This window comes from Glycine max, chromosome 13 (assembly GCF_000004515.6).
Source record: "Glycine max cultivar Williams 82 chromosome 13, Glycine_max_v4.0, whole genome shotgun sequence".
Lineage (NCBI taxonomy): Eukaryota > Viridiplantae > Streptophyta > Magnoliopsida > Fabales > Fabaceae > Glycine > Glycine max.
In genome coordinates this window covers 29,713,561-29,774,519 of record NC_038249.2, presented here as the reverse complement: position 1 = coordinate 29,774,519, position 60,959 = coordinate 29,713,561, and the positions used below count along the sequence as shown (strand labels likewise).

Sequence of the window (60,959 nt, the reverse complement as noted above, 5' to 3'; positions counted from 1 at the left end):
AAATAGTGCTACAAAAGTTGAGATATGGTTAGTCATGTGGTATGAAAATGATTAAATGAAAGAAATATCAAGGATTTCAATTGATGTAAGATTAACGCATTAAGTTCGAGACTGCAAAGATAAAGAGTGATTTACTACATGCAGCCAATGGTGCTTTTGGTTTGATTCATTAGCTAAATGACATCATGCAAATTAATGAAATGCATTTCTGTTTATTTTTAAGTTTTAAACTTTTATAATACAACAAATTAAATTGCTTATTGCTCGTGGAGCTCTTCTAGTTAGATTTAATTTAGGGCCTAAAATCACATTTAACAATTTCAAAGCTTTGCAATAAAAGAAAAATGAAATAAATACTTTTTTAGACGACAATTCTTCATAAAAAAAGTTGGGAACAAAATTCATCTGTTAAATATCTTATCTGATAAATAATTCAGACGTCTAAAACCATGAATAAAATTTGGGTTTAGAAAATAATTATAGAGTATTTACATGGATTCAGATAGCTGAAGAGAGCCCCAAAGAAGTTAGAAGTATCATGAATTCACGATCATTAGTTTTAGAAGAAAACAAATTTGAAATTTTAGAAATGTACTTGCATGATGTAACCTCTGGAATTAGTAAGCCAGTGAATTCCCGATAAAAGCAATGCCCATAATCCTGTTACAAATTTAGCTGTACATAAACTAATGTTTAAAACAATTTAGAATAAGCATGCATCTCCCAGGATAGCAAGTAGCTAATCTGCATCAACCACCTGCACTCAATTGTTGCAAGTAAAAAAGGAATAGACAAAAGGAGTTAGTTTGTGAAAGAAAGAGGATGCATACATATGCAAAAGTAATTTTAAAAATCTGGCAGATTGAAACTGCCAGAAAATGATAGTTTATGGTAATTTTAAAAATCTTAGGGACTCGATTAAAAAACTTACATGATCAAGGACCTAATTATTATTTTTTTAGTTTAGAAACCTACTTAAAAATTTTAAAATAATATAAGGACCAACCGAATAACTTAACCGTGTAATTAACAGAAAAACTGATATGTGAAAAAGTACATGAGAACATTAAGCAAAAAAAGATGACAAGAGACAGAGAACGAAGCCCAACCCACATCATAGGAAGCTCTGCAAAGCAAGACTAAGTTTTCAGCGCATAGTATGATTTTTGAATGCCTTTTCATATTTAATATATAAACAATATCATATCTCAAAAGCTACAAAGATACTGCGGAGAATTAGCACCTGATGAATAGCTACAAAGTTATTATTTTAAAATTATTATTTTTTTATCTCTGTACTTATTCAATTGTCTCTCATTAATGTTTATAAAAAAAATAATTAAGTAAAAATATACAGAAAAAAATAATTAATACATCTAAAAATTAAAAAAATAACCTTATAAAAAAAAAATAAATTGTTATAAATAATCTTATAATTAGGATAAGAGGAAGTATTAGATATAAAAGGAAAAAAAAAAAAGCTGATGCGTTAAGAAGCATGTAGAAGTTTGACGATAATTCTTAAACATCAACATCATTACCTTATAACAACACGTGTTCAATGCGAGCAATCTTTGGCCAGTCTTCGCCTTGTTCCCGGCAACGTTCTGCTAGCAACGGACAGATCCAAATTCTCAAAGTTGAAATGGATTTGGGCAGACCCTCCTCTGGTAAGCATTGGAGCCTGGGGCAGTCAATAAGACGCAAATCCTTGAGAGAGGAGTGGTGGCAGAGACCTTTGTAGTCCAGTCTTTTTAGATCTCCACAGTCATAGATCTTTAGATAAACAAGAGAGTGTGGCAGTACACCTTCCTCAGGAAGACACTCAACATCCACTCCTCCAATCCGTAAGGTTTCTAGAGAGTGATTGCCTCCCAAGGCACTTTTCAATGAGGACATAAGTTTGTAACTACCATAGAGATGCATATTTTTTAAATTTGATGGCAAACCTCCTTCGGGAAACATTTCAACTTTTGGACAACGAATTATGCCCAGATAATCAAGAGATGGAAGGAGGACATGCATTCCTTCAGGCAATGATTCTCATTGGGGGCACTCTTTGATACTCAGACGCTGGAGATGATTATGAGTCTGCCCCTGTGAAATCCTCTGTAGATTAGGACACTTCCTGATATCAAGCTCCCTGAGTATTGGGAAGATATCTAGCGGAATGGTCGTTAGAGAGTCGCACCCAGAAATCGTTAGATCATTTAAATGACATAGTTGTTCTGGCAAGTGCCCTTTCAGCTTGGGACAACGATATATAGAAAGACGTTGAAGACGTGGAAAAGCACCTGTCACACCTTTACATTCCCATTCTTCCCATCCCTTCATATCGGAGAACTTCAAAGATTCCAAGGATGTAAATGAACAAGAGCTACTCCCGAAAAAATCAGCATTAATACTCACAATCCCATCAAGGTTGTCAATTGAAAGCTCCTTCAAAAATGGCAAAAGTCCAAGGGGAGGCAAACCTTTCAGCTTGGGACAATAATATATAGAAAGACGTTGAAGACGTGGAAAAGCACCTGTCACACCTTTACATTCCCATTCTTCCCATTCCTTCATACGGGAGAACTTCAAAGATTCCAAGGATGTAAATAAACAAGAGCTACTCCCGAAAAAATCAGCATTAATACTCACAATCCCATCAAGGCTGTCAATTGAAAGCTCCTTCAGAAATGGCAAAAGTCCAAGGGGAGGCAAACCTTTCAGCTTGGGACAACGCACTATAGAAAGATGTTGAAGACGTGGAAAAGCACCTGTCACACCTTTACATTCCCATTCTTCCCATTCCTTCATATCGAAGAACTTCAAAGATTCCAAGGATGTAAATGAACAAGAGCTACTCCCGAAAAAATCAGCATTAATACTCACAATCCCATCAAGCCTTTCAATTAAAAGCTCCTTCAGAAATGGCAAAAGTCCAAGGGGAGGCAAACCTTTCAGCTTGGGACAACGCACTATAAAAAGACGTTGAAGACGTGGAAAAGCACCTGTCACACCTTTACATTCCCATTCTTCCCATTCCTTCATATCGGAGAACTCCAAAGATTCCAAGGATGTAAATGAACAAGAGCTACTCCCGAAAAAATCAGCATTAATACTCACAATCCCATCAAGCCATCTAATTGAAAGCTCCTTCAGAAATGGCAAAAGTCCAAGGGGAGGCAAACGTTGGCAAGATTGACAGTTCTCCAAGGTTAAGGACACCACATTACATGATGAATTATCCGATAACCAACTAGGAAATTGTTTACCCCCATAGTTCCTCATCGTCAACTTCTCCAAGTGTTTGGAAGGCTGTAGATTCTCGATTACAATTTCATCCCTTTCTCGATTTTGGTTCCAGTCTGAATCCCATTTTAACTCTAGCTCGACAAGGTGTGTTTTATTTTTTAAATCCACAGCCAATGCATCTGAGGGATTCTCAACATTCTGCAGGTTCTGAATTGATAGACTTCCATGAAGATTGAGTTCTCCTAGCTGCTGGATACTGAACTCCCTACTTTTGCCAACATTAAACGAACTCATTAATACTTGAAGATACTTCAGTTTTCCCAAATGTGCTGGTACCTTTCTCACTCCAGTATCTATTAATTCAAGGCGATGCAAATCAGTGAGTTTATGCAAATTTGAGGGCAGCTCCTTCAAATGTCTACAACCATTTAGCTTCAGTATTTGCACGTTGTAGAGAGAACATGTTGATTCAGGTAATTTTTCTATGTCAGTATTTGAGAGGTCTAAGGAATGGAGATATTTAAGATTACCTACAGAGTCAGGCAACTCTGTTAGGTTAGAATAACCAGACAGAGATAAGACACGTAAGAACTTAAACTTGGAGAATAATTCACGTGTTGACATCTTGCAATGCCAACGATTGTAGTTACGAAAACTCATTTCCTCACTTAATGACATAAATGTGCGTAACCTTTCAGCATTGTATAAAGTTCGAAACCCATCAAAGCATTTAACGTGATCGCTTGCAACTGAAAAATGACGGGTTGTCTTCGGTATATTTTTTGCTTGATCATCTTCCAACCTGAAACAGATGTCCCTACAAACATATTTTGCCAAATCATTGAGAAGGTCATGCATGACAAAAGGTGTTCTCTCTATGGTGCTTGATTGTTGAAAGAAGGACCTTGACAAAAGATCGTTGAAGTATTGTTCACCGACTTCTTCTGGACTCCTACTCTGTTGAGGACATTGTAAAAAGTTTTCCGCCATCCACAGCTGAATTAAACCCTCCTTGTCAAACCTGTAATCTTTGGGGAATAAGGCGCAATAAGCAAAACATCTCTTGATACGGGAAGGGAGGTGGTGATAGCTTAGTGCTAAAGCAGGGACAATAGAGCTATCCTCTTCTGAAAATTCCCATATCTCGCTTTTCAATATGCCTTCCCATTCTGAAATAGATGATTTTTGGTGTAATAGACTTCCAATTGTTGTCAAGGCCAGAGGCAGTCCTTTACATTTTTCTACTATCTTCGTACCAATCTCCTTGAAGTCTGGATTTGGTTGATGACTATCATCTCGGAATGCATGTTTAGTGAACAATCGCCAGCAATGATCATCTTGCAACAGCTCTAAGCAATGTGTTTTATTTGATCCCACTACTGAAGCAACTTTCTTGTCACGTGTAGTGATAACAATTTTACTCCCTGAAGCCCCATCATTAAGAGGAGTTTGCAAATCTTTCCATTCCTTTTGATTTCTGTTCCAAACATCATCCAAAACAAGAAAAAATCTCTTTCCTGTCAATTTTTCTCTCAACCTTCCCTGAACCATTTCTCGGTTTCTACTATCATCAGTTGATTTAGTGACTGCCTCAAGAATTGTTCTTGTTACATTGAAAACATCAAATTCATCTGAAACACAGACCCAAGCTTTGATATCAAATTTATTTTCTATCCTTGGGTCATTGAATACATGTTGGGCAAGTGTGGTCTTACCCAACCCACCCATGCCCACAATAGAAAGTATTGATAGTTTGTTACAATTGTCAATGTCAGATGTGAGCCAATTAAAGATCATTTCTTTGTCATCATCTCTGCCATAAATAACACTTTCAACAAGCAAAGATGTTGATTCTGAATGCAGTGATACTGCACCACCAAATCCTGATCCAACACCACTTGCATTTTTCAAATCTAGATAGCCACTTTGGCTAGCAAGATTTTCAAGGTCCCCAAGGACCTGTTTCATCCTTGATTTAATTTCCTTGGAACTAACAGGAGAAGATTTGAAGAAATTTGGTACCTTGCAAGTGCAGCCAGAGCAGGTTTGAGATTCAGCTTCGACTTGGCATGTGGAGATCTCATGTTGTATTTCATCCAAGAGATCCTCTGCGTCAAACAGAGCATCTTTGACCTTAAGAAGCCAGTCCCTGACACGTGTATCTCTGAACTGCTTTAGTTCTGCATCCACAGCCAGAGCCTGTATGGAGTTCAGCTTGATTTCCAAGTTGTTGAGCAGCTTTTCATCAAGCTTTCTTCCACGAAAGAAGTCCCGAACTTGAGGAGAAGCAAGCTTCTCAAACGCAACCTGAAGGAAAGCAGAAAGAAGAGCACCACCGACCAATTCTAGTGCCATGGCAGGAAAGGGAGTTGAGTGGATGAATGAAAATGAGTAATTTGAAGTGCAGTGCAGGGTTCATGTACTGATCAAATCAGTGATAGGCAATTTTATGAAGGATGGCTTTAATTAAGATTGAGTCAACCAATAACTGTTGAGTCTTCCCAACAACACAAACTTTAACAGCTGTATTCCATGAATTAATGCGTAGCTATGATTCTGCAGAGGGTACCTCGTGGGATATTAACCAACACTAGTTAGTTTTAATTTTATGAGTAAAAATAGTAAAAAAAATAAAAATTATTATTTATTAAAAATTAGATATTTAAATAATTATAAAGGGTGAAATTATCTTAAGGCACTGTAAATTGTCGAACCAGAATTGAAAGAATAAACTAATTGTTTCATAAAATATTGCAAATAATTAAAAAAAACTCAATTTTACGTAATAAGTTTGAACTTTTCTCCACTTGTTCTTAAAGAAACAAACCTGTGATGTGGTTCTGGAATTCAATGCCTCTCATATCATAAAATATTGCAAATAATTAAAAAAAAAAACTCAATTTTACATAATAAGTTTGGACTTTTCTCCACTTGTTCTTAAAGAAACAAGTGTGTGATGTGGGTCTGGAATTCAATGCCTCTCATATCATTAAATATTGCAAATAATTAAAAAAAAAAAAACTCAATTTTACGTAATAAGTTTGGACTTTTCTCCACTTGTTCTTAAACAAACTTCACGATCATACATCGTAGTCCATGAGATGAGGACCCCTCCCCCTGTTGTTGTAATAAAATGATAATATGTGTACACATCCAAATGTGGCGGCAGAGAACCTTTTTTATTAAATACAATTTATTTAATACTATATAAATAAACCATCAAATATATAACTCTCATTTTTCATTTCATGCATCATATTTTTTTTCTTATTACTAAAATTTAAATGAGGTAGATCTTGAGAGTTTACTAACATCAAAACATATTTTATGGCTCATTGAATGTTTATAAAAAAAATTATAAATTACTTACATTTTTCTGAAATATGAGTTTGATTTTTAATAACTGAATCAAGTGTTGTTAGCTATGGATCACATTTTTAAATTAGTAAGAAATTAATTTTAAATAAAAATATTAACTAAAAAGGAAGATTATGTTTGGAATCCCAAAGGATAAACAGCTGGAGAGAAATAATAAAAAGAGATGACAGATATTAGATAAAAGATGAATAAAATTGATGATATAATATAACAAGTAAAGATATATATATATATATATATATATATATATATATATATATATATATATATATATATATATATATATATATATATATATATATATATATAAAAGAGATAATAATGAGATATTTGAAAATTTTAGAACTCATAAGAATGCTTAAGCATATATAAAAGATAGTATTAATTGATAAAAATAATTTAAGTTAAGTTATGTTTGGTAAGATATTTTGATTAATTTTTAATTTTTTTCATTAATTTAAAAATTTATTTGATTGTTTGATAAATAAGTTTTTTAATAGTTTTTAAATTTTTTCTAACATTTTTAGACATGTTGCTTAACTAGTATTTTTTAAAACGCTTACTTTCAACTTTTTATATTTTTTCACTTTTATCTTTGACTTATTTTCCTTGTTATGTTTTTTAAATGAATCTTGATTTAATTATTTTTTTGTTTTTATATTTTTTAATTATTTTAATAACTAATATTACTAAACACTTTTAATTTAATAAATTAGTTTTTTTAACTCTCATTCGGCTAATATTTTAACTAATTTTATAAATATATTCTTAAAAAATAGATAATTTCCAAAGAGCCTGGGAGAATTTCATTAATAGTAGGACCAAATTTTGGTGTGAGTACTTCAATTGTACCTACACCCCCTCCATCCTCTATAATGCATAATAATAGTTAGACATTATTAAAAGTTCTGCTCACTACAATAATTCAACAAAGAAAATTGTTCAAGCTAGCTATCAAGTATCAACATCAACATCGTTCAATCAAAAAATCCCATAACAACTTTAAAATCTACCAGCTTGATCCTTGAAGTTAGCTGATTGCAATTTCCAACCAATAAAGAGAATTGCATGGCTCATAAACTTTACAAACCCTTATTAATTAAGGGGTGTTTGATTTGATTGTTTTCTATTTTCATTTTTACTGAAAATAGAAAATGATGATGGAAATACGTTTGGTTGAATTTTTTAAAACATTTTCAGTGAAAATATTTTCTCAAACAAATTAAAAACTGGAAACAATAAAATCTCATTTTCTGTGTTTTCAGTTGAAATTAGGAACTTCATTTTGGGTAAAATGAAAACACGGTGATAAAAAATGTAACTTTAAGCAAATCTAAAAATATATTTTCTTTTGAAAATACATTTTCAGTATTTTTATTTCTTGAAAACAGAAAATAAGAAATCAAACCAAACACGTTTTCAGAATTCTAATCTTTTAAAAATGAAAATAATTTTCAAAAAATAAAAATAAAAAATGAAAATGCAAATCAAACTCATCCTAAACGTTTCATTTTCAAAGGTTGCAATTAAACTCAATTCAATAAGAAAATTCCACCAAACAACCATTCTAGAAAACTCACATGCATCTTTAAGTACTCAAGGCACTATTCTCAACTTAAAATTAAAATAAGTTAGAATTTAAATTTAAATTTAACTCAATCTCAAACACGTACTTATGAGATTAGAGTTTATCTCACTTATATTATTTTAGATATATTTTTAAGCACGTGAAATCTTCCACTACATATTTCATGTTGATAACTGTTTACTTATTTCAGAATCTTTATATTAAAAATACAAATTAATCAATTATTTATGTAAATAATACAAGTAAATTATCATTTACGTAAATGATACACTTCACTCTAGAGTGAAAAGTTGGTTTCCCATGAACCAATTTCTCACCTAAGCACAACTTTTTTTGAATTTCCGCATAAGCAAATTATTTAATGCTTTTTTATATATTTTTTAAAAACATTTAGAAATTGGTTCCTCCAGAACTAATTCTAAACATATTTATTTTTAATTTTTTTTAAAACTCAATTAATAAATCATTTTTTTCTTAACATATTTTTTTAAAATGTTTTAGAAAATGTTTTTTATTTTAAATTTTATTATTATTAATTTATAAATATTAATTTTTTATATCAAAAACTTAATTTTCATTTGTTGTTAATTTTTTACATATTTTTTGTTTTGTCATTTTTTGAAGAGTTGAAATCATTTGAATTATTGAAATCATTTTTAAAAGTAAGTGATAAAATATTTTAATTAAAAAAATAAAAAAACTAAAATCTCTAATTTGAAAAATATGAAGATGAAAATTTTATATCTTCATTTTGTAGTAGTTTTATATAAAAAAACACAATAATAACTAATAATAATGACTAAAAACCCATAAAAATTACTCACATAAATACAGTAGAATAATTTTTTTTATTCTTGAACACTCCAATAATAATTAACTGTACAACAAAAAAGAAACTCCAATAACTGCATATTTACAAAACAATAAGTAAAAAAATGATACATTAAAACAATTGAGTCTAGCATATGATCTAAAATAGCCAAAAAAGGAAAAAGAAAAAAAGAAAAATCGTCAGTAGATATAAAAAGAAAACGAATGATTTAAGAAAAACATATATAAATTTTGTAGGTAAGTGGGGAGGATTGATAAAGATGTTTCAGAGAATTGCAGAAAAGTCTCAATTTCTACAATAGTTGAATTTACATCAGTTCAATAAACTGATATAGGAAGGCCTCTACAACCAATATGTAGAAGTGTATTTTGTAGTAGTGGTATTTGCATATAATTCTTAAGTTATAATTGGTGATTTAATTATATTAATGAGAGAAACAAATTCCTTCAATATTCCTTTAGACCTAAAGTGGAATGACATAAACTTTCTCAAAGTGATTCACATTAATTAATACTAGTTGTGAGATAAACTGTTAAGGCTATAATATCTAGAGTAAGAACTTTGTTAACAATGACTTGTAATAGTGGGAATAACAAACCACTTTAGAACTCTATGCACTATCTCTTTCTCATTTCTCACTTTAGACACATACACACCACTGATCCAAGTTTTAGGCACATCTTTGTTCGCTGTTTTTTCTAAACTTGGATGCTAAATTCCTTTTGAGCTTTTCTTCGTTTTGTTTGGTGCACACCACTCCCAGGGAAGAAACTCATATTTATAATGCTCAAGGGATGTGGACTTGGGCTTTCTAGTGGATTTGGTTAAATAAAAGCATCATTTATCTCTTTAATTTGAGAAATTGCTTGTATTTGGAAAATGATATTTCTTATATTTCTAGTTCAAATATTAGATGTAATCCCAATATGAAAAGCTTCTCAAATTTGAGCAACAATACTTGGTTTTGACATTAGATACTCACCAATTTCATAATTCCAAGGCTATATTAGGTAGGGGAAGTTTTTTTAAAAAAAATTGAACAACAATATTCAAATTTGAGCTTCGAGAGTCATGAAACTTGAGTCCACCATGTCAAACTCGAGTTTGAGCCTACTTGAACTCGAGTTTCAAGTACCAAATTCAAGTCTAACTAGGTTGTTGGGACTTGAGTTCTAATATTACAAACTTGAGTTTCTCAACTAACTAGGTTCAAAATTGAGTTTTCAAGGTTCTTAACCCTTTTTGTGTAAATGCATTGTTTGGTGGATTTTCCATTGACCTAGTTGGATTAATTATTTAAGGTTGTTAACTCGTTGGTAAGTGTATCACAAAATTTGTCACAAGTAGTAAGGTATTCGGAAGTCCGAGTGTCGAATCCACATGGACTTTGTTTCTACTTGAATTAATGCAAACCCAATTTAAAAGCTAGATAAAGAATTTAAAATAAAGATAAGAAAATATAGTAGATGAGATAAAGATTTAAAGATGAAAATAAAAGATTTAAATTAAAAGATGATAAAGATAAAAGATAAAGAAAATAAGAAAATAAAAGTAAAAGATAAGAAAAATAAAAGATTAAGATAAAGATAAGATAAGAAAAATAAAAGATAAAAATAGAAGATAAAAGAAAAAAAAATTCAAAACGTGACAATGTTGGGACTTGCTCTGCCTTATTTTCCTAGGATGTATGAGTCTATGATTTTTATTTATCAATTTAGGTGATTCTATTCTATCCACGTTTCAATTACCTGCCCCTAATTTCTCAGGATAACAAACCTATTTTATATATATATCTTTCAAATTCCTTTGTAAAGACTCAACAAATAAAATGCATGGAGTTTGAATTTCAATAATGCATTGACATAAAATAATCATTCTATGTCTAGCAAGGACTTTCCTATGAAATCTTTTCTTTTTGTTCTATTAGAAGTTATTATCTTCCGAGCGTCTAACCCCTAAAACCAATGCTTGCATACCTCCTTTAAATCTTAATTAGAAATTATCCTCTCCCGAGCGTCTAACCTCTAATAGAATATAAATACAAAGATGAATAATGTAAGATAAAATCAGAAAAGATGATAGAATAGAAAACACCTTTGCATTGATAAATAGTGAGTACATTATACATCGCTTGACTTTTAGGTCTGTCAGACCCTAACTAGGGATTTAACAACTCATGGTCACTGAGGACTTTACAATGGATGGGTATAAGAATTAATGGAAAAAGATGGGTGAAAGAAAGAAAAGGAGTAATGAAACGCGAGAGAGGGTTGTGTGGTGTTGTCCCTCCTTGATTTGACTCTCTTTTTATGTTGTTGGAGTGGACTTGGGCCTAATACTAAAAATCTTCCCGAGTGATATTTTTTTATATTTTTTGGATTTATTTTGCTTTTAATCATATCTTCTTAAGATTTCCTAATATTTTGGATATTTTCTTATCATTTAATACAGAAATAACTGCTAAATAAATATTTTCAAAGATATTTTTAATATCTTTTTATTATAAAAATAACTCATATTTAACGGTTATCAAAGGTCTAGATGGATCATTGATGCTAGTCTTAATGATACTTGAGGAGTTTATAAGACATACCAAAGACACAATACTTTTTGTTCTTCAATCTTGAGTTTTGAGCTTTGACTTCTTAGCGTTTTTCTTCTATTAATTCTTGGCTTTGACTTGAATTATTTTAAGAGTGCCTTAGTTATTAGCTTTGTCTTCATCAAAACTCACCATTAGAATTTCCTTGGATAGTCTTCTTGAGTGTTGGGATGTTCTGCAGTTAGGGAGTCATTTTTTTGTTTCTTTTTTATGCTTACACCCGCCATAGTATTTCCGGGGCGTTTAAGAGTTACTCTAAAGCCCAGGTGAAATTTGTTGCAGCTGATGCTTTTGGGCCTTTCTCGTATGATTGACCTCCTGCTATTACATTTGTATCCTATCACATGGACGTTTCATTTTCACAGGGATAACGAGAGCTAACAAAGAATCTAATTAATCATGAATCGGGTCCTTAAAATTTTAGGGCGTGTTTTCTCTTTTATGATCTAGTGTGCCTTGGACCTCAAGTACAACATTTCTTTGCCATATTTTTTCAAGGGTGGATTTTTAACTTGTTATTGGTGAATTGTTATCTATAATAATAATAATAATACCAAAACAATGTAAACCATAACAAATAATATAATAGAATAATGGTTGTATCACTATCCGTTCTCTAACTTTTTGCGTGGATTGCTCCTGATACGAGTACAGAGGACACAGAGCTTGGGAAGGAAGACACTGAGGATGATCTGAGTAAGAGGGGAGAAGAGGATAGAGGGGTGCAAAGAGAAGGAAAGCCCAAAAGGAAGGTTATCAAGCCCAATTATCTAAAGGATTATGTTTAGGAGAGAAACAGAACAATATACTTCATCATACTTAGCCTTATGCCTAACAAATAGGAAAATTACGAATATATACTCATTCAAAGGATAATGACAAGCAATTCTGTTATATGCATATTCTAGAATTATTCCAGAAAGACAGCTCAACATAATTCTGTTACTAGACCATCTATATAATATCATGTAAATAAAGCATAAGGCAATGAGAAGATATTTTTCCTTAATTACCTTCTTCTTTTTCATCTCTTCTGTGGAGGGGTCTGGACCTCGAAATCCAGAAGCTATCACTGGTGCTTTCATTGACCTTCCGCTTCCATGGCTGATTCCGGTACTGATCGTGTCGAGGCTGCCTTAGACCGCCTCACTTCCCGCATTGAGGACCTCTTGCAGCATGTGACTCCATCAGCTTCTCCCCCTTTTCCTCCTCGCAGTCCGATTCCTGCACACACACATCGAATGAAATTAGACGTTCCGCGATTCGATGGCACTGATCCTATGGGCTGGATTTTTAAAATTACTCAATTCTTTGAGTATCACGGCACTCCCGATACTGATCGTATTACCATTGCTGCGTTTTATATGGAGGGACGGGCCCTTGCTTGGTTCCAATGGATGTCAAGCAACGGCCAATTCACCTCTTGGCCCGTATTTCTACAGGCCTTACAGACCAGGTTTACTCTGTCCAACTACGAGGATCCCTCAGGATCCCTCTTCAAGCTCATTCAGAAGACCACAGTTGCAGAATACTTATCTGAGTTCGAGGAGCTCGCGAACAGGGTCGTCGGCCTCCCTGCTCCGTTCCTTTTAAGCTGCTTCGTTTTTGGCCTTGCGCCGGAGATTCGTCGCGAGGTGATGATCAACCAACCGCTTACGGTGGCACAAGCGGCGGGTCTTGCGCGTCTCCACGAGGAGAAGTTGCGCGACCTTCGCTTTGATTTCCGCCAACCCAACCGACCTCGCCCTCTTCAGCTACCACCTGTAGCCCCACCGCAGACTTCACCGCTCCCAACCTACACACCTCCGCGCGCCTCCACCCTTCCCCCTTTGCTCCCTCTGCCGCCACGTCCTAACCCGCAACCGCCACCGATGTTTCGTCGCCTGACCTCGGAGGAACTGGCGTCGCGCCGCGAGCGCTGCCTGTGTTTCTCATATGATGAGAAATTTCACAAGGGCCATAGATGCGCCCCTAGGGTTCATCTACTGATAGCAGATGATGAAGACCCCCTTGACCCCGCGGGTTCTAATATAAATCCACCAGACTCTCCCGACCCGCTACCCGGCCCATTGGATAGACCCGACTCACCGGCCCACCTCAGCATCAACTCTTTAGCGGGTCATCTTGCACCCGAGACCTTGAGACTCCTCGGAACCATCTCCGGCGTTCCCGTCCTGGTGCTCATTGACGGTGGGAGCACCCACAACTTCATCCAGGAGCCACTCGTTCACCAATTGGGCCTTCCTTGTCAATCAACCAGCCCATTAAAGGTCATGGTAGGAAATGGGCAACATCTGCAATGCCACACGATTTGCAGTTCCACCACCCTCGTCCTTCAACATCATTCATTCACCATGGATTTATATGTCCTGCCCATTGCCGGCGCTAACATTATATTGGGTGTCCAATGGTTACAGTCCTTGGGCCCAGTTTTAACTGATTATACAAAGCTCACCATGCAATTCTTTCATGATGATAGGTTCGTGGAGCTCCGCGACGACCCCGAAGCCCACAGGGACCTCTTATCTTCCCCACAATTCCGGCGTGTCTGCCGCCATCAACCACAGAGTCTCTACTTCCACATCACAGTGCTTCCGGTGGATTCCGCACAACCGTTGACCAAGCCCGATGACCCTCAGGTTCAACATCTTCTTCATCAATTCGCCATTCTCTTTCAAGACCCCACCACTCTTCCGCCGGCAAGAGACACGGACCATCAAATTCACCTTCTTCCACATGCGACACCAGTGAATGTCAGGCCATACAAGTATCCATATTACCAGAAACGCAAAATCGAAGCTCAGGTGGAAACCATGCTTCAACGGGGCATAATTCAACCCAGCAAGAGCCCCTTCTCGTCGCCGGTATTATTGGTAAAGAAGTCTGATAACACATGGCGCTTCTGCGTGGACTATCGCGCATTGAATGCCCTGACCATCAAAGATCGTTTTCCGATTCCGACGATCGATGAGCTTCTGGATGAGCTCGGCGGTGCGTCTTGCTTTTCCAAATTGGATTTGTTGCAGGGGTATCACCAGATACGCATGCAACCGGAAGACATACCGAAAACGGCCTTCAGGACGCATCACGGCCACTTTGAATTCAAAGTGATGCCCTTCGGTTTGTGTAATGCGCCTTTTTCATTCCAGGCAACCATGAACACTCTTTTCCGGCCGTATCTCCGGCGATTCATCATCGTGTTCTTTGATGACATTCTCATCTATAGCGGTTCCCTCAGCGATCACTTACGTCATCTTCAGGCCACATTTCAGATACTCTATGAGAATCATTTTGTGCTTAAGATCTCCAAATGCCTCTTTGCGCAGTCAGAAGTCGAATATTTGGGTCATCTGGTCTCACACAGAGGTGTTCAACCTGTCACTTCGAAGCTTGATGCCATTGCTCAGTGGCCAATACCACGTTCAGTCCGTGCTCTACGGAGTTTTCTTGGCCTCGCCGGATTCTACCGCAGGTTCATTCGGGGTTATGCCACCATTGCCGCCCTGCTTGTAAAGGCCACCACGGTTGAACCTCTCCAGTGGAACTCCTCCACTCAGGCAGCTTTTGACGCTTTGAAACAGGCTCTGACCTCCGCTCCGGTCCTTTCTCTCCCTGATTTTCAATTGCCTTTTACAATTGAAACTGATGCTTCTGTAATCGGAATGGGGGCTGTATTGTCCCAACGGGGCCATCCCATCGCTTACTTTAGCAAGCCTTTTAGTCCAAAGTTGCTTCGAGCCTCGACTTATGTTAGAGAACTGTTTGCCATCACGGCCGCCGTGAAGAAGTGGCGGTAATACCTCCTTGGCCATAGCTTCATTATTTTAACAGACCATCGGAGCTTAAAAGAATTGATGAGTCAGGTTGTTCAAACACCTGAACAGCATACTTACCTTGCAAGGTTAATGGGCTACGACTACCAGATCCAATATCGCTCCGGCAGTCACAATCAGGCCGCAGACACACTATCCCGTTTGCCGGAAAACCCCTCTCAGGCCCTCCTCATCCTCTCTGTTCCATGTCTCACCTTTCTGGAGGAGCTCCATACCCAGCTTGCTGCGAATTCTTCTTTCCAACATCTCTTCCAAGAGGTACGGGATACTCCCGACAAACACCCTGATTTCTCCATTGCCAACAAGCTTCTACTATATAAGGGCCGCATCTGGTTGCCGTCGGACATACCAATCATCAAGACCTTGCTCACAGAGTACCACGCCACCCCTACGGGGGGCCACGCCGGCGTCGCGAAAACGGTAGCTCGTCTCACCACCAATTTCTATTGGACTAGTCTACGAGATGACGTCATGCGCTTCATTGCAACCTGTGTTGACTGCCAGGTCACCAAATATGAGACTAAGAAAACAGCTGGACTTCTCTGCCCTCTCCCTGTTCCCACTCAACCTTGGTCGGACTTATCCTTGGATTTCATATGTGGGTTACCACCGTATCGGGGCAACACGACGATTCTCGTTGTTGTGGATCGCTTCTCAAAAGGCATCCACTTGGGCATGCTCCCTCAAAGCCACACCGCTCTTGCTGTCGCTCGACTCTTTTTGGACTTAGTGGTTAAGATCCACGGCCTTCCCCGGAGCCTCGTTTCGGACCGTGATCCTCTCTTCATTAGTCAGCTATGGCAAGAATTATTTAAATCCAGTGGTACCCAGCTTCGGATGAGTTCTGCATATCATCCACAAAGCGATGGGCAGACAGAGGTCTTAAATAGAGTAGTAGAGCAGTATCTGCGTGCGTTTGTCCACAGGAAACCGACAAGCTGGGGAAAATTATTACCATGGGTTGAGTGGTCGCACAATACCTCTTGGATGGCCAGCACGGGCACCATCCCTTATGAGATTACTTTCGGCCGGAAGCCCTTCAATTTTCCCGATTATCTTGCGGGGTCTTCTAAAATTGAGGCAGTGGAGGAAATCTTAACTGATAGAGACACTACCTTCCAGTTGGTTCGCAAAAAGTTGCTGAAAGCTCAAAGCAAGATGAAACTTTATGCTGATCAACACCGTCGGGATGTACAGTTCGCCGTTGGTGATTGGGTCTTGGTCCGCCTTCGTCCTTACCGTCAATCTTCTGCAAAAGATAAGCACCACACGAATGAGAAACTAGCCCGTCGCTATTATGGTCCTTTTCAAGTTGTTGCTAAGCTCGGACCCGTGGCATATCGTCTAGCGCTACCAGAGGGGGTCCGGCTCCACCCCGTGTTTCATTGCTCGAAGCTTAAGCCCTTTCGCGGGGATCCAGATTCCTCATCCCCTCTGCCTTTACCAGCCACTTTCCATGAAAATCAACCACTCGTCTCTCCCCTCTCTATCCTGGATTTTCATCGGGAAACCTCTGATCCCCAGAGTCCGTGGCAAGTCTTGGTCCAGTGGCAGGCTCTTCCACCGGAGGAAACGTCATGGGAAGATTGGCATCAGCTTTGCCAGGATTATCACCTTGAGGACAAGGTGATCCTGCAAGGGCCGAGGGATGATACGAGTACAGAGGACACAGAGCTTGGGAAGGAAGACGCTGAGGATGATCTGAGTAAGAGGGGAGAAGAGGATAGAGGGGTGCAAAGAGAAGGAAAGCCCAAAAGGAAGGTTATCAAGCCCAATTATCTAAAGGATTATGTTTAGGAGAGAAACAGAACAATATACTTCATCATACTTAGCCTTATGCCTAACAAATAGGAAAATTACGAATATATACTCATTCAAAGGATAATGACAAGCAATTCTGTTATATGCATATTCTAGAATTATTCCAGAAAGACAGCTCAGCATAATTCTGTTACTAGACCATCTATATAATATCATGTAAATAAAGCATAAGGCAATGAGAAGATATTTTTCCTTAATTACCTTCTTCTTTCTCATCTCTTCTATGGAGGGGTCTGGACCCCGAAATCCAGAAGCTATCAGCTCCGCTCTGCTATCCTATATTGACAATTATACTTCTAGCATTCGGAATCAATGTTATGAATGGTTAGGAATACTAACGAAGCTGTCCATAGAGCCTAAAATTCACTTTCCATAAGTTAATTACAATGTCATTGTTGTAACAAAATGAGACATCATGAAAACTATTACGTAGAGAACATTGGGAATATAATGAAGTAGCTTATATCCTGTATTAACGTCTACCTATATTATTTCAAGACCGAGACAATTTAATGAAGTATAATATCAATTGAAATTTTCGTCAATGAGATTAAAAATTTCAATTCAAAATATATTTACTTAATAAAAAATAATTATACATATATGTATATATGCATACGTGTGCATGCATGTTTGTTGCAATTTATAGTTCTACAACTTGCAATTTTACTTTAATTAATTATTTCTCTTAACAATTAATATTAGAACTCTAAAACATAATACAACTCTAGCTTTGATTATGATATGCATTGATACTAGCATTCTCAAAGCGAGTGCATTGATGATGGCTTTGCTACCTACCCAACCTTGCTCATTGCAGCAACCACAATGCCTATAAACACAATGGTCACATCTACAACCATAAAGGTAAACACATCCGCAATTACACCTTTTAGATCAAAGTTGTTTGACATGTATTTTAAAGAAAACCCTTGCCAACAGATCCATCTCAGTTGCTTTGAAAGATACCCATAATTTCCAGAGAACAGTACACGATCAAGATCAAGTGGGTAACTTGTGGATTATTACCGTACTAATTTTCTTTTCTCAAGGATTGGAGGTCTTCAGAATTATCCAATGACTCTTAACAAGAAAGCTCTAGTGTTTCGATCTGAAAAAGCCAAGACCAAAGATTTTCTTCAATTTATTGGAGACACTATTCCTCTTAGCTGGCTTTCTGTTAGTGGTTGATGTTAGTGTTTGCTCCCCTGCAAACCCCATAACTAGTTAAAATAGCATGCAATACAATATATGAAATTGTGAATCTAATCAACATGACACCAATATTCAACTGGAAACATATGATCTGGTCGCTCAATATTTCCATTACTCGATCTGCCTGGTTTCTTTATAATTAAATAGTAGATATGTTCTTGCAGCACACGTTTTTAACACATTTTTTTTAAAACATACTTTATATAAAATTATAAAAATAGAAAGACTTGCTAAAAAAAATGAAACTCAAAAAAAATTGTAATTTTGAATCATTTTCAATCAATAATCTAAGAGAATGTATTAGCATTTCTTTTAAATAATATGCATTTAGGTCAACAAATTAAGTTGTAGCTCAACTAAACCTACTTAGCATTACTTTCTTTCAAAGTTGGGTTCCATCAATTTACTTCAATTGATTTTATACTATAAATCAAATTGAAATATGTAACTAAGTTAATCTTAGCCATAGATTTTTAACAAAATTTTTCAAAAAGGTTAGTCATTGTACACATATAAGTATTTTTAATTTGACCTTCAAGTTTTTTTTTATTGGTACTTATTCAAATTATATTATGTTAGTAATAATTATGAAATGACATATGGTATGACATATTTTATTAGTAAATTAAATGGTTATAGAAATCATTTTTTATTCCTTAAAAAAGTCATTTTAAAACTTTTAACATTTATAAGAGTAAAAATAAGAAAAATATTATTACCGAACTAAAATCAAAATTATGTTTAAAAACATGTGAAACTCTTTAAAATTATGCATCTTTTTAACAAATTAAGATAATTACTTAATTTTCACTCTCACTAGTTCTTCGTACAACAGAAATAATGTTGAAGAAGCATAAATCCATGTCCCAACTCTAACAAGGATAACAGCATCAATTTATCCATCATGCACCACCTTATTTACTTGTGGTCTTGTAATACCAAAACAAAAAGGGGGCTTGAAACTCCTATCATAATTTTTTAAAAAAAAGAGCAATGAACATGACGAAGTACATACATCCGAAAAGACATTTATTCGCAGACCTGCAATCCTAACATACAATATAACTTATTATAGTGGATGAACACCACCATATAATATTACATGTTTATTAGTAAAAAAAATGTACCATTAACCTTAGTCGCATTATCATGGGAAGAGTACTCATGAGAGCCCAAAAGACAAGTTTTCCTTGACCAGTACTCTTGAAGCCTCTGTTTCGCATACTCCTTGTAGTCAAAGTCAATTTTATTTACATGTTCCTGCACAAGATATTTTTAAGATAATTAGATACAATAATTACCAAAATGTTTAACACCCATATGAAAAATCTATTATGCCATACTAAGAAGCTTAAATATACAATTATCAATGCTAATTAAAGTGAATGAAGATACCGAAATTATTCCCCACACGCCCCATAGTATATGATTAGCAAGTGCATATTTCTCAATGTCATCAAGCAACTGCTCCACTTCAGTGTCACTAGGTTGTTCACCTGTGTCCAAGTCAAACAAGTTCGTTTTCATGGTGAAAGCATAATAATTGTGGTGGTTTAAGGGGAGGTGACACATATCTACGCAATGAAATGCACGACTACATTGATCCATTATGTTTGCTTAACAAGTTATAGTTAGAGAGTATACAACTAATATTTTTCATTATGAGGAGTGGCAATAAGTTTCTAATGCATTCCTTTTAACATATTTTCTTTTATTTAGTTAAAATTTACTAAAAACAAAAATTATTAATAAGGTTTATTCAATAAGGAGTGAGCTTGATATAATTTTATGATTTTAAATAAATTTTAGACAATACTAAAGAGTGTGTTAGATACTATGTGACAATTTTTATCTTTTTTTATCATGGAATTCATGTTCCTCTTCACTTATAAATACTGAAAAAATATTAAATGGTGTAAAATTATGTGGTCCTCATTAATTTCCATGTGACAAATAACTATGTTTTTTTGATAAAAAAAAGTTAATAATGCGTTGAGTGAAGATTGACCAAAACCACATACAACTACATTTTTCAATTTATTAAAAACATTAGTATCGTGTCAAATGAAGGTTGGCCGGCATCACATAATCTTAGACCTTGTAAAACTTCCCTATTACTTTTTCTAATACACTCTTATCAACTGAAATTCATGACTTCCACTAAATATTGTGGGTCTAATTTTGCATTTGGTGGATATATATATCATCTGTAAACTAATGGGATTTACGTGAATTTTCATTAATAAGAATGTATTGAAAAATAATATTAAATAATATATTACTAGCACTCCACTAAAATAATTTAGAGTAATGAAGTTATGTTAAATAAAAATCAAGATCACAATGTAGTACAATCTTTTAACATAATTGAAATGTTACCCGAAGAACTCAAATACGCATGTGCAAATCTTCGACGCTCCTCCAAATCTGTCAAGAGAAACGACCAAATTATGTTATTTTCAGGTCGACAAATGAAAGAGAAGAAGTTGCAGAAGCCATTGCCATTCACATACCAGGATATTTAGTGAAGTCAAGCACATGTGGGGTATCTGTATGATAGTTGGCAGCCATCTCATTAAAGTGGTTTGCTATATCATATGCTACAGGATTATAATTTGCATATTCATAATCCTGTTGGAAAAGTAAAACATTATAATAATTATAAGGCAAATTTTAATCAGTGTTTTTATCACACCGGTTAAGGAATTAAAAAAAATATTTTTATTAAAATGCACAAATTTATATTATTTATAATTTTTTTTTTACATTTTTCTATAATTTTTACAATAAATATTTTTTTGCTTTTTAGTTTCTTAACCAATGCCTAACAAGACTCTAATAATAATAATAATAATAATAATAATAATAATAATATAATTTAACTTTAATATATTGTTACTATAAATATTATTACATTCTTAATTAATTAAAAGTAGTGTTATGTATAATTTTTAAAATAATTATTTTCTTTGTCTTAAAAGAAGTATTGTCCTAATTTTTTTTATTCAAATAAAAAAATTAATAAATAAACAATTGCTAATAATAATTTTACAAAATTAATCTTATTAAATAAATGAAAAAGAATGATATTAATATTAGAACATCTCAAATGAGAATTTCTTATGTGAGTTTCTTATGTTATTTTGTGGTCTCCATTGTGACATATTATTGTAAAAAATTTATACATAATTTTATTTCAATAATAAAAAAAATTTAACAAACTCATACTTTATATATATATATATATATATATATATATATATATATATATATATATATATATATATATAATTCAAATGGGAAAGATATTCTAAGAAACAATTTTTTAAGGAAGATATAAATTTTATTTTTAAAAAAACTTTTTGTGCTACATAGATTTACTCCCATAGAAAGAAACCTTAAAAAATAATTTTTCACTTAAGAAATCATTTAAGAAACATCCCTCTTAGATTTAAAAATTAATGTTATATTTATTAGTTTTATCAATAAAAAATAACTGGTTATATTAAAAAGTCAAATGAAATATTTATTTTGAAACAATTTTTTTAAAATGCAACACTTATTTTAGGTACAAAGAGAATATTAAAAAAATTATTAATTTTTAATTATAACATTTTATATTATTAAAAAAACATAATTAAATAACAGTCAATATGGGACTCACAATTATGGTCACAGAACTGGATTCTTCATCAAACATTATGTTACCATATTGCAAATCATTGTGGCAAAATCCTATGCGTTGGTGGGTGTCTGATAAAAAATTTTCCAAAGCAGATATTTCCTTGTCCATTGTGTCCAAATGAAATGCTTCAGCTTCTTCAGGAGAACACAAGCGCTTGGCTTCACTAAGCCAGTTTCTGAAATATCAAATTACTTTATAAAAGATAAAATCGTACCAATAATATCTGCATTCATTTTGACACATTAACAAATTTTTTTATATCTTACAATTTTGAGGGTTCAAACAACACATACCTTAACCTATCCCAAAGGTTCACGGTTTTTGGGCCAGGCATATCAAGATCATGAAACTCCTTCAGTTTGGCTGCTATAAGAGCAGAAATAGATGGATCTCGCAAATCAGATGCTGATAATGTCTGATAAATCCACCACAATGTATCAGCTTATCAAGTTCATAAATGGGATAGTACAAAATAAATAAAACCAATAATTAAACTCTACAAGTACAATTTACAATGTTGGATCCAAAATATGAAGGTAGTTTTAAGTAATATAAGTTGTATATTGCATTCAATCAACAATTTCCGTTCATCAACCTGTCTATAATAGCAACTTCTTCAAAACTAATTTGTTATGAAAAAAACTCAAGGATAAACAAAAAAATGAAGAAAGAAAAACAAGAACACTAATTTTACATGATTTGGCCAATAGACCTATGTCTGCAGATATATTCAATTTCTGTAAGAAAGCAAGTATAGAAAGTCATAATTGTTACCATCAACAACACTTTTATTTTTTATCCTAACGTGCAACCAATAAACTGATTTACTTTTCAAGGATGTAAAAAAAAAAAGATGATATTTGAGCTCCAACATATCTGGTTGGGCTATAATTCAAGGCATCTCATTAACAAATTAAAATTCAAGCTATCTAAACAAAGTTAAAAGTATGATTTTATAATTAAGGAAGAAAAATGCTAAGCACACTCTACAACACATTCTTTCTAACAATCTTTAATTGGATGAAATTCATGTACTCCATGAGATGACGTGAGTACTATCTACTCCCACTTCTTGTTTATTGAGTCTCATTTATTATTTAGCATCACTCAAATGAATTTCACCTTATGGGTGAAAATTATCTTAGGATGTGTTATCAATATTTTTTTTATAAAAAAATTACGATAAATAATATTGAAAAGTAAAGAGATGACATTACCCTGGCATTGATGAATTCTTCAATGCGACCATTAGCAAACCTTCCTAGCAAACTAGGTCCTTGTCCGCTCTTTGACATGAATTCAAATGTTGTGACTTCAACATCCCTATCAAAGAAAATACCAGTACCCTCACCATAGGTTCTTAGTAAAACCTTCCTTGAGGATTCTCCTGCTGTTGTTTGCCATTTTATTTGGAACACCTCATTTGTCATTGCCCCTTTAAGAGGGATCACTTGCAATGCATTGATATCAACTACATTCTCCCATTCACTTGCCAATGATTTCAACATCTCTTTTACTTCACCTGGAATACTATCTTTCTTATCTTTAATAGGGGTTTCTTTAGCACCTAATTCTTTGTCATTTACTACCGAATCTTCTGTACCACTAACTTTAATATTTTTTGGATTTTCTGCATCAACAACGTTTACATTTACAAGATTTTGTAAGGCCTCTTCAGTAGCCCCCATTGCAAATCTCTCTAATACTTCAAGAAGCAAGGATTTGCTTTAAATATTTAAGTTCCTTTCTGTTTGAAACTTCAAACCTGAAAAAGCAAGCAAATACACCCCCAAAATATTTAAATGGTCTAAAATAATGTTTTGTAGGAAAAAAAACTTTCAAATTTATAAGAAACCTACTTTCAAATTTCCTAATTGTTTTGTAGGAAAAAATCCCTAATATTTTAAAATAACCTAAGGAATTCTTAAGTTATGAACTATAATAATGTTATGTAGGTAGAAATACATTTAAACATATTGAAACTACAAACTTTTTAGCATCCCAAGAAGTAAAAGGATTTAGAAAAAATAATTTTAAACAAAAAACAAATAACTACATATGGTCAAGCCAATTTCCCAGCACCATTTCAACAAATTTCTTCCCAAACGAAGAAACGAATCCCTTGTACCTCAAAATACCATATAAATAAGTGAAATTCTTGCAACACATCAACAAATTCAAACAAACCAACCTCAAAAGGAACAATGTATGATGGGGGCAACGGGGTGGCCAATGACTTCACCACCGGCCGGGGAAGAAGAGTAAAACCTCACAAATTAAAGATCCTGTGATTTTGTAAGGAAGTAGAAAAAATAATATTATATAAGGGGTGTTTCCATCGCTAACAAATGGATACCAAAAGTGGCGTGGAGATTAAGGCAGGGAACAAATCTGGTTAAAAATGAAGGGTGCTAAAGTGATATGAGTGCAAAATTAATTTGAGCAATGCTATAAATAGATTTTGGTACGATTTCATTAGCAACTTTTTTCCAAAATTATTGAGATTTTGAGAATTTAATTAATTTATAGTGTTTATTAAACAAACACTTGTTTCAAAATTCTGTTAGTGCAACAGGATCAATGGTCAACAACGATATAGTAGTGTTACAGTATGGTAATATACGGTTAGAAGTTAGAACCAGCTGGATTTGTGCATGATTTCCCAACGATATTCAAGGAAGAGACAATATATTGATGTCTTATTTATGAGTTTAATTTTGCCACATGTTGATTATTTTGGTAACTTTACTTTGTCTCTTCAATTGGATAACCAAACAAAATTAGAGCAATAAACACTTTAATTTGTTGACATGAAAAATTATAAGAAATAAAGATAATAAAAATATTTGAAAAAAAGAGTATGTCTCATTAATCTTGATAATTTTGGAAAAAGCTAAATTAGAACAAATTTAACAATATTAACTAAAATAATAAATTTCCTTAATCCTTCTAAATTAGTCAATTGAATCTTACAAAAAATTAAATGGATATTACTTAAAAATTAAGTTAAAAATATAAGTTTCATCGTCCTATTTTTTAAAATTCATGATTTTAATTTTCTTATTTTTTAATTAAAATATTTTATCCCTCACTAAAAAAAAATCACAATTTTAGTCCTCTTCCTTTTTCCTTTTTAATTGAGACATCTCATTTTTCTTTTTTTTTTTAAATTGTCATTTTAGTCTCATTTTTTAATTTCAGACTTGACTATATATTTTTTAATTTTATTTTTAATAAATTAAATTTATTAACAATTAAATAATTTTAAAAAAATATTTATCATATAAATTATAAATAGATACTTGATCAATATTTACAAAGTACATAAATCAACGTTTGAATTTAGACACAATGACTAAAATTACATATTTTTAAAAAATAAAAAATAAAATGTCTTACTTAAAAAATGAGACAAATCATGAATTTTTTTTTAAAAAAATAAGAGATGAAAAATCTCAACTAAAAATAAGGGGATTAAACTTGTAAATTTAAGAAAATAAAAAAATAAAAATTATATTTTAATCTAAAAATTATGAAGTAGAGTAATGATAAAGGGGGTGTTTGGTAACATTTTATTGTTTTTTAATCCATGGGAATCCATCGGTTTATAACAAAATACACTCTTATTCAATCAACTACAGTATATATTGTTGATTGTACCAATTGTAAATCATGTATTGTTTTAACTTACCAATGATTTTAAGGTTTTTAGGAGACCAATTATTTTAAATATGCAATTTAATTATTATTAAATATTAATTAGTATCTCAACCAATAATCACTTGATCACCTAATGAAATTAGCAGCACTTTACCCGCCTGTAATTAGGTGGCATCCTCATAAATGTATAATTTTTAATCCAAACTACGGAAATAAATACAAAAGAACTAAAATGGCTATATTTCAATGCAACATCACATTGAACATCACACACACAACCCAACTGATGAGATTACAAAGTACTTGATTTCCCGCAAAAGTTCACACAACATATTACTTATTAGTTATTTCATTCATTAAAGTAACTCACTTTGTCAAGTGCACACTTCAAGTTTTATTTTTCAATTTTTCAAAAAAGAAAAATAAAAGAAACACAAAATAATTTAGTGCTGCTCAATGAACTCTTTGATCCTTGCAATAAGAGCCTCCGTTTGAGCACCAGTATTTGGGTCCATATCCACCGCAATTTTGTTGAGATAGAAACTATGAGTCGCTCCTTTGTTAACAAACAACTCCACATCTTTGTTGGCCTTCTTCATGGCTTCGTTGTACTCCATCTCTGTGTCAAAGATCAAGTCCATCTCCGCCAGGCACAGCAGAATCGGCGGCAGTTTCAGCCCGCTAAGCGGCGGAGCGCCGCCTCCCATGGGGCATGCAATGGGGTGGTCCTTGTTAGAACCCAATGGCAATGCCAAGCTCATGAACTTGTCCACCATGTCCAACGTCAAGAATGGAGATTGTGGTTTCTCCAACTCTGACCTACTCCGTTTCGACCGCATGAACCCCGGATGTATCGGGATTCCTCCGGCGAGATGGAGCAGGTCCAACTTAGCCTCCCCGGCACGGACAGCAACTTCATGCACAATATTTCCACCTGAGCTATCTCCTATAAGAAAAACACGGCCAAAATTGCCATGTTTTTTGAGCCACGGCTCCTCTGCATTTCTTCTGGCTACGGAATCTAGCCAGAGGAGTGCAAAGAAGCCGTCATCAATCGCTGCAGGGAGACGGTTTTCCGGGGCACGACGAAGGAAGGGAGAGACAACGATTACTCGAGCCACCCGAGCGAATCGAGTGTAAAATTGGTAGTACATGAACCAGTCCGGTTCGCTTATGCAAAATCCCCCACCATGGAAGTGGAGGAAAATGGGTAGCTTCTCCTCATTGGAGATATTTTCCGGCAGGTAAAGCCGGACACGGAAATTGTCACCAGCCATGATATCGCGAGTGGCAACTCCATCGATAAATTCTTCATGGGGAGGAACCGGTTCAACCAAGAATTTAACTTCTGGCGAACCGGTCCAAGTCCGGTCTACTGAACCGTCTTCGTAGAGTCTCAGCCAACCCGACACTTCGTCCACGAGCTTCTTCTCTTGGACCATGGTTCTGGTGATGGATGTTACCGATGAGAATATTGTGTTATTGTAATAGAAGTAAGTGGTGGATGTGCTATTAATTGCGGTGAGGGTGACTTTTAATGTGTAAGGAAGAAGGAATATATATATATAAGTGAAGAGCGAGTGATGTAACATGTGCTATATAAGGTTCAAATTACATGTGAAAACGTTTTAAGGGTTGGTGATGTTTTATTAGTTGCTATTTTTGTAGCATATTCACACGTACGAAAAATTGAGGAAATGGAATTATTAATGTAAATGAATAAAGTAGCTTTCATTGTATCTTTTGTCATTTCCACCACTTTTCTCATTTATTAGGACCCAGCTCTGGTTTTCTCCACATGTTGGTGTTAGTGGTGCTGTGCTGTAATCGCCGCAGAAAGATTGTAAAAACCACTTTTTGCTCTTTTTTTCCCACGCTACTGTTTATTTCACATTGTTATTTTTATATATATTTATTTCATTAGGTGTGTTACATGTATTGAAAAACATTTATAGGAAAGAGTTGTATTAGAATAGAAGTAATGTGAGAAAATATTGTTTCCATCCTCCTCTTTACACATAAGATGATTTGATATTTTGTGAAAAATGTAAGAAGTGTATAAAGAAATCGATTTGAAAAGGATATATACTTTTTATATTTGGTTTTCTGATGAGTGTTTTACAAAAATATATAACAAAACAAAAAAACTTTAGACATAATGAGATATATAGGCCCTACATCCATCCATGCATGTATCTACTTTTGTCTGGAACACGAAAAGATATAATCAATTATTAAATTGAGAATTAATTGCTTTTGTTGGGGGCTGCGGCCTCTGTAATTGTTGTGGCTAGCTTAGGTTACACTACTTGTGTCAACCTAAGCTTTATTAATATAATATTCATTTTGCAGTGAAAAATGAAATTGATCAAGTATTGCTCGTACTTCTACTTCTTTTAATTATGTTATTCTTTTCGGTTCAAAAATTATATCTATCCTCCATATTGTACTTAATCAAGAGTTTATTTATTATTAGATGTGTTGATCAATTAACATGAAAATAATACGATTAACTTAATAAATAATTTTAAATTTAAATTAAAAAAATGCAATTGCATTAAATTTAGATAGAGAATTTTTTATTATTTGTAATGATTCTATTAAGCCTCAACATGATATTTTTTTATAGAAGATAGATGTTCCCTCCTATCAAGATTTTTAAGAGTGAATTTGAGCGTTTACATTATTGGATTATGTTAATATATGCTTAACAGGCACATCAAGCAATCACATTTAACCCTACATCCAAATATGTGATAAGTGTGTAAAATATGCTCATCATCGGTTTCTACACATAATAAACCTAGTCCACGTGTAGTGAATTATTTAACTTGAATAAATAACCATCATCTAGGATTAAGTCTTTGTCCAATTACACCTAGACTTGATAACTACAAATGACAATGGGACGGGACCAGTCGGAGATGAGTATTGTCTCCTCTTCAATCTTCAATTCTGATTTTTTAATATATTTTTATACCTGTTTCGACTAGTTAAAATTTATTATTTTATCTCCGTATTCGTTAGTTATTAGGTATCTCAGACCTCGTTCTCGTATCCGATTTAAATTAGAAAAATACTTTTTTTTGTAAAAATAAATATTAAAAATTTGATTTTAGAAAAAATAAATTAATTATTAAACATTTATGTTTAAATACTTATATGTCAATAAATTTATTATAGCATATGTGTCAACAAAAATTGTTAAGAAAATAATTTTAAATTATGCAAAAATTCTAAAATAAAATTAACAAGTAATAAAAATTTTAGGTCTTTTGAATAATTTATGCAAAAATTCTAAAAATTTTAAGTGGTGAGGCAGGTCCGATTCGAGGTCAGGACAATATAATAATCTCATACTCGTACCCGACTTTTGATTATCGGAAAAAATTCAAACTCATACCCAACCAATTCGAGTATTATCCGTCAAAATTAGAACGGATTCAGACGGATACCTATGGATACGAATTTTCTTACCATGTCTAATTAATAACTGGAAGGTTAAGGGACAAGTTTGGCTCTTCTTATGTTCATAAAAGGCCACATTTTACAAGATAGAAATTTAAAATTTTAATATTCATTTTCATTCCTATCAAATTTTATTGGGATGAGATAAAACATGAATAATCAATCAAACATTTTTTACAATTTTAATTTACTTATATTATAAATAAATTATATATTAAGTTATTAATTATATTTTTTATTCATATAATATATAAAAACAATAAACAACAAATTAAAAATTAAATTATATCTTTAGTTAAATGTATAATGTTAAGTTTTTTTATCTAATTATTATAATTTAAATTATTTAATTATTAAATTATTTGAATTTTAAAAAATGATAGAAAAATAAAATTATAACAATAAAATCTTTTATATATAATATATGAGGAGGGATCAAAGTAACTTTTGACTAATTATTACATCGTTAAATAATTTTTAACTGGATAATATTTTCTAAAATCAATCGTTGGATTGAAAGTTCCTTTCACTTAGATTATATATACCACATTCATACATATTAAAATAAATTGATATAATATAAACTTTTCAAAATATACTAAAATATGGATCATTTAACTATTTTATTATTCTTGTTCAATTTTGATAAAATTTCACATAAATAATCTTGATAATATATAAACATAATTCAATGATTGAATTGATGATACAAATCATATTCTATATTAAATTATAAAATGATATAATAATTATTTGAATTACATTGATATAATTTAATCTTTTATATATATATTCATATTCGTTCCATTCTCAATTAAAAAATCAGATAATATTTGGACTTGTAGTGATATTTGGTTAGAGCAATATTTTCTGTCAAAACCAAGATTCTTAGTCATACCTACTTACACCTATAAAAGTTAGTTTTCCAGGCCACAACCTATAAGGAATGCACTGTAAATTGTTTTTTATAATTCTATTACCACTTCAAACTATTAATGACTAAGCATTGGAATCTAGACGGGTGTCATTGCATTTATCCGTATATATACTCCCTCTACCATATCCTGCTATCGTTCCCTCTTTCACCACCAAGAAGCCCTTATGGGATGACACATATAAGAGGACTTTTTTACTTATTAAATTAAGATACTAATTAATATGTGTGCAATAGTCCGTGCCATGTTAACTTAATTAAGAAAACGATGGTGGTGAAGTGGAGACACCAACAATTAACAATTGAGATTCTATGGCATCAAGTGTTTTATTAGTCTGGATCACGACTTACGTGATGATTATATTCAGGATCATGATATAATTTCTCATAATATATAACCTCTTTAATTTAATTATCTCTCCAATTTTTCTTTCTCCATTCAACGTTTCTTAGCTTGTTCAATTAATCATAAAGGGAAACATTTTTTAAGTTTGTATGTTTTCATTATTTAACGTACAAAACATATTTTTTAATGATGAGGATTTGTACAATTGAAATTTTAAGCATAGAGAATCAATCCATGTTGATGTTTGGTAATGGACAACAAAATCCAACTCGATATATTTATGACCACCAAAAGGCATGGCATTGGGCTAGACTTAATTTTTGAGTCTTAAATCTCAATTTGTCTTGTTACTGTCATTAGCTTCTTTTTCAGTTTGTCTGTTTCATTGAAATGAAATCACCAACATCACACATGTAACGCAAGGGGAATATGGTTCAAACATGCGTGATAAATGGATGACTAACAAAAGAATGAGTACTCTTTTCAACACATTATTATTAGTTAGTTTACTAGAAAAATATAAAATTTTATGAACTTTATTTTTCATTTAATGAATTTTATTTATATTTGTTATAAAATTTTAATTTTAAAAATTAATATATTATTATCGATCTTCTTTAAATCAGTGGCTTGAAATTAACATTACAAAGCCGAGTTCAGTTTTTACATTTTAATAATGGTTAATATCATAATTGTAGTGAGACATATAATCTATAACTATTATAAATGAAATAATCTCATTCCATTTTTCTAATGAATATTTTTATTTCTGAGAATTATACTTATAATTTCAGTTATGTCTTTTTAAATAGATCCATTAATATACATATTATTTTCAGTCCACTCCTTGACACGAAATGTCACCCAAGTGATAATAAACTCAATCGAAAAGAAACAAGGAGAGAGTAGATGGTACAACAAATAGACAAAATGAAGAAAAAGGACAAAAGGTGTAAATATATGCAAAATAGCAACCACAACCACTCTCATAAGCAACATCCTTTCCTATTAGCTTTTTTTTTTTACATCCACCCTCTAATATCAGCTAAATATATAAACTTATCTATCATCTTCTTCTAAATTCTTTCTTTCTAAATTCTAAATAATAAAGCATTCTATTCTCAATGTACAACCAAAATTACTTCATTAACCTCATCTAAGTGTTTGACACTATCCAATAATAAGGGTATATTAGTCGTTCTACCTTTTTATTTTTTATTTTTATTTCAGAGTTTTTCTCCTCTTTGAACCCGCCTTCCTCCCTCTTTCTATTCTCTCTCTCTCTCTCTCACCTTATTTTACTTTCTCTCTCTTATGTCACACCTCTGGCCTCTCTCATTTCTATCTGTCATTTTTTTTATTTCTTTTATTTTATAAACAATTTTATGTCTCTTATCATTTTCTTTTTACTATAGATGTCTATTGCTTATATTATATTGATGTTTAATGTAAAATATATCTTTATTATATTAATTGAATCACAAATTTGTATAAGTACTTATTGCTTATTAATTTTTAAAATACTATATGTAATATCATATTTATTACAAAATAAAAATTTGACTATGTGTTTAATAACTTCATATATAATTTTTTTATTAATATTTATATCACATAATTTTAAATTGATGGAACTTGGAACAATTTTAAATTTATTTACTCATACTATATTATGTAAAATATGTTATTATTGTATTCATTGAATGATAAATTTGAATAATTACTTATTGCTTATTAATTTTTAAAATACTTTATCTATAATATCATATTCGTTCCAAAATAAATATTTGACTCAATGTTTAATAAATTTATATAAAAAAATTTGTTCATTAATATTTATATCACATAAATTTAAATTGATGGATTAATAATATTATAAATTAAATTACTTTAAATTTCAATGATAGATATTACAAACATTTTCAACGAAAATATATTTACTTTGAGTCAAATATAAAAAAAAATATTGATTTTTTTAATTGAAAAGTTGAGATGAATTGAACACTGAAAGTTTACGTAGATTTTGAATAGACCTGAACACTTACAAAAGTATTAATAGATTAACCATCAATAAGATTATTACATCAATGGTAAAAATCAAATTTACACTCTTTTGATAAAATCATAGTATTTTTATTAACATGTTATTTCATTTTCTGAAATATTTAATATATATATACGCTTAATATTATATAAAATAGTTTACTATTACATAAATTTGTATAATTATTTATCGTTTATGAATTTCTATAACTTAATATTATTATACTATGATTTCACTCTCTTTCTGTTAATTTAATATATGCTTGTAACTTCATACACACAAATTTAAAGTTAATTAATATTTTTAAATTTGATAATATAATTTTTACATAAATATATAATAAATTTATTAAATTAATTAAAAATGTATTTGTATTTTTTCAATGAGTTTTATTTATGAGATTGAAATATTTATAATAAAATTAATTTAAATGTTATCAGTTTCAGATTAATTCTATTTTTAAAAATATATTTCTATAACATCATATTTTTAATTGATTCATTAATAATATTATAACTTAAATTAATTTTATTTTTCTTAAGGTAGCTAGGGAGCATAAATTTCATTCAGGGGAAACAATTATATTTGAGTTGAGTAAATAAAGATGAAAAAACTCTTTTTTCTGAATACATTTAAATCTAATTAGTTAGTATATTAATTTTTTAGTTATTGTAAACATCACGATAATCTTTAATAAGAAACAATCATGTTTGAGAATCATGTTTGAGATAAGTAGAATCATTTTAGATTATAAAACTCCTTTTCTGAGTATTTAATATAAATGCATGCAAAAAATTTAAATATAAATTGTATAAAATATTTTTAAATAAAGTGGTTGAAATTTTTTATAAAAAATCAATTTATATCTAATTAGTTAGTATACTTATTACAAAATAAATTTTTTACTTTATGATAATAACGTCATAAATGAATTTTTTTGTTGATTAGTAATTAAATATTAATGTTAATTATACATAAATATATAATAAATAGATTTATCAAATATATTTTAATTAAAAAATAATTTTAAATTAATTTATCAATAATATCATAAATAAAATTATTTATAATTTTTTATTCTAGACACCACAATATAGATAAGTATTTTGTTAAGTACTATTTACATTAAAGGTTGAACTTTTTATAATAAAAAAATAAATTTACATATATATTTTTTAAAATAATTATTCAATAATATAATTGATTAAAATAAATTGGAAAAAAAATTATAGTAAATATCATAAATATCATTAACAAGAGATAATCGTAACGAAAATTATTATATGCAACAAAATATGTATTATTTATGCTTAATTGATCTGTATTTATTGAAAATCATTATGTGCAATAAAATTTGCATTATTTATACTTAATTGATCTGTATTTTTAATTTTTATAGTAAAGACTATAAATATTTTTCAAACCAATGAAAGATAATCTTTTTCAAGATTGTCACCCCAAATAGAAACCAATGTTCTTTCTTTAAATACTTCAAACATTCAATACAAAGTAATATTCATTTTAATTTATTAAATATATTTTATCATAAAATATTTTTAAATTACTTTCTCAATAAAATATTTCTTCAAGTATTTCACACAAAAATAATTATGAAAAAAACCCTACCTTTTTATCAATAGATAATTTTAAATTATTTTCTCAATATTATAAAAAATCAATTAGTTTTTATTTTTATAGTAAAAATTCCAAATATTATTCATGAGAGACAATTCTATTTGAAACCATTATATGCTACAAAACTCTTATTTTATACAAGTACATAACAAAGGCTCAATAATAATATCATAAATTGAAATAGTTTTTGTTATTTGTGGTTAACAGGACACAATCCAACTTAAGACTATTTTGGACAATAATGTTTTTTTTATCCGAGTAATTTACACAACTACATATAAAAAAATCGATATGGAATAATAATCATTTAATTTATTAAATATATTTTATTATAAAATATTTTTAAATTAATAAAATCTTCAAGTATTTCACACAATTGTATATCAAATATTTATTAATAATATCATAAAATAAAACAATTTTAATTATGATAAAAAAAAACCCTCAAATATCATGCATGAGAGACAATGCTCCTCACGATAATTATGGCTACATTTTCTCCCATTCTTTAGAATATAAAAATGGCTAATTATGTTTGTTTTAATATGCAACAACTCGAGTGCCATGTTTAATCAAATAAACTAGATCTCTTTGGTAAAAAAAATAAAACTGATTTATAATCATCTTTTTGCCTGATAACATTTCAGAATGACACTTTGGGGATATTATAAAATTTGGGGTACAGGAAAGAAAAAGGGTGCAGGAAGTAAAGTCCTAGTCCTTAGAATTTTATGCTTTGAAGCCCAAAATGAAGCGTGAATTTGGAACTTAAAATGGACTGGGTTGTTTCTATTGACAAAAATGGGAGCACGCTTTAGGCCTATTGAAAAGAACTTACGGCAATGGAGAATTGGGGGATTCTATTTGTTCTTTTATTATATTTTCTTCGCATTTCTCATGCGTTTTAATTTCTTTTTATATCAATAATATCCTTCTCGATAACAATTTTTTTCAGAATGTATATTTAAAAATATGTAAATGATTGGAAATTAGTTTCTAGAATTTAGCTTTATAATATTCTAGAAATAATTGCAGAATATTATAAAATTCATTACATTTCAGAGTTACGACCGTCGTTCACTGGGACTTCGGTCGTCGGCTCCCCTGTCATTAAGTCATCAATTTTCTTGACCTTCCGGCACTAGGCAGGCGTCAGCCCCATACATGGTCTTACGACTTTGCGGAGACCTGTGTTTTTGGTAAACAGTCGTCCGGGCCTGGTCACTGCGACCTCTTTTGTGAGGAGGCACCCCTTCTCCCGAAGTTACGGGCTATTTTGCTGAGTTCCTTGGAGAGAGTTGTCTTCCAAAATAACTAATATTTTTTAAATATTTCAGAATTTATTTTTTAAAATATTAGTTAATAATTCCAGAAAAAAATTTCAAAATTGGTTTATATTTGATTTTTGGTCAGATATTATGCAATTAAAATTATTTTTTGGTTACCTATTAAAATAACGGAAAGATAAAATAAGAAATCCAAATATTGGTCAATTTAAAAGAAGAGTAACATACTAATAAAAATATTTTTAAACCTTTTATTGAAGAATTATTTTTTAACCAAAAATATCCTTCACTATTATATAAATCATAAATGTTATGAATTATCTATTGCTCTTTCTTTGAGATTGGAGAATTAAAGAATTTAACTTTAGAAAATTAAAATTCAGGTCAAAAGTAATTAAGTAAAAAAAAGTGATATAGTTAGTCCCAATCATTTTAAGGATAATTTCAAAAAATTATTAGAATTATAGATATATTTAATATTATTAACTAAATTAATTAATTTTTTTAATATACATGATTTATATTTAAAGATAAAGGGATGTATAATATAATATTTAAAATGTTTTAAATACAAGTCTAATACTAAAATATACATAAAATCATAATTATAGACTCGACTCAACAAGATCAATTCATTGGCCTAAGAATAGAGCATCCAACCCACCATTTGAATCAAGTATGTATCTGACTTGATATGAATCAACTTGATTTGATGATCTGATGACTTGATTGATCTGTCAGGTCATTTAATTTGTTTATTTGTTTTTGTTTTTACCGTTAAACTATATCACTCATATGAGAACATTCATTTTATATCTTATAATTGTTTTATTTAAATATTTTTTTTCTTTTTTACACCAAATATAATTACACCTTACAATTTAAGATGATAAAGTTATCTCACTTTCAACTTGATTTTTTTCCCTGAACTTATATTGTTATCTAAGAATAAAACATGTATTTACATTATCTCATCAAGTAGATTTAGTGAATTTACAATTGGTTGGAATCACAAGGAAAATTGGTCTCTCAACCAATTGTAAACCCAATGCAAAATGCGAATGCCATCACTTTGATAAAAGAAAGTGAGACGGATGAATTAGATAATGTACGTGATGAAATAACAGATAAAAAGGCTCAAATTTGATAAAATAATTGATTTTTCAACAATCACCTTAATCAATGCCTTAATCTCCTATTTTAAGAGACTCGAAGACAAAATCCTCAAGGTCATAAAAGAAAATTAAATATGAGACAAACATCTGCTGACAAAATTTCTTACAAAAAGAAAAGGAAAAAAAGAAGAAGCAAGAGACAGAAGTTTAAAACATTTTCTCATTTCATTTTTTCTTCTTATGGTGTTTGCGAATGCAATTTTGACGAGTATCAAAAATTAGTTTCCAAAAGACAGTAAAGTTCATTTGAAACTGATGGCATATGTTAAGGTGATTGATGATAAACCATGTATTGATGGCATCTATTCTAGCTAGTGTGTTTTGGAAGTCATATCTTGGTATACTATGGGACGAAGGTAGGGACCACCGATAAGGTCTAAAGGGTACGATATTGAGTTAATTGTTGGAATCCCGAAGGTTAGAATAACAACCTTACATTGGGACAATCACATAAACCAACTTGATAACCCTAACACCAACTTAGCATCGATCACCAGGATTGGCTAAGCGTATTCCCCTAAGAGAAGCCTTTTAGTTTTATTCTAGAGAAAATGATTATGATTGTACTATTATAAGGGGGATACAGGCTCCCAATCACTTCCTACAACTAGTGATGTATTGATGATCATCATCAAGTGGGGTGTGAATCCATACAAGTCTTGTATATTAATCCATGATAACTTAAGTCAAAACTTTGGTACCCTTGCATTTAGTATATTAGTTGATCTCTTGATGCGATTGATTACGTAGGTTAATAGGCTACATTCAAATTTATTTGTGGCAGTGATTTGGAAATTAAATCACCTCACTCCCTTCATTTTTTTTCTTCTTTTGTATGGGTTTGTGGTACATCATTATGGTTACCAAGAGATGATTTCCCTTTTGTTTAGTCTTTTTGGATAGTAGCAAGGTGCACAATGAGTTCTTTGAAGATGATTCTTTTTGGGGACTCAATGTTCTTTAGTTGTAGATATTGATATATGAATGCCTCTTACCACCTTAACCATTCATTCCATTGATTTTGATTGTGCATTCCTCTTACTCTGAGTTATGTTAGAGCTCCACCACTTCAATTTCAAACTAACTTGGATATGATGGATGCAGAGGTTGTGTATGTGGTTTAGAATTATGACTCGTCTCTTTCACCTCTTGTCATGTTAACAACTTATTGATTATCATCCTGGCAAGCAAAGCAAATGAATTGCTCTTAATGGATGACGGAAGATACACAAACCTTCAACCTTGAGTAATAAATTATTGCCAAGGCTAAACAAGCGTGAAGGGTTTTGCGTTGATCCGTTAAGATCAGCTAATGGAGATCAGAGGGTAAAATAAGGTATTATTCAATGATGGCACGTTCGAATTATGTTATGTTTCCAATTTAACTAATTAAGCTCAATTAAAACAAATTAATAGCTAATAATGCGCTACTAGTAAGATGTTTAGTAAACAATATGATTGGGTGTCACATGTAAAGCTTAAGGACGACCCAAGCTGACCAAGTTTTTTTTTTTTTTTTGGGGGGTAGAGAACCCATTTGAAGTCTATTAATTACATTATTCAAGTTTGCACCACGTGGTGCACCTTACCCCTAAACAAAAAAATTTCTTATACATGCTCACATTCCCATGCTAGAGTTTCAAATTATTCAATTGTTAAAAGGATCACTGTCTATTAAGATTTGTTTATGGTTTCACTTAAATGCTATTATTATCATTCATCCGAATCCGAATATAGCACTCTAATATTGTTAGGTGCATACTAACTTCTTTTTTTTATGTGACATGTATTCTCATTAGAGTCAATTATATTTGAGGTGGTAGAGTCAATTATATTTGAGGTGGTAGGACTAATATGGGTGGTAAAATTCATTTTTTAGTACTCATGAACACAATTATATATTGAGATATCTAATTAAATTAGAATAATTCAACATCAGTTTATTCATATGTTCAGTATTTTTTTTTCAATCAATATTAATTTTATTAAAAATATTATATATTAAAAAAATTCAAATTCATACATTTTTTGTTCTTTTTCCCTTTACCTTTTCTAATTCTTAAGCCAACTTTATATCTCGTGATGACATGCTTGGTGGTGACTTGGTGTGCTCACCTTTTTCATATATTATTAGTTTAATTATTCATATATTAACTTGAATATTAAAGCGTCTTTAAAGGTATTCATATAACATCTCTTAAGTGCTCAAGATCAACACCTTGCTCTCCACCAACATCAATATGAGAATCTAGCAGGTCAATCATTAGAAACTTGACTAGATCACTTTGCAAAACAAGATTTTGGAAAGAAAAAAAAAACAGTAGTATATATCTTTGAATTAGATTTGTGTCTCCATTTTTGTTTTATTGAAGTCGAAATTTCGATGTGGCAAAGTAGGCGATACAATACTCCATATAATTTGTTGTTTTTCTTTTTTCTGCTCTTGCGTTAGTTCTAGCTTATATATTAATTGTATGGCACCAAAGTGTTTTTTTTTTTATATTTATTTCACGGGTATCTTCTATCAAAAGGAATCTTGTTCAAGATTGGGTGGGATACAAAAAATTTGAACTCTTCTCTCAACCAAAATTTAATTAATAATGTATCACGTTCTTAGGAACTAACCCATTTCACTGGACCCAATATCCAACCTAAGTGTGTTTTATTGTCCATTCATTCAGAGTAATCGATAGCCTCTCCTGATTCCCCCTAAGCATGCATATGCGTCCTCTCGCATGCATACTAATGTAGTCATGTTCAATGGAACGTAGGGCCTTTGAAAATAATAAGTGTCCTCTTTTCTTCTTTATATATTATGTTGTTCTTGATCCTCTTTTCTTCTTTATATATTATGTTGTTCTTGATCCTCTTTTCTTCTTTATATATTATGTTGTTCTTGATCCTTTTCCTTTATCTTCACTACATATGCATGCTTGCGTTTTCGGCTAAAAATCTCTTATTCAGCTCACTTATATTTATTGTCACCAGAAAAGGTTAGTAACACTTTTTTCAATAATATTTTTCGTAATATACAATTTCTATTATTACTTAAAAATTATTAATTTTCACGAAATCATGTAAATATATAGGAAGTGAGTGACACAATTTTATTAATCTTAATAAATATCAATTAATTACAAAAAGTATATAAGTACTATTTTATCCTACTACTTTATAAAACAAAGTATTAAATAAAAAAGTAAATATATTTAATGTCTTGAAAATATAAAATGCATTCAAAACTTGAGATACAAAAGAAGTATAGGATGATTAGTAGGAGGGTTTAATTATAATATAAACTTATGATTATTAAAAAAAATGGTGATATTTTTCATAATGCTGAAATCGATAATGTAGACAAGAAAAGATGTAAAGGGTGCCAACAGTATTGAATTGTCATAGGTTATGTCCTAGACGTGGAGATATGAATCTTTGACCGCATCTTTTGAATTTCTTGAAACGTATAGAGTGAGTCTCATTAATGGAAAAAACTTTTTTGTGTCAAGAAAAATGGCTTTTTGAGAAAATGATGAACTAGTACAAAAGCTAAATGGCCACCAAACACCCAATTGCACACTATAATGATATCTTCCCTCATAAAATTAAATTGCTTAAAGGAAAGTTGGAATTATATACGTGGGGGGAATGTGGAGTATAAAGGAGCTTTATTTTGTTTGGAGCCAAGGAAGGCAACAAATTACTGGTCATGCATGGATAATTGATCGGTTAGGTATATAAATGCAAGACTATTGAAAAGCACAATTCCCTTCAAGTGAATATGTATACATCAGTAAAATATAGAAAGAAGGAGACCAGACAGAAAAATGTATTTTACCTTGTTTTAATTTTCTTATCAGCGACAAAGTTCCCATTAATTGTTAGTGCATTTACCTTTCCATGCACGAGCTCGATAGGTAATTTATGCTATACCACTATCATCATCTCATGACAAGGATGGTTTATATAGGAAAAATATTTTTTTACACCCAAAAGCTATTTGAAACCTAGAGAGAGAATGAAAAAAAGATTTTTTTTTGTATAAGTATGATACATGTGATAAAAATAAAAAGATAAAAAAAACAAAAGTTATTAATGAGATATTTAAAGTAAATGGATGTTAAAATATGATTATTCGTTTATATATAATTTTACTGCTTTAGTGTCTTAGTCATATATCTGTATAATATTTTAGTTTAATTGTAAATTTTATTATTTAATTTTTATCATTTTGTAAAATTTATAACTCAAATTTTTAATTTATACGTAAATAAAACATGAGAAATAAAACTTACCAAATGTATTTTATCTTATTTTTCTTTTTGTCATATCATTTTTTTTTCTTTTATTTTTATCTCAGTCCAACCTATTGTGGGTAGATTATCATCGCACTCCTATTTATGTGGGCATTTTTACATGAGATTATCCACGTTTTACTCGTTTGGGAAATGTGTGGTCATTTCACTGCTACCCACTTCTTCCTGACTCTCAATGACCTATAACATTATTTTACATCATTTTTTCTAGCTTAGACCACAGCACTTATAAACTTACTTTTAGTTTTTTAAAAAGCAAATTAAATTCAAAATACGTTTAAGACAATTTTTTTAAGTTGAAACCTAGACAAAATAGTATTTAATAATAAATTGTAAAGGACTAAAAGGTATCTTTTTCAAAAAAAAAAAAAATTTTTAAAGTTCCTTCAAAAACAACCTTTTTTATGGTAAGATGCTGAAATTTTATTATGAGAAATAAGAGATGCATCATGATTGATGATTTGGTCCAATAGCTTGCTATAGCAACTCGATGATAAGATGCTGAAAGTTCCTTCAAACACAACCTAAATTAAATCAAGATATAAGATTTTTTAGGTGATCTGATTAAAAAATAATAAAAGGAGAGAAAGATGACGGATTAATCCTTTTTCATAATAAATTAAAACTAATAAATTAATCGATAAAAAAAATTAAATTAAACTTCTTTCACCTATAGCTTGCGATAATTATTACTTGATCATTCTAAGACATTAAATGGATTTCGTTTAGGGAATCTTGATTTTTTTTACAAAGGAATCTTGAAACTTTTTAATATTTTTTTATAGAAAGTATTTATTCTATTAAAATATATGCGATAATTTATCTATATATATATATATAATAATAATAATAATAATAATAAATTTGTGATTCTGTTTATACAGTTTGCTAGGATTTTTTTTACTGATCTTGTAAATCTTTTAAACATGTTTTCTTATGTCTAGCATGGTTTTGTGTATTGCTAACAAGTACTTTAAGAATATTAATTATTTATGTATCTAAAAATAGAATACTAATTATTTGATTAATAAATATAAAGTTATTATTAAAAATTACAGTAAAATTATATTAGAAGTTATATTAAAGTTGTATCGGAAACATATTCTTATAAAGAAAAATATTTTTAAATTCTTAGCTAATGCTCTAAAAAATATTTATTAACATTTTCTGTAATATTTTTAATAATCATATAAAACCAAAAGTTAAATGAGGCAGCAAAGCATCTACATTTGCTTGCTTGATTTCTCAACAGCTTATGGTGGAAAAAAAATATCAAATGTCATGCGTGAATTAAAGTTTCACGTTGATCAGTTTGGAATTCTTTTTCTGATTTTGCATGTTGGTACAAGTTATACACTTGCTGGATAAAAGTTTAAAGCTTTTCATGTCCAAGTTGTAGCATTTTTGGGTATTTTTATTTGCTTTTGTTTTGTATGACAATAGTGTAGCTAGGAATATGTGTTGCATCTATGTAGGGACAAAGGAAGCAATGAGATTATTTGAATTTCCACCGGCCTGATCCGAGCCAAACATTGGTTTAGTTCAGTTTGATTATGTGTGACACTGAATTAATTAAATTAATATATAGCATAAGCAATTGGATAACTAAACCGACTTAACTATGAATCTTGTTTTCGGTCTAATCTGTTAAATGTGTCCGACAAACTCAAGTTTAATTAATAACATTGGATGCAACAAAAAATCAAAACAGTTATTTTTAAAATTTAAAAACAAATATTCAACGTATCTTTTAAATATTATATATTATTTATGAAAATGACTGTATATTTGCAAAATTGCATCCTAATAAGCATCACAGTATTTTGACCAAACAAGTACTCCTTCAGCCTTTCAATTGTACAGAGAGCCTAGATTAGCCACTCAAAATAATTCGCCATTAATTATCCCAACACCATAGCACATCCAGATGCAACCTTTGGGATTGTCTTCTCAAGTCATGATGATTCGAGAACCATCATGTATTGTAATTTTTACTTGTGTGGTTTAAATTAATTTATTTTTTTTGGCATACAACAAAAATGTTATTTTGAATTCTCAAATGTGGCATTCTTAACTTTAATATTATTCTATCTAAATATAGGTTGTCTTTTTTTTTTTTTTTTTTTTGTCGACTTGTAGTCTATATAGTAAGTGGTAATTTTCAAAGCAACACACCCAATTATACTTACTTTATCTTTTTAAAAATAATATACTTAGTTTATCTAATAAGCATTTCTTTTGAATCAAACACATAATTTGTTAAAATTAAGAAATACGCCATACAACATAGGTTTCCAAAAATTACCAAAAGCTGAATTTAATTTCAACAATCTAATAATGACAACTTCTTCCATTGGCAGTGAAAGAAAAAAGAGAAAACTTCTCCACATTGAATTTAATTTAATAATGTTTCTAATTATTTTTTACAAAAATTTACTAGTATTATATGTTATTTTGGTAAACAGATCTACAATAAATAAAAAAATTGGTTCAAAACGGGTTTAAAACAAGTTCTGCAATCAACCGAAACAAAACCGATTTAAATTTGTTTTACAAAAAAATCATACCATTTTATTAATTAATAAAGTGAATTGGTTTAAATACCAAATCATAAAAATTGTTCATGATTTTTTTTCTAATTAGTTTCTCAACTGCTCTTGAGAATTTATTTTTAAACACCAACTATATTTTGAGACAGAGGCGAGGGTTGGAGACATCGAAGTCTCCAATTGTGGAAAATGTTTTAAAGACCGTTAAATTTGTCATATATTATATAAAAGACCAATCAACAATACGTGCCATGTTCTAGTAAGAGAATGTCTCATTTTTTAAAATTTAAACATACGAAAAAATAGAAACATTTTGTCATATGATTTTCAAGTATCAGTCATCATTAACAATTTATTTCCTTATGTGAATACAATGTCCTCTTTTTTGTAGTTTGTTATATGTAATCATGAAGTTCTTAATAATAAAGATCAATATAATAATAATAATGATATGTAATATATATTAATATACAAGCTAAATTTTAAGAAATCACAAAAAACTAAAAGTTTCAAACTTATGGTATAAAAAGTAAACATGTTTTATGATTCCTTCTAGCCTGCGTGAGTGCAATAGGTCCTACACCATGCGAATGCTCCCTGGATCGTAGATTCATATTGATCGTGCGATAGTATGAATTGAAGATTCTCTAAGATTGACCTTATCGGATTACAATTTATCCTTTTTATAAAATCAAATTGAAAATCAAGTGATTTCCCGAACCCAATTTGAAGCACAAAAAGTGCTCCGTAAAGAAGGTTTCTAACAAGTCAATTAGTAAACACATCTTTAGTTTTCAGATGTTCTCGGATCAAAAAAATAAAACATAAAAAAAAAAAACAATTATTCCCCTTCTGTTTTATGTCTTCTTTTTTTCCCAACACACAATTTTGATGTCAAAGCATGGAACCAAGAAAACAGCAAAAGTAGCAAAACCTAGGGGTGTTAAAAGATGTTAAACTAAACTAAATTGTCTAAGAACTGAACTAAATAATCTAGCAAAATTACTCATTGGAATTTATATATTTAATGTTACAATTTTATTAGTTATATAATCTTCTTAATATTTTATAAAAGTCATGCCAATCATTGATTAGCCTATTTATTATTAGGGCAACCCTGCTAGAATAGTGGGATATCAATTGCGAACCAAAGAAGTGGGATCTCATTTTAAAATATAGATAGTATAATTAGGCAGCAAAAAAATTGAAAAATAAAGAACGATAATGTTAACTTTCTAATAAGATGTTATTATACTCAAAGCCTACTTTATACTAATCATCACTTTTCATTCCATTATCACATTGCTTGATCATTTTTGTTTCGATATGTGTCTACCTAGTCATTAATATATGCATTGTCGAGCTGCCCCCCATTTCAATATCCCAAGCCCCACTAGCTAGAAAGAGAGAAATTAAGATATAGACATATTGCAATGAACATTTACGTGTACATGCATATGACGAAACCATTTGATTCTTGGTTGGTATAAATAGCATGAGCTTGCCCATGATATTTCTTAGGAAGAAACACAACTAGCCTTCTTCAAGTGTTCTTCCTCTTTAATTTCTCTATAGAATACTTACCCTTTTCTCAAGACTAACCTCTCGATCCTTCTCAAAAGAAGAAAATTAAAATGGCAACTGAAAAGCTTAGAGGTTGTGCAAAGTTTTTTGCAAGCTCTAAACCCTACTTGGCCATGATCTCTTTACAATTTGGCTATGCTGGCATGAACATTATCACTAAGGTTTCCCTCAACCAAGGCATGAGCCACTATGTCCTTGTGGTTTATCGCCACGCTTTTGCCACCGCTGTCATCGCTCCTTTTGCCTTTATTTTTGAAAGGTTCATAGAATAAACATAAACCTTAGTGTCATCATCTTGTCATTTTACTCTCTCTTTTTTTTGTTACTATAAAGCTTTGCAAATTAATGCTTACTCATTGTTTCAATTTTCCAGGAAAGGTCAACCGAAGATAACATTCCCAGTTTTCATGCAAATTTTTATCCTAGCTCTTCTTGGGTTAGTCTCCAAGCTTAATGCACTAACAAGTCTATATAGTATGGTGAATATATGAAAGTATGAAAGTGCATATATTAATATGATTGTTTGTGTTGGATTATAAAACAGGCCTGTGATTGATCAAAATTTCTACTATGCTGGGTTGAAGCTCACATCCCCAACCTTCTCCTGTGCAATGAGCAACATGCTTCCAGCCATGACTTTTGTGATGGCAGTGTTTTGCCGGTAAATTAATTAAACCCTGAGTTTTTTTTAAGGGTCGATCTCTAATGGGAAAATAGCACATAACTAAAAAGAGTAAATGTGTTTTTTTATCTTTCAAAACATTTCAAAATTTCAGTTTTCGTCCGTATAAAAATTTAATATATTTTTAATCTTTATATTAATTTTAACAAAACAAGTTTTTAGTTTCTGATGAGGAATTAAAATCACATCACTTTGATAATAATTAATTATTGGGACTAAGATCATAGTAAGTTTATATATGAACTAAAATCAATTTTTGAAATATTTTAAGGAGTTCAAATTTATTTTGCCCTAACTAAAAATAATATTCTCTTTCTTAATTGTTAATATATTTTTAGGGGAGACGCTATTTTTGAAATAAAAAGAGGAAGGGGACATATGGTTTTAAGTTTCACTTTCTTATATGCAAGAACTAAGAAGTGCTATTATTTTTTATTATTATTGAAAAGGATGGAGAAGATAGACATAAAGAAGGTGAGATGCATAGCAAAGATAGTGGGAACATTAGTCACAGTGGCAGGGGCAATGTTGATGACCTTATACAGAGGTCCTATAGTGGAGATGGTGTGGGCCAAACATCCACACAATAAAACCAATGCAACAACCACCACAGGATCATTGGACAAAGATTGGTTCTTAGGATGCACCTTTCTTATCATTGCCACCCTTGCTTGGGCTTCCCTATTTGTTTTACAAGTAAGTGAGACATCAAAAAGAAAAAGAAAAAAAAATGTGCTAACTTTTATGGAGTCCCTCTCTCTCGCTTTTTATGCTAGCTAGTGTGTCTTTTTGTTGATGTCACACAAATAATTGACATTTATTTATTTTTTGCTATTGGGCAGGCCAAAGCTATACAGACGTACAAGAATCATCAGCTAAGCTTAACTTCACTTGTGTGCTTTATAGGCACTCTTCAAGCTATTGCTGTTACTTTTGTAGTTGAACACAATCCTTCTGTATGGAGAATTGGCTGGGATGTGAGCTTACTTGCTGCTGCATATGCTGTAAGAATACAAGAACTTTACCTTCCATTAATTAATTTTAGGTTTAAATTACACATTTAGTCTTATACTTATATATTTTGTTTTAGTTTCTATACCTAAAAATTATTTGTTTGTCTTTTTGTATATATCTTTTAACTTGTTTTAGTCTTGACAATTTTAGATGTCAGAATTAAAATAGATTAAAAAAATATATGTATGAGACAAAAATGAGTAATTTCTACTTATAGGATAAAAATATAAAAAAAATTGTATTAAATATAAAGACTAAATAAATAATTAAATCTTTTATTAAATTTCTTAAGTATTAAATAAATAATTAAACCTTTTTATCTGTAAGTGCTTTTGTCAGATTTTTTCTTTTCCAATTTATAACATGCGATTTGTATTTCTCTTTTTTTTCTTATTCTTTTCTCTCTTTTTTGTATACTTTAATAGGGGATTGTGACATCAAGCATATCATACTATGTACAAGGACTGGTAATTAAGATGAAAGGACCTGTCTTTGCAACTGCCTTTAGCCCTTTAATGATGATCATTGTTGCCATCATGGGCTCCTTCATCCTTGCAGAACAAATTTATCTTGGAGGGTAAATTTCTTTTGGCCCTTCTCCTTGCAATTATATATGGTTCAGAAAATCAATTTTACCATCATCGAAATTAAAGTATGTGGTAGCAGGACTTCATATATATGTGATATATATCGATCATGCTTTTAATTAGACTGACTTGTAGCATGATTGAGAAACTGTTTTGGAAAATAAATAGCTTTTTCTCTCTATAAAACTATCTTATAGAATTTGGAAATAAATTATTATTTTACTAAAATAATATAAATCAAACACACTAGAAGTATTCTTTGCTTAAATAAATAACACCTAGCTATCATCAGTGGCATATTAGCAAGAAAATATTTCATCACACATTCACACACATTCCAATTCCATTTTTAATACAAGTTAACCCATGTCTGCGATGTATATTAAGAGTATTTCTTATAATACAAGTTAATAAATTTTAGTCAATAATAAAAAAAATTATTAAAGAGTGTATTGATAGTATTTCTTCTTTTTTTCATTGTATGGGAATCAAAATGGTCTATCAGTTCCAAACTAACAAAAGACTTTGTTTCTCCCTTGTGGTTGCAGTGTGATTGGTGCCATCTTAATTGTTATAGGTTTATACTCAGTTCTGTGGGGAAAACACAAAGAACAAATAGAGAGCAAAGTGGCAGATGAAATTCCCTTGCCTGTAAAGGATTCTCAAATTGCTGTAATTGCAGGGCCAATAATTGATGCCACTGATAATTTTACTGAAGAAAAATATGGTCAGAAAGGAGAAGCCAACAACAACAAGCTCTCTTCACTCATAATAACCATTCCTATTCCAGAGCCTCCCACTAAAGCTAACCAAGAGAGAAAAGCTTAAGCAATTTGGAATGTGAATAGGAATTAATGTTTTTTAAATTTATGTTTTTTGCCCTTTTTAGCAATTTCTCCTTTCTCCTTTTTCTTTTTTGATGACATAAAAAGGGTCTTGTTTGTTGCATTTAAGCAATATATGATGTATAATTTTGAAAAGTATTCCAACTTGCTAGTCAAATTAGAAAAGACAATCATAAAGCTTTTATTATTATTATTAAGACAATCATAAAGCTTCTCTTTATCCTCAGGCCTCTCTATTATAGATTTCATTGACTCTTGTTTTTTTTTCTTTCTTTTTTTATAGAAATATTATTGCTTAATTTAAATTTTACTGAGGCTGATAATTGTTGAAGTTTTATTGTATTAATTAATCAAATTGTTTTACATTGTCGCAAACCAAGTATATGTATGTAACAAAGAAAAAAACTATATGTATACTTTCATTACGGTAAATTTTCATTTTCATCTCTAAACTTGAAATCTCATTTTCATCTTTAAACTTGAATGTGTTGATTAATTTAGTCTTAAAATTTCTAGGGTGTTAATCCTTAAGATTTTGGTATGCTTACTATTTCTTAAAATATACGGCATGTCATGTTAATTTTTATATCTTATTATAAATTATCTAATTAGTTGATCCAAGTAGAATTCAACTTAGATTTCTAAAAATACTAAGATCTTCAATTCGAACTTTGTAGATAAAAAGAATTGATTGGGAAGAGAGTCTCTACCGGAGGTGGTCGAACAGATACTCCAACAAAGTTTCATCATCAACAAAGTTTGTAACAAAAAACGGTCCTATTTAAGGGATATGCGTGTAAGAGGAAACTTTCTTGTTGCAAACCATTTACATGTAAAGGAAGAACCTTCAGAACAAAACATCTGGGATTAAGGTTATGTTTGGTTTTTCATTTGCGATGCTTCAAACTCAGTTTGAAGGGTAAATTAAGTTGTGACATAGTTGATTACCCTTCAAAGTATATTTGCACATTAAAATTTTGTCTAAAAACTTAGCTTTGAAAAAAAAAATGGTTGTTTTTACAAAGTCAATTTGTAAATTTAACTTTTACTCAAAGTTTGTAAACTTTAATCAAAACATGCACAACTGTTTTTGGATCGGCTGTGCATAGGGGTGAGAATAGGTCAGGCCAGCTTATAGGGGCCTACGATCTGGCCTATATAAAGTCTGGCCTGAACTGACTTATTTAATTAAAATGTTAGACTCAGGCTTTTTTAAAAGTCTATTAAGGCTTAGACTTATTAAAAAGCCTTATAAACCCTTGAAGCTCATCCTCTTCATCATAAATGATCCGCTTGCCCCGAAATGACCTGGTCCAATAGGGAAATCCCAATTCATTGGGCTTTTCAATACAATAAAATAGAAAGCCCCAAGGGCTCCATAGTCTAGGAGCCCAAACGATGTGATTGAAAAAATCCTCCTATATTCCTATAATCAATGACTTTAATTATAATTTAGGTGTGAGTCATGTGCCCTTTTATATTCTTCATTATTTTGATTGACTTTTCTTTTTCTTTAACTTTCCTATTAAATTCCTACTCCATAAAATATTAAATATTTATTGTGAAGAAGGCTTTTAAAAAGACTATCAGACCAGACCAGACTTTTAAAAAGGTGAGGCCGAGCCAAAATAAAAGCCTTTGATAGACTATAGGCCAGGCTCAGGCCTCAAAGATTTATCGTGGGCTAGGCTCAGGCCTTTTAAAGTCTGGCCGAACCTGGCCTATTTCCACACCTAGCTGTGCAATAATGGAGGTGTAACATCCTCAAGCAATTAATGGTTAGGTAAAATATTCCTTTGAAATATTGGTTGTAATGTTTGTTTGAAATCGCAGATCACTTTTACGGTGCCATGTGACTTGTCAAAACTTATGTCGCACAAGGAAGCACTAGATCAGATGAGGTAAACAGAGCAGGTAGCTGAGAATTGTAGGAACAATAGATAATATAGCTCCTCTAAAATGAAAATAACACACTTTAAACAATTAAGTGCAATAATAACTTATAAATTAGAACATTAACTCTAAATTGTCATATATGTATCTAATTTTATCAAACTTCTCAACTATTAATTTTCTGATAAATTAATTATAAGTACCCTTTATTCTCTAAAGTACACCTCATTTTTGAAGAATCAAATCAGACAACTTACACACATGAAAGAACAAGAATGACTTCTTTTTATATTTGTAATCTATTTAGCCCGTGACTTGTACAATCTTCTATATCAAGCCTAGAATGGGTCATTCATTTGTCATTTACCAAATTTACAATGCATAACGTTTCAGAAGGAAACATAATAGAGCTTGTAGAATAAGCGCATTTTCAAAGCTGACTGATTCACGAGTCAAATTAGAGGGCAGCCCTTAATTCCCCCTAGAAACAGAGTCATCTTTTGGAAGAGCAACATAGTTCACTGGAATTATGCTGTTCACTCTGCCACTTTCTCTACGGTCCTTTCCTCCTGAGTTTCCATGGCGGCCAGAAGGCGTCGAAAGCATTCGACGCCCAGTTGGTGTCCCAAGTATGGTGTTAGCATGAGTGCTCTGACCCAGAGGCTTTTTTGTTGCAGACCTTGAACCAAAAAGTGCCTCTTGCTCTACAGCGTGTTGTTCTTGTAGCCTCTTCTGCTCCTGTTAGGCAAACCAGAATAAGCGGTTGTGTAACAAAAAGTTCAAAGTTGATGAAAACGAAAACTAGTCATTCAAATTGAAGTCCGACACATAAAATAATTGAAGACTTGGTCAAAAAGTGTCCTACACTACATCAGAATTTGATTCGGTACCATGCACAAATAAAAAAGGAAAAACTTCTCACAAGGCGAAGCAGAAATATGCAGCAAACTTTCAAGAACAAAAAGAAGCTTCATTATTCTGCATTTTTCATTTTATTCATTTTAATGATTAATCATAGATAATGAATGCTTACCAAAGTTTTCCCCCTATATAAAAATTGAAGAGGAGCATGACCATAACAAGAAATGGAGGAATAATTTATTCGGCGATATTATTAACCATATGTATTTCTACAATACATAAATGAACTTTGAAGAGAATTCACGTAATGATAGGCAATCTTTAAATACGATTTACAGTAAGCAAGTAACAAGATCAGCAGGAACACATGTCCTTACCAGGACATCCAAATTAATTTTCATTTTGAACAACTATAAAATAATAGTTCTTTTTCTTCCAATGATATAGAAGATGAAGGTTTAAGGGTAGAAAGAGCAGAAAGGTTATAACAGCAAGTGATACCCGATATTTGCGCTTCTCTTCTTCTCTCAGTTGCCGTTGTACAATATATTCATCCAAGTTATGTAACAATGGAACCTGAAAAATAATTAAATTGGAAGTTGGAACTTGACTAATATTTCCATATATCAAAATATATAAAATATAGATAAATACCTTTTCATATAAGAAAGGTATTCCTTTTTCCATTTCCCATGCTTTTACTTTTGCAGTCAAATTCTCAACAATAGCTGCTCAAAATTCTCGAAAGATAGTTAGTGTTAAGCCAATAAGGAAATTGGTAGGAAGAATATTACAAGCTACAACCTAGATCTCCTTAGTGTCTATATTTTATATATAAACTTTTCTCTGAACCTTATTGCCAATCCTTTATTGATGATGTCCAAACTGTTGGAAACAAGATTAATTACCTAATCACACTAACCAGATAGCTTGTATAGTAATTAAGACTAGGATTTTATCACCATTACATCATAATGGTTTTCATATTCAAGTATAAGCAGCTACTAATTTCCAAAGTTTTCCCACACGAAGGCATAATTATCTATCACCAGAATCCAAATTCTAGATCTTTGTGAACTCGTATAAATGCAATAATAATAATAAATAAATAAATGACAACTTACATGGTAACTTGCTGACAAGAATCCGTGCTTTCTCAGCACGTTTCAAATTTTTGTGTGCTCCTCTTACTGCACTATATCGGTTTTCATCCTGAAACGAGGATATGAAAAAGGTAAATGATATATAAGAATATTTACAACATAACTTGGTAGAGAATGATGCATAATAGATAAGGAAAATGTATATTTTAGGGACAATTGTCTTTCCCAAATTTTTAGGGATTTTATCTTATAGGAAATTATTTATTTCTTTTATTTAATTAGGATTAGAGTCTAGTATTAGTATAAATGGAACTGCTATAAATTTTAGGGAACTTATATGGTGCTATACCATCCACATGCTTATTATTAAATGTAAATTGTCAATTTTTAACTCTCCTAATAGCTTTAGTTGTACTCTCGTATTATTAACTCTCATCAATGATTTTAGTGCTCCTACTCCACATAAGAACTTTTGGATTTGAAGCATGGATAATGCTAAAGCCCGTCCTACCCTATCTTAAAATTCAACTATTATTTAGAAAAGTGGGGGAGGCAACTTGCAAGCATCAAACCAGAGAAGACCAAAGTGAGGACTCATGAACAATTGCAAATAATTAAAAAAAAAAATCCAAGAAACTCAATCAAATCAGCGTGTAACCATCAAAATCTAGTTACTTATGGGCATAAGACAGACATTAGATTGATATTTTACCTTTTTTTAAGTAAAATTAGTGAAAGATACACTCACCAACTCTGACTCGGCCTAATCAATTGGCATGTAGTTTGGCAACACTAAGCTATAGATATAATATAAATTAAAAACATATATGGAAGTATTTGAATATATTAAATAGCATCTATCGTTCTCTGCAGTAATAAATTCGACCCATTAAGTTATGGCTTATTTATGAATCATAAAATTTGAAAAGAAGTTATCTACCCTTTCATATTCATCTAACCACTTTTCCTCCTCAGCTGCAAATTTCCATTTCTCTACCCTATCTAAGATATCTCTTCTGCTTAGAGCTTGCTCTTTGGCTTGTCTTATTTGATCATCCATGCTTTGAAGCAAATCAGACAGATCAATATTACCTGCAAAGCCATAAAAGCCAGTATTGAAGGAAAAATAAAAGCTAAGAACAGACATTATGGACACACATATAACAATAATTCTTGAAAGTATTTAAGATGGAAAGATTAAAAAATAAAGATAAATGTCTGTAAGCATCCACAAAAATTTTGAAAAAGGAAAGAAAAAAGTTTAATAATACTATAATCTATATCAAAGATATCAAAAGATAGTTTTGGTACCAGATTCGATGAGGCTGGTCAAAATCTGTCTGGCAGCTTCACTATCAACATCCATGTGAACTCCTCTGTAAATTTCTTCAAGCTCATTCTGCCTCTTAAACACTAAATCCTTCATCTTACTGGCTTTCACAACATTTAGTCGCTGGACTTCAACTTCAACCTGCAAAATTATAAATAATCAAACAACTGAAACTCAAATCTTGAAGTGAATAACTGCATGTTAAGTTAAAGTCAACAAAAGTTTCACCTGCTCAATGACTTCTGCAGAAAGGCAACATTCTGTAGACACTTCATCAACTGATGCTGAAATTAATCTAGTAACATGGCTAAAGGCCTGCTGATCTTCAATTGGTGTCTCCATAAGTTCCCATAGCTCTACCAGCAATTTAGCAAGCTCTTGTATCTACAGGAAAGTAAAATAAAATGAATGAATCATCAAAAACCTGTTGGAAATAAAGTGATCAACCAATAACAAAAATCAGGCACAAGATTCAATTTTATGTTTATGTGGATTCAAACTGAAATACCCTTTCAACCACATAATTGCATCCTCAAGCCATAGGAAAAGAAGCAAACATAATCCCTTATTATACAAAATGAGTCAAGTTAATTGTAAAGAAAAGAAAAAGTTATGAATTATAGGTCTATATCTTTTTGTAAACAAATTTCATTTTCATTTTATAAACATAAAGATATACTATGTGATAGTGATACAATTTATTCTAAATTCCATTTGCATCCAAAGCAAAGAAACATATAAGAAACTAAAAATTATTATGCAATCTGCAAGAGAATTCTACAGACAAAAAACTACAGCAGTTCAATGTCAACCCCCTTAATTTTTGGCCAAAATCAGTTTAAGATTCTTAAAAATGTTGCATAGGTTCTTGTCTTTCTTATTGTCAGTTAGAAAAGAAGTTCTAGCAAGTAGCGAGAACAACAACATTTCTTGCCATGAATATAATGCCGGATACTAGCATATGATATATGTACACTAATATTGTAAATAAAATCATTTACACATTGACAGTAGTGAATTTATCCCTGGCATTAGATACATTTTTATCTGAGAAAAAGCACAACCACCAGGAATGGATTTCTTGACACTGGACCAATGCAGTATGTTTAATTTAAAGCATGTGCAACTTCAAATAAAACTTGTGTATTAAGATTCAAAATTAGATGTATGGTTTTACATACCAAAACATCTGACAACCTAAAGAAAACAAAGACTAAAATCATCCCCAATTTAACTAGCCAAGATTGACAATTGGTAGTGGTTCTAGCCCAGGCTGGCTTAAAACACACTTATAGAAGACTAATATAAACTAGCCTGTGTCTATAAAAATTCATAATTTCCTCTCAATTCAAAGTTAACTTGCGTATCACTCATCACGTTGAACAGTATAAAAGAAGAATTTGAGCTTCAATTGCTAGAACATAAGAAATTATAATTCAGAACACAGTTAACTACTCATAATTAAAAGGTAAGTGCTGTAAAGTTATGTTCAATCAATTAGATAGTCCCAGCAAAACATTGACACACAACTTTCAGGCAGCAACGGGCAAAATATTTCATATGAGAAATATTTCAATAACAATTGGAAACTAAGCCAGTAACTACTGATACAACTTCTATAGTGATCATTTGCTGTAAGTCAAACAAGATGAAATTCGACACCAACATCACTAGCAAGTTGCAACAGTAAGGCACATACATACACATGCAGAGATGCAGATATAAGTACAAGTCATTTGCACCAGTTCATCTAGATCAGAACAACTCACCTTTTGTAGCCTTTTTTGCTTCTCCCTCTTTAATGAATGAATAACCCCAGTTAATCTGGCAAGAGTGTCATTGCTGATGCTCTGTAGCGTACCTTTCGATGAATCTCCCAAGCTTGGGTGAATTTCATTTAGTGTCTCCCTAAAATCCATTGACATTACTACTGTAAGCTCACTAATAGTACTAATATGACTCTTCACTTTCTGCTGGCGCAAGATCTGGTTGGAGAGAAAAAGGAAGCAATGTTGAGCATATAGGAAGTAAAATATCAGGAACTATCAATGCTATATGACTATATTTTGAATTTATTAGAACCTTTTCATTCTGAAGCTCCTGGAGATGCGACTTGAGTTCTCGCAATTTCTTTGTTGTCAGGTCACTTTGATTATCTGAATCTGTGACACTATTGTATTGTCCACAACCTGCTATTTCAGCACATATCTGAGAAATTTGAGACTTTATCTTCGAAAATTCCTTGATTCTGTCATCCTTCTTTGACCTCAAGTCCTCTATGACAGGTCTAATGGTAGCTATTTGCTGCTTCAGAGTTCCTTTCCCCTATCAAACACAGAACCCGATTAGTTGAATAGATATTTTGCCGATTCAATTAGCATGATCACTAGAGGGAAAAACACAAGATCTTGGAAACATCGATCAGGAATTGTAATAAATAATTAAAAAATGACAAGGAAATAATCAATTATAGAATCTTATAGTGACTGCAGTAAACACAGTTTTGAAAATTGCACTAAACACCATGTCAGTAAAATATAACACATTTGGGGAATTCACTTTCATAAATTACTATACAGGCAGGCATATCAATGCCTGCCTGTATATCAATGCCTCCTGTATAGCCATTGTTAAGAGTTAAGATCACAAAGTCTTTCTATCTCAACAACATGGGAAATTCAAGTAGTTGATGATTCAGTATCTTCCAAAATTACATTTTCATTTAGAATTTACATAAAAGACAACTGAAGACAACCTCTCACTCTAGCACCTTCATGTTCCCATTCCCAACCATGTGTAACCGAACTGATATAAAATACAGCAACACAAAATGAACTGGTAACCAAACCAAACCTACCCGTGGAAGTATGGTACATTCTCCAAGGGAAGAAACAATATTGGCTACTTCCGCTTCAGCTTCAGCCAACCACTGATACAGGTCAGCCTTGTGCTTCCTCGTCTCCTCGACTCTCCGGTGATAAATGTCCAGGCACTCTTGCTCCAGTTGAAGAAGCGTGTTGTCTCTATCGTTGTCACTCTCCCCAATCTCATCCCATATCATCTATCAGAAGTCAAAACAATTCAAATCATTAATTCACACACTAAAGGTCACATCTTACACTTAAGACTACCGTTAAACAATCTAACACATCTAAAGCAAGATTCCTCATTTTCACTTTTAATTACAAAATTGTCACCTTATTTTCAATCTCTGTTTTATTTCCAAGATTTGTACAGAAAACAGAGAGAAAAAAGAAAAACACTTTTTCCAGTACAAATATTTGAAATCAGAATCAGATTGAAAACAAGACACCAAATTTACAATTAAAAGTAAAAATAAAAAACCAAAACTTGACTATCCAACAAAATTACAACAAAAACAAAATGAGACATTTTTTTAATAATTAGAAGGAAAAAAAACATATAAATTGAAAGCAACAACTTGAGTGAAGAACCTGCAATTCGCGGAGGAGAGAGGCGCAGGTTGTGCGAGAGGGAGAGAACGAAGGAGGCGTGGCCGCCATTTTCGCGAAGAAGTAGAAAAGAAGGAAGAGTGAAAACTGAAAAACCCTAAGTGAGTATGAGAGAGAGTGAGAGAAGAGTAACTACGAAGTGCGATGAAGAGAAATGAGAAGAATTGGGGAAACGGCGAGCGTTACGAATAGGAGCGTTGAAGAAAATCATTGGGTGTGATGCGACGGAGGATTAGGGAAAAGATCCCATGATTTGAGTGTTTTGACAGAACAGGTTCCTCTGGCTTTGTTTTCGGGTTTTGGCGCCAAACTCACGTGTCCTACTTCGAATTTTTGTAGTCAGACTCATTAAATTTGTTGACTAGTGATTAATTAAATTGTTGACTAATAATTAATTTTTTTAATTAATATTAAATACCAGTATTCAATCATAAATTCCTAATCATCCGTCTTTTCTTTTATTTTCCTTTTAATTTTTAAAATAGTGATAAATTTTGCTTAGTTATATTTTGCACTGAAAATATCAAAATCCTATTTTCATCTCTTATTTTGATACTATCTTATTTTTGACTGAATTGAAACTATTTTATATTTTTTTAACAATAATCTTATTGAGATTTAAACTTATAATCTCGTACATTCTGTCTCAAATCTGGCACCAATAACATTTGAAATAGGGTAATCCAAACTTTTTACAAAATGAGCTGTTATGTATAGAGAAGATAATAATAATGATTACATGAAATTATTTTGATTGTTGTTGTGTAATTAAATATACATTAATTAGCTAAATAGATTAATTTTGATTGGACAAAATATTTATTAAAAAAACTCATTCTGTGAATTACGTTGAATTAAGTGTAAATTTTCTTTATTTATTTTCATTAAAAAAAAAAATCATCCCCGTGTTTATATTTCAAATATAAGTTGTATTTTAACAAATTTACATACATATCAATTTATGAAAGGAAACTAAATTTAATTCACATAAAAGAAATTTTTGAATAACTTAATCAAGTGAAAATATAATAAATAAAAAATAATTATATTTAAGTGGAATTTTTTTCTTTTGATGCATAAAAGTAATTATATCTCTCTTTAAAATTTAATTCTCTTAGCGTGTAAATATGAAAATTATTATTGCAATATATTTATGTAATGAAGAGTTTAATTTTTTACTAATGATGTTCTTGAAAAGATAAGTTAAATGTTGAACAAGTGTTCTCAATAACTTAAGATATTAAGTTTCAAAATTTTCCACTAACAAATTTTTAACACTTTTTTAAATGATAGGTTCAAAATACAGAAGAACATAAATGAGATAAAGAAAGAGAAAAATGCAAACTCGATTTATATTGGTTCGGCCACTTCTCGTGTTTACGTCCAGTCCTCAAGTAATCCACTTGAGATTTTCTCACTCTCTTTGTAAAAAATCATTTTATATTACAAATGAAGATTTTGGATAAACTCTTCAATAAATTTGCAAGTGTTTGTCCAAGAGTTATTGAGAGAGCATTTAACAATGAAGTTCTTTTGGAATATTTTTCTCCTACTTTTTGAAGTCAAACACATATATAAAGGTCCTTCGTGCATTTTCAATCTTTTTAACAATTATTTTTCAAACTTGTCTTCTGATAATTGATTACACTGCCTGGTAATTGATTACCAGAGCCTTGCATGTCTTGGAAACACTTTCTTTTTGAGGCAAGGCTTGATCTTGAGTTAATATTGAAACAAGGCTTTGTTTGTTAAAACAATCTTGTATTAATCTTGAAGCAACGCTTATCTTTTGAAACAACCTTGTTTGATTCTTCTTTGACATTACCAAAATCATGCATACATACATTCAGATTCTCCCCCTTTTTGATGATGACAATCATTATCAAGTAATTTTTTTTTGACATCATCAAAACCTACATGATTTACATTAAAACCATCTGAAATAAAATTATATTTAATTATATAAGTTTCTATATATTTATCTATATAAAAAATAAAAATAAAAATAAATCTCATAATTTAAACGTTAATTTTTTAAAAAAAATCAGTCTAAGTAAAATTCCAACTTAATTATATATTTGATCTTTTAATTATAATTTAAATTTTAATTTGATTCCTTAATTATTAAAATATTTAATTAAGTGTATTTCTTTTTCTCTCGTCACTTCCTCTTTCCTTAGTCGTTCCGACCTTCACAATGGCACCCTCTCCAAGTCCTCCTCGCCCTCCCGAATGTTATCCTTAACAAGAACTTCAAGTGGGTCGTCGATTCATTTTCCTCCATCGCGAGTTAGATCCGAGTTAGATCTAAATGTTTGGGAGTCAAATCTACTTGTTGATGACGAAACCCATGACAGTGGTACTAGTTCATCCTTCCCTCATATCTAGTTGTAGTTCTTCAAGATCTCTACTTGGTTTGGCTCCCGTGATGGTGGCGATTGGTTCTATGTGGGTTTGGAGTAGAGGAACATGGTCGATGAGTTTGTTTCTAGGTTGATTCACTACTCGTGCCAGTCCCGTTGGAGTCCCATTGTTGTTGTTGGTGGTGGTGGCACGCTTGGTGCATTGGTGAGGGTACAATTCAATTCGGGCGTATTATATGCTCTTTTTAGACTTTTTAAATATGGATCAAATTATGTAATTTAATTAAGGATTAATGTCACTTTTTATTTGTTAAATTTTATATTTGTTTCGTTTTAGTATATTAAGTTCAAAATATTTAATTTTGATATTTTATGATTTCAAAATATATTATTTTGGTAAATAATGATAACTAAAATATGTCATTATGTGTAATAATATTTCAAGAAAATATAAACCAATGAAAAATAATCTCATTGATAATCTAGGTTGTGTGTTAGACACACAAAAAATCTATATTTTGTGTTTAAGATCTAAGTTTAAATGATGATGATAATGTTATATTTGAAGAAGATGGTTTAATTTAAATTTAACTTAAAATAAAAATTGTGATAATTTTTAATCATCATTATCTTAAATCGATTATTTTTAACTTTAAAATACTAACAAGACAATAATGCTGTAAACATAAAATTGAAAAAGAAATATATATATATATATATATATATATATATATATATATATATATATATATATATATATATATATATATATATTTGACCTAATGACTCATTCATTCAAACGAGTAACTCAATTCCCTAACCGGATCCGTTTTGATTTTTAAGACTGTATTATGCTTCTACCTATGGAGTACATAATACAATGATACACGTGTCGACGTGAGCGTTTGATGGACGCTTAACATTTAAGAAAAGCACCGTTAGCTTGACGCGTATAAAAAAATAAAATCGAGATGCTGCTACGACGTGGCGTCCAAACTAAGCCACACGGCTAATAAATACGGCCGGCACACTTTCACTGCATCAAGAAAGGAAGAAACATACCGAATGAGAGCATCAAACTCTTCTTCTTCGATTTCCATTGCGAAGCGTTACTTTTTCTTCTTCTTTCTCTTCATTTTCTTCGCTCTTCGATCTTCGTCCGGGGACTGCTCCGAATACCACCACCACCACTCGCCGATGGCCACGATCGGAGGCTTACACGACTCCCAAGGCTCTCAAAACAGCGTCGAAACCGAAGCCCTCGCTCGATTCGCCGTAGACGAACACAACAAGAAGCAGGTTGCTGCTAAACCATCACTCTCTCTCTCCTTTTATTTATTTTTTCACAAAAATAATAAAAGAATTGTTTTTATTTTAATCTTTTTTTCATTGCCACTTGCTACGTGTTTTGAATGCACGAGACCAGGTTGCTTATGCTAGTGTTTGATCATTCGTGAATTGTCATGTTATGGCCATACACACACACACACACACATATATACACATTAAGAGCTTAATACATCCTGGATTATTTGGGATTTTTTAAAGTAAACTATAGAAATATTTGTATCATTTATAGTTTCTGTAATTGGGTCTGGAGTTTGTAAAGTCGCCGCAATT

At 31.3% G+C, this 60,959-nt stretch overlaps 6 protein-coding genes across 7 annotated transcripts in view; 2 read left to right on the top strand and 4 right to left on the bottom strand.

Annotated features, from left to right (window-relative positions):
• Positions 1-605: 605 nt before the first annotated feature.
• LOC102667700 (putative disease resistance RPP13-like protein 1) lies at positions 606-5,793 on the bottom strand. The gene is made up of 2 exons (XM_041008222.1): positions 1,542-5,793; positions 606-757 (listed from the first exon to the last, which is right to left on the bottom strand). Exon 1 carries the CDS (start codon positions 5,593-5,595, stop codon positions 2,044-2,046), a length of 3,552 nt encoding a protein of 1,183 aa, XP_040864156.1. The 5' UTR covers positions 5,596-5,793; the 3' UTR covers positions 606-757; positions 1,542-2,043.
• A 12,210-nt stretch (positions 5,794-18,003) lies between these two features.
• LOC100815763 (probable choline kinase 2) lies at positions 18,004-24,490 on the bottom strand. Of its 2 annotated transcripts, none has more exons than XM_041008219.1 (9): positions 24,386-24,490; positions 23,412-23,959; positions 22,488-22,609; positions 22,174-22,369; positions 21,023-21,140; positions 20,889-20,936; positions 19,905-20,005; positions 19,637-19,769; positions 18,004-18,502 (listed from the first exon to the last, which is right to left on the bottom strand). In XM_041008219.1, the coding sequence occupies exons 2-9, from the start codon at positions 23,880-23,882 to the stop codon at positions 18,393-18,395; spliced, it is 1,299 nt and encodes a 432-aa protein (XP_040864153.1). In that variant the 5' UTR covers positions 23,883-23,959; positions 24,386-24,490; the 3' UTR covers positions 18,004-18,392. The 2 variants fall into 2 exon arrangements, with proteins under 2 accessions (XP_040864153.1, XP_040864154.1); XM_041008220.1 differs by having other exon boundaries at positions 19,644-19,769.
• Positions 24,491-26,003: 1,513 nt separating this feature from the next.
• On the bottom strand, positions 26,004-27,420 carry LOC100805462 (probable carboxylesterase 15). The gene has a single exon (XM_041008221.1). The coding sequence runs from the start codon at positions 27,294-27,296 to the stop codon at positions 26,298-26,300; it is 999 nt and encodes a 332-aa protein (XP_040864155.1). The 5' UTR covers positions 27,297-27,420; the 3' UTR covers positions 26,004-26,297.
• A 17,715-nt stretch (positions 27,421-45,135) lies between these two features.
• LOC100804390 (auxin-induced protein 5NG4-like) lies at positions 45,136-48,451 on the top strand. Its single transcript, NM_001252898.2, is given in 7 exon segments — positions 45,136-45,447; positions 45,562-45,624; positions 45,733-45,849; positions 46,320-46,566; positions 46,713-46,874; positions 47,310-47,461; positions 48,020-48,451. Coding segments are annotated over 7 exon segments (1,230 nt in total). The 5' UTR covers positions 45,136-45,238; the 3' UTR covers positions 48,300-48,451.
• A 1,968-nt stretch (positions 48,452-50,419) lies between these two features.
• On the bottom strand, positions 50,420-57,272 carry LOC100815235 (65-kDa microtubule-associated protein 5). Its single transcript, XM_003541522.5, has 11 exons — positions 56,959-57,272; positions 56,361-56,564; positions 55,586-55,828; positions 55,273-55,488; positions 53,732-53,887; positions 53,485-53,644; positions 53,114-53,265; positions 52,195-52,282; positions 51,725-51,798; positions 51,572-51,646; positions 50,420-50,947 (listed from the first exon to the last, which is right to left on the bottom strand). Exons 1-11 carry the CDS (start codon positions 57,025-57,027, stop codon positions 50,681-50,683), a joined length of 1,704 nt encoding a protein of 567 aa, XP_003541570.1. The 5' UTR covers positions 57,028-57,272; the 3' UTR covers positions 50,420-50,680.
• A 3,110-nt stretch (positions 57,273-60,382) lies between these two features.
• The window catches only part of LOC100499887 (uncharacterized), a 3,642-nt gene continuing 3,065 nt past the window's right edge, over positions 60,383-60,959 (top strand). The window contains 1 exon segment of the mRNA NM_001250514.2: positions 60,383-60,638. Within this exon segment, the coding sequence (NP_001237443.1) occupies positions 60,405-60,638 (234 nt within the window). The 5' untranslated portion in view covers positions 60,383-60,404.

Bases quoted from the DNA above. Each gene is read 5' to 3' on its own strand.
- LOC102667700 (XM_041008222.1), bottom strand. From the start codon at position 5,595: ATGGCACTAGAATTGGTCGGTGGTGCTCTTCTTTCTGCTTTCCTTCAG.
- LOC100815763 (XM_041008219.1), bottom strand. From the start codon at position 23,882: ATGGGGGCTACTGAAGAGGCCTTACAAAATCTTGTAAATGTAAACGTT. The intron at 21,141-22,173 runs GTGAGTCCCATA...CTTTTCCAACAG, and splicing joins CCAGTTCTGTGACCATAATT to GATTATGAATATGCAAATTA. The intron at 20,937-21,022 runs GTATGTGAATGG...TTCTCTTGACAG, and splicing joins TGACTTCACTAAATATCCTG to ATTTGGAGGAGCGTCGAAGA.
- LOC100805462 (XM_041008221.1), bottom strand. From the start codon at position 27,296: ATGGTCCAAGAGAAGAAGCTCGTGGACGAAGTGTCGGGTTGGCTGAGA.
- LOC100815235 (XM_003541522.5), bottom strand. From the start codon at position 57,027: ATGGCGGCCACGCCTCCTTCGTTCTCTCCCTCTCGCACAACCTGCGCC. The intron at 53,888-55,272 runs GTGAGTTGTTCT...ACTTTCCTGTAG, and splicing joins AGCAAAAAAGGCTACAAAAG to ATACAAGAGCTTGCTAAATT. The intron at 52,283-53,113 runs GTAGATAACTTC...TCCTCGTTTCAG, and splicing joins GGTTAGATGAATATGAAAGG to GATGAAAACCGATATAGTGC.